Source organism: Pseudochaenichthys georgianus, chromosome 21, assembly GCF_902827115.2.
Source record: "Pseudochaenichthys georgianus chromosome 21, fPseGeo1.2, whole genome shotgun sequence".
Taxonomy (NCBI): domain Eukaryota; kingdom Metazoa; phylum Chordata; class Actinopteri; order Perciformes; family Channichthyidae; genus Pseudochaenichthys; species Pseudochaenichthys georgianus.
In genome coordinates this window covers 37769741-37841829 of record NC_047523.1, presented here as the reverse complement: position 1 = coordinate 37841829, position 72089 = coordinate 37769741, and the positions used below count along the sequence as shown (strand labels likewise).

The following is a 72089-nucleotide window of genomic DNA, read 5'->3' as shown; positions in this document are numbered from 1 at the left end:
ATGGGTGAGTCCCCTTCATGGCAGAAGCAGCATTCTAGTTACCTTAGATACAAAAGCATCTGTTTTTTTCAATTCCAAATTCTTCAAAGTTATAAGGAAAGGTTGGTGCCGAGGACCTTTTCTTATTACTACAAATATTACAACCATGTAAATTTACAACAGTATTTGTCATGCATGTTATTTATGATCGTTCTTAATCGTGTTCTTAATCATAGCATTGTTGGTTGAACCTAGTGTTGGTTTAGGGCCCTTTTTTATTCCACAGATAGACAACTGCCTTTTGTTTGGGACCATTAATTAAAGTTTACTGACACGTTTAAAATTTTTAAAATATCAGATATCCGATAAACATAAGAGAGAATCTTAAGAGGTAACATTTGGACGAATCACAAGAAGGCTAAGTGATTAAAAGTTAGTCCGATACACATGCTTTATATCAAAAGAGGTTTGTTTCTGCTCGTTAGCCTGCTCATCGTCTCTCAGATATATCGTGCACTACCACAGGTCAGGTTATGAGTTTTGTGAGTAGCTACGTTGAGAATCATTATCTATTAAACTCTTGTTTAAACTAATATCACTGTCTCTTCCTCCCTGCAGCCATAGTGGACTCGGTGGAAGAGAACATTCAAGCCAGCCGGCGCCTCCTCCTGCTCTACACCGCCTCCACTTTCATGAGAAAAAGTGACCGCAGCAGCAACACGAGTTTCGATGGCGGTGAAGAAAACTATCCAGACTCAAGACAGCAGCTGGAGCGTCTGGCAGCGATGCACAGGTCTCTGCTGGAGGGATCTCTCAAGGTGAGGAAGCACACTTTAATATATGCGTAGGGAGATTCAGGGTGATTGGTCAGAGATGGCAAAAGTACACACATCCTTTACTCGAATAGAAGTACACATAACTCGTGTTTAAAAATACTCTGGTGAGAGTAGAAGTACTGACTAAACGTCTTTACTCAAGTGAAAGTAAAGAGGCTTTGAAGTGTGCTTCAGTAAAAAGTACCCATAACTAGCAGCTGTTTTAAAGAGTACCTGACCTCCCTTTATATTAATAGAACAATAATGTCATTGTTAGCTAATGAATGTTTCCATGGTGACCAACGGCAACATGACAACGTTTCCATTGGTCCCTCTTCTTTAGAGAAGACCAGGAAGTGATGGATACACGGATCGTGTTCCAATCCATAGGCACGCAGTGACTCTAAAGAATAACGATCACGCCACCAAACACAGAGTAAAGTACTGATACCAGAACATTGTACTTAAGTACAGTAACAAAGTATTTGTACTCCACAACTTCCCACCTCTGTGATTGGGTGATGATTGTATGTACTTGTCCCCTGTAACACTATGCTTGGACCCTCCTGCAAAATAATACATCTTTATTAATGCAATTTGTTATGGCGTTGCAGCCAATACTGCGCTGTACCCTTGGCCTAAGATAACAGGAATGGGTTTAATTAAGTTACTGAAATAAATGTTGTTACTAAAACAAGTACAAACAATTATTAAGAAATAAAACAAAAATAAAGTTTGGCTGCATAAATGATGTGTTTATTAACCCAACCTGCATTTAGGTTGATGGTAAAGTAACTGAACGAAAATTGCAACTAAGTCATTGACAAAAAAACTAAAATAGTATTCTATATATTTGTTGTGCTTTGTCTTCATACTGGGGGGCGGTGGCGGCGAAGTCCATAGGGACTTGGCTTGGCAACTGGAAGGTCACCAGTTCAAGTCCCGGCAAGACCAAGTTCTACCGAGGTGTCCCTGAGCAAGGCACCGTTCCCGACACTGCTCCCCGGGCGCCGTTCATAATGGCTCCTAACACTAGGATGGGTCAAATGCAGAGCAACCGTTTCGTTACATGGTACCTGTCCTGTGTAATGACAATAAGTTGAATCTATCTATCTATACTGAACTGAAGAAGTTTACATCTTGAACACTGTCTTTGTTCAACAACTGCCCCCCCCCCAGAACCACCATTGCTCCATTTCAGAAATGTGTAGCCGTTGGCCACATGCTCAGAAAAGCCCTCTGATTTCTAATTGCTGCACTTCCTTCCAGGTGATTCTGGTGGAGCTGGAAGAGATCACCCCTGCTCAGCTGGCTCTCTTCCCAGAGTCGGTGCGGCACCTGAGGAAGAAGCAGGGCGCCGTGTGTTGGTGGAAGAACCAGAGCAGGGCGGGAAGATGGAGGACATGTATGAGGACGAAAGAGGACGAGGAGAAAGGTGGACAGTTATCGCAAACACTCTCCCCTTCCTCCAGGTTTTGGAAGGAGATGAGGTACCGTATGCCGGTGAAGGGCAAGAGGGCGATGTGCCCCGAGAAAGCGACCCTGCTGAACGTGTGATGAGGTCATGAGTATCTCGATCCAATGTAAATGTGTATTGATCCTCTCACAGAGACGATTAAGAACACTTTGTTGTCACAACAAGCTGAGGATACATGCTGAGAACCAAAAGGTACTCTTTAGCCGTGCTCGACTCCAACTTTTTGTACCCAGTATTTTTCTGCTGCAGATAAAATACTCTTAGTAAGTATGTGTTGAAGCTCGACGCTGGGACATTCACTGAACGCTTTCATTGGCAAACAAAAAGGAACGTCTGCGATTCGCCGACGATATACCTTAAAGGGGACCCATTATGCAAAATCCACTGTTTCATGTCTCCTCAACATCAACATGTGTCCCCTCTTCTTCACGTCTCTTATACATCAACATGTGTCCCCTCTTCTTCACGTCTCTTCTACATCAACATGTGTCCCCTCTTCTTCATGTCTCTTCTACATCAACATGTGTCCCCTCTTCTTCATGTCTCTTCTACATCAACATGTGTCCCCTCTTCTTCATGTCTCTTCTACATCAACATGTGTCCCCTCTTCTTCACGTCTCTTCTACATCAACATGTGTCCCCTCTTCTTCATGTCTCTTCTACATCAACATGTGTCCCCTCTTCTTCACGTCTCTTCTACATCAACATGTGTCCCCTCTTCTCCATGTCTCTTCTACATCAACATGTGTCCCCTCTTCTTCACGTCTCTTCTACATCAACATGTGTCCCCTCTTCTTCATGTCTCTTCTACATCAACATGTGTCCCCTCTTCTTCATGTCTCTTCTACATCAACATGTGTCCCCTCTTCTTCATGTCTCCTCTACATCAACATGTGTCCCCTCTTCTCCATGTCTCTTCTACATCAACATGTGTCCCCTCTTCTCCATGTCTCTTCTACATCAACATGTGTCCCCTCTTCTTCATGTCTCTTCTACATCAACATGTGTCCCCTCTTCTTCATGTCTCTTCTACATCAACATGTGTCCCCTCTTCTTCATGTCTCTTCTACATCAACATGTGTCCCCTCTTCTTCATGTCTCTTCTACATCAACACGTGTCCCCTCTTCTCCATGTCTCTTCTACATCAACACGTGTCCCCTCTTCTCCATGTCTCTTCTACATCAACATGTGTCCCCTCTTCTTCATGTCTCTTCTCCATCAACACGTGTCCCCTCTTCTTCATGTCTCTTCTACATCAACATGTGTCCCCTCTTCTTCATGTCTCTTCTACATGTGTCCCCTCTTCTTCATGTCTCTTCTACATCAACACGTGTCCCCTCTTCTCCATGTCTCTTCTACATCAGCATGTGTCCCCTCTTCTTCATGTCTCTTCTACATCAACATGTGTCCCCTCTTCTTCATGTCTCTTCTACATCAACATGTGTCCCCTCTTCTTCATGTCTCTTCTACATCAACATGTGTCCCCTCTTCTTCACGTCTCTTCTACATCAACATGTGTCCCCTCTTCTTCATGTCTCTTCTACATCAACATGTGTCCCCTCTTCTTCATGTCTCTTCTACATCAACATGTGTCCCCTCTTCTTCATGTCTCCTCTACATCAACATGTGTCCCCTCTTCTCCATGTCTCTTCTACATCAACATGTGTCCCCTCTTCTCCATGTCTCTTCTACATCAACATGTGTCCCCTCTTCTTCATGTCTCTTCTACATCAACATGTGTCCCCTCTTCTTCATGTCTTTTCTACATCAACATGTGTCCCCTCTTCTTCATGTCTTTTCTACATCAACATGTGTCCCCTCTTCTTCATGTCTCTTCTACATCAACATGTGTCCCCTCTTCTTCATGTCTCTTCTACATCAACATGTGTCCCCTCTTCTCCATGTCTCTTCTACATCAACATGTGTCCCCTCTTCTCCATGTCTCTTCTACATCAACATGTGTCCCCTCTTCTTCATGTCTTTTCTACATCAACATGTGTCCCCTCTTCTCCATGTCTCTTCTACATCAACATGTGTCCCCTCTTCTTCATGTCTCTTCTCCATCAACATGTGTCCCCTCTTCTTCATGTCTCTTCTCCATCAACATGTGTCCCCTCTTCTTCATGTCTCTTCTCCATCAACATGTGTCCCCTCTTCTTCATGTCTCTTCTACATCAACATGTGTCCCCTCTTCTTCATGTCTCTTCTCCATCAACATGTGTCCCCTCTTCTTCATGTCTCTTCTCCATCAACATGTGTCCCCTCTTCTTCATGTCTCTTCTCCATCAACATGTGTCCCCTCTTCTTCATGTCTCTTCTACATCAACATGTGTCCCCTCTTCTTCATGTCTCTTCTACATCAACATGTGTCCCCTCTTCTTCATGTCTCTTCTACATCAACATGTGTCCCCTCTTCCTCATGTCTCTTCTACATCAACATGTGTCCCCTCTTCTTCATGTCTCTTCTACATCAACATGTGTCCCCTCTTCTTCATGTCTCTTCTACATCAACATGTGTCCCCTCTTCTTCATGTCTCTTCTACATCAACATGTGTCCCCTCTTCTTCATGTCTCTTCTACATCAACATGTGTCCCCTCTTCTTCATGTCTCTTCTACATCAACATGTGTCCCCTCTTCTTCATGTCTCTTCTACATCAACATGTGTCCCTCTTCTTCATGTCTCTTCTACATCAACATGTGTCCCCTCTTCTTCATGTCTCTTCTACATCAACATGTGTCCCCTCTTCTTCATGTCTCTTCTACATCAACATGTGTCCCCTCTGTGGAAAGAGACTCTGAAAGTTTCAGGAACAAAGATTCTCTCTCTTTTTGATCCATTTCTATAAAAACCTGTCTGAAAATGAGCTGATCAGATTTTGGCCACTTTATGATGTCATAACGATGTCTTGTCTTGTGTAACCATTAGCCAATCAGCAGCCAAGGTAACCCCCTAAGGGACGATTCTTTCTGACCAATCTGTGGTCTGCAGTGTTTTAACGTCACCTTTTAGTATCGGCTCATCGCGCCAGGAGATTGGTGCGAATATAACGCTGCGTTCCCTTTCCATTGGAAGTCGGGACTGGGAGTGACGTCACATCCAAGTTGACTGCGTTCCCGCTAGGGGTGCAACAACTAATCGACTTAATCGATTACCAAATTAGTTGCCAACTAATTCAGTCGTCGATTCGTTGGTGACGTCATCACGTGTGTTTTACACCCCGTTAAGCTCTAACTTTATTGGTCTTTGTATCGGTACTGGAGACATTTAAAAAAGATATGTCATGTATTATTGCTACAAAGACATTATATCGCAGTCTTAGTGTCGCCAACTCGTTTCTAATATGCAAAAAGACAAACAAATGCGTCTATGATGTATTTTCGATCTTTCTCTCCCCCGCCTGCTTGCGAGGGGGCGGGGCAGTTTACACACGGGCAGCAGCAACACACACACGTGGGAGATGGCGGAGAGAACGCGCTCCGAGGTGGTTAAACTTTACCCGACCTCGATGTGGAGAATGCTCGTTACCAAAAGTGGAATAAGAGTTTAGCACGTAAGGGCGGTAACACGAGCTATTTGTCTAAACATTTAGCAAAAGTGCTCCACATCCAGACGGAGGAATGCACCGGGTTCGACTGTCTTTCTAGTAGCTCTGTAGCCCCGTCCACAGTAACGTGTCCACGTCAGGTGTTATGTATGCTAGCAGCAACACACGGAGCTAACTACATTATACAAACATAATGATTAGAGGTAACAGAGTTATTTGCGGACTTTTGGTGACAGAGCCTTCAGTGTGGCATCTCCCACCCTCTGGAACTCTCTCCCCCCCGAAATCCGCAGCGCCCCAACCCTGGACATTTTCAAAAAAGCCCTCAAAACGCACCTTTTTACCCAAGGCTTTCCCCACTGTATAGTTAGTTTAATAGGTTTATTTGTCCGCTACTTCCCCCCCCACCCCCTTAACCTGTCTGCCTTTTTTCCCCTACTCCCCCCCCCCTACCCGACTTTTAAAGCGACCTTGGGTTTCCTGAAAGGCGCTATAAAAATATTATATATTATTATTATTTAGTTTGTTAAAGTTTCAGCTATTCTTATATTTACAGTTGTGTCATCAGATTATTTAATACGATTTGTTAAAACACTGTTGTTTCTTTTGATGTGAAATATTATTTATTTAATTTGAATAAAAAGCAATGTTAGTTTTGTTCACAATTTAAGTTATTTCAATAATATATTTATTTTGGAATCAAGTATTCATCTTTATTGTCTTCATTGTTAGTTTCCACATGCCTAAAACAACCTCAAGCTAAATCTAAAAGTTGATGGCTAAATAAGAGCGTTTGAGAAATTGTGCAAGGCATACAGTAATAGTCCGAATAGTCGATTAATCGTTTCATTAATCGATAGATTAATCGATTATCAAATTAGTCGTTTGTTGCAGCCCTAGTTCCCGCGCACATGCGTAAAAATCCATCAAGAGCATCTCATATTTTGTCGGAGTTTGCCTGCATCTGAAAATGAACTTGAATAATGTGGTTCAAAGGACTGATATATCCAAATGATCTTGTTTCACTGTCAAATGTAATATATTATTATTATATTGTAAATGTAATATTAAACTGTTCGATCAGAAAACAAAAGCCTATGGAGCTTGACTGTGTTGTCAATACATGGACATTTTGCAGAGAGAACGTATGTGGAAGGCTTCTTACATGTTGACGTTGTGTGTGTGATCCTCATGTTCAAGCCCACAGCCAGGGGCGCCACCAGGGATTTTGGGCCCCATGAAAATATATCACATTGGGCCCCACCACCAGGCACAGGCCACTTTGTTTATAAATTACCTCGAGGGCCGTACCAAATGTTCTAGCGGTCCGTATATGGCCTGGGGGCCGGAGGTTCCCCACCCCTGCTTTAATATAATAACATTAGTATTAATATCATAACCAAAATGTCGGTGATTAACATTTTGTTTACAGACTGATCACTCAATGCTTCAAACGGTCCATCATCCTAAATAGACTAAAAGCAGTTTTTTGATTTATATAGATCATTGGCTATGTGGGAAAATACTGTGTTTGAAATGTATAATTTAAATTAGATGTTAGCTTTTTGTTATATATATATATTGTATTCCAGTTTCCCTTCAGATATGTTAAGTGGCATTCAACACAATGCTGCTCACCTCCTTCAGTTGGGAGAAAAGCTGGTTCAGGTTCAGCCTTATGGGGGGACAGGACTGCTGAGCCTAAAGATGGATCTGTTGGACCTGGCACCAGGGGGAGGGATAACTGATTTAGTATGAATAGGCGCTAAAAATGTGCCTGCATTTATTAAAGGTAGTTATTACATGGCTTAGTTGAATACTCGATTCTGATTGGTCAATTCGGAACACGTGACACGTTGTTAATACCGAACAGACAGACCGCTGTCAAGGACTTATTGACCGTTGTTAAGGACGCTCACATCTTCAGAAAGAAGTCCGGTCGATTGAACTGTATACAGTTGGGCCGAAAAGCAAACTGCATGCAGTTTGCTTTTGGAACTGGGACAAGAAAAACTGCGGAGAAGTAACGGGGCAGATACCCTCCTTTTTACGCAGCGGTCCAGACATAGACATCAAACGGCGACACATATTCAGTGTGCAGTTACTTTGGCATTAGGGCAGGGATATCTAGATACTTTCATGCCGATCTAGATCCCTCCGCTTCGCGTCGGGCTCCTGATCAGCCTGTCGGTGTTCTTTTCCCCATAATGACCGCGTCGCAGCACATTATCCCTTACGTAGGTACTGTAGGTAAGAATGGAGAAACCAGCTCGAGTGTGCTAGAATTTGAAAGTACACAACCGAACAAAATCTGTCCCTTCCTTCAGAGTTCCTTACAGAGCCCCTCCTCCAACACACACAAACGCGCACATGCCCAATGAGGGCACGAGATAAGTTTGTGCCCCGATGGAAGGCTGACAGGCAGGTAGGCCATCCAGTTACTTTAGCCGGCTCAGATGATTGGTCGTGCTTTTTACAGCGCCACGGCTTCCACAGATGAATTTTTTTGTAATTATTGTCAAAGCATTTAATATATTCATTGCTATCGGGACGTTAAGAGCATTCCATGGAATATAACAAAAATGGCTTCTGAAGTGAATTACCTACCCCACCTTTAAATGTCAGCTAAAAGAGCAGTGAAGAGCAGGGAATTTGCTGTAAATATATTAACAGTACTTAATGTCAGCTTAGTAAACAAAAAAACATTAGCTAACAGACTAATTTCCACCACTCATGGACCACACCCACCTTTTCTTGTGAAAAACTGGGTGACATACTGTCGCCCTTTAGTCCCTCTCTCTTGTCTTTCTCTCCTTTCTCTTCTTTTCTTAGAGCCTGACTTTGTTGGTCGTTGAAACATGGTACAACACACGTATGTAGGCTAAGTACTAGCATCCCTCCTCACATGCTTTCACTCTCTGCAAGTGCCGGTGCCGCACCTCGTTTGGAGGCAGGACCAAACCATTACACGTAAATAGAAGGGGGTGTACAGAGGCTTTGGGTAATTTTTGGACTTTGAATTTTGAACTTTTGGAAGAAAATAAGTTAAATGAATAGTAAGTTTAGTGAGTAATTTATCAATATAACGTTCTATTCATGTTAATTATTGAGAATTGATTAAAGGTTACTTACATATTTTTCCTTAATGTTCTGAACATTTTGGGGCCCCTGTCAGTCACGGGCCCTTAGAATCGTCCTAACTTTTCACCCCCTTACGGCGCCCCTGCCCACAGCTACATACTTCAGGTGTTACGCCGGGAATCCACCGGGTCTGTCTGCGCCGCGGTTTTGGTCCGAGCTCCTCCAGCGTCAAGGTACGTCCACACGGCAGCGGCGCGTGCTTCAACGGAGACGCTTCCCATGCACTTTGAATGGGGTGACGTCTCGCTTTGCCGAACTGCATTGTGGTTCCGTCGCGTTGCTCGCTTCCAAAGTTGAGAAAAGTTCAAGCGTCAACGGAAGCGACAGCCAATCAAATCATATGCCAGTACAAGCACTAGCCAATCAAACCGCGTGCTTGTGTGTCCAGGGCGGGAGATGAATGTGATTGGTTGTTGGTCCACGCCAGACACGCCCACCGGCAAGCTTCAACGCGACGCTGCCGTGTGGACGTACAGTACCGTCATACCCCACCGGGCGCGTTTCAGAAGCGGAGCACATTTGGGCATATTTCCTGGACAGACAAAGTTAATAACAATTGTAATAGTCCAGTTATCGATGACATGAATCAAAGATGTGTTGTATTTTAGTGGTAAAATAATACCATAATTATTCTATATATATACATTAACTATGGCTGCGATCGCTGAGAACGCCGTAACGAGGCCGTAACAAGGCCGTAACACAACGCGGCCGTAACACAACGCGGCCGTAACGCAACGCGGCCGTAACGAGGCCGTAACAAGGCCGTAACGCAACGCGGCCGTAACGCAACGCGGCCGTAACGCGGCACAGATGGACCCGGTGGAATACAGGGGTTAGGTAATAAGTCTTACATGGGGTTTTGTTCAGTGTTGTTGAACATTTCTCTTTCTAATGTAAAAAACAAGATGGTGACAGCCAAAATGCCAAACTCAAGGCTTCAAAACTGCAGTCCATAAATCCATTAGGTGAACTGACGGTGAATATGCCTATGTCCACTTATTATATACAGTCTATGATTTTCATACATAGTCGTTAGTTTCACTAAAAGCTGGTCCTGGTGGTGCCTTTAAGATACCACTGTTGATCCAAGGTGTCATAGCTTTCTGTTTTGTTTATAAATGATATGAAGAATAAAAAACAAAGCAAAGAAACAGTAAACCTATGAAAAGGATACTCTGAATGAAGTCATTTCTCACGTTTTAAGGGTTACTGGTGAGCAGGTATCAGAAGTCATGGCATTTTGTTTTCTTGAATGTAATGTTTTCTAAACTTGACAGATGGTTTAACTTGAAGTATCAGGTAAGAGATGTGGAGAATTTAACAAAATCCATGATGGCTTGAATAAGTAAAAGGTTATGTATATATACTTAGTTTATCCTTTAACAGGTACGCCTTGTATAATGATAAACTATGTCTTTATTGCTTTAGGTCAGCGGTTCCCAACCTGTGGGCTGCGGTCCCCTAGTGGTCCGCAAAGGCATTGCGCGTGGCCCGCCAAATAATCTTTTATTTATTTTTATTTTGTACAGGCCAAAGACACAAACATGGACATAACAATAACATATAGGAGATGACATTCCCATCTCAGATAAAAACAAAAAACAGAAGAAATAAATGAAATTATTTTTAATCTACTCTTCAAACTCCTTAAATTAAGATTACTGCTTGATTGACTTTTAAAAATATGTATTTTAGCCAGAAGAATAGTTGTATTTATTAACTGTGTGCAGTCTTCATTTAAAAGCCCAAATCAAATATTAAAGGATGTAAATTCAAGATTTGCCACCAAATAATTTGCAAAATATTATAATTTGTGTGGAAACATTTTCATTATTAAGATTTATTTGTATTTTAACCTCTTTTCCTTTCTCTTTCTTGATCCTCCTTAGCAACGGTCATTACATTCCTTGACAGCGGTCTGTTCTACTGGATTTACACAGCCTGTCCTCCTCCAAAAAATGACCAAATAGGTTGATTGTTCAAGCGCTTATTACAACTTATAATCACGTTTTAAAGTGTTCTACCTCTAGTGCTCCCGTTGACTGCAAACGCTCCGGAGGGTCGTATATTCACAAATAAGCCTCTCTGGAAAATCCAAAATTGTAGGATAGTTTGGCCATTAAAATGCTTTTTGATTAGATTTCTAGCGAGAAGTGTATATTGTACTTTTAAAATCGACGTCCAGTGGATGTGTAGGATCTATAGTTTAATAGATATTACGAAGATTATTTGAGGTCTCGTCAGGAGAACGTTAATATACTACGTCTTTCCCCCGATTCATTTCTATTGACGGCAGCGTCCATGTAAAGTTAGCCTCAACCCTCACGGGGTGAAAACAGTACTTCTCAGGGGATGTGTTTCTATTTACATACCAAATCTAACTATGCTGTAAAAAATAATACTCTCAGTGTTATAATATATAACGTTATAAGTATTTTGAGTACAAAATGCATTATTTAGTCTTTAATGGGGTTGATTGACTGTTCTGTTTGTTGTGAGCCAGTATTTGTTGGAATTGGAAATGTATAATGAATATTAAAATGGAAATATCAAAAATGTGCTACGATTTTAAACTATTAAAGTATAAAAGCTACTTAAATAACTAGGGGTGTAACGGTTCACAAACATTTCGGTTCGGTACGTACCTCGGTTTTTAGGTCACGGTTCGGTTCGGTACGTTTTCGGTACAGCAGAAAAAATTATCACAAAACATAAAATATATATATATATTTTTATTATTATTAAACTGTGAATAATGTATTCACTCAAATAAATACAAAATATAATAAAATAAACATTAAGGTGCAGCATTTCGATGAACTGAAATAATCTGTATTTGAACTGTACTGTACTAGCACCTAAGCAGCCAGTTTGACATTAGGACTTGCTTGTCATTGTATTTTCATGTTTTTTTAAAAGAAAGATGAACTTGTCCACATTGCTTGCCGAAAGGGCAGATCTGCTGGCACTAGCAATGTCTGCTGCTGTGGAGAACACACCCTCTCGCTAGGGACAGAGGTAGTAGCAGATACAGCCAGGTAGCGCTTTGCTAACATGGCAACATAAGGATATTTGCCGTTTGTAATAGCTTTGGCTCGGTCTGAACTTTTTGCGAGTGGGAGTTGGGTTTGCACTTCAGTCTTTTTTCTTTTGGTACCGGTAACATTCACGTTCGGGTGATGCCTTTTCAAATGAGTGTGCAAGCTTGATGTGTTGCCAGCCGCGTAACCAATGTTAGTTGAACAATGCCGACAAACAGCTTTGTTTCGGTCCACCTGTCTTTGTCCGTCATCCTTGTACGTAACTGCGAAACCAAAATGTTCCCAAACCGGAGACTTCAATGATGCTGGAGGATTTTCGAGCTCAACTTTATCTGCGTTCGCCATTTAGACAGTTCCTAAAATTACTGACTATATTTGAACGCATCCCTCTGACCAGCTCTCATAGCATGCCCTCTCATCCAATGAAATGACCTGCTCGCTCTATGACGCGTTGAACCCAATGTGAGCGAATCACTCTGAATGCTGCGACGCAGCACTTGAGATTACTTCCAAAAAGTTGTTCACGTTCTCAATTTTTTACGTTTAACGTTATATTCGTTCGGTACACTTCGGTACACACGTGTACCGAACCGAAGGGTACGTGTACCGTTACACCCCTATAAATAACGGATGTGGTTCTCTATTGAATGATTTACACGTCTAATTGTCCTTTAAAGTGGTTTCCTCAGACAGTAATTGTGTTTAAAGCACAGGTTTGTAGGTTGATCAAATGAATACCATGTTGGCACACGTTTAAAATAACCTTCGTAAAGGGGGGATCCTCTTTTTACAGCTTACTTATTTAAATGTAAGTATGATTTAAAGATGACATTGTAGTGTTCTTAAATAAGGCTTTTGCACAATCTGATATTTAATTGAGAGGCATTAGAGAACGGTTTACGCTCTCCGTCAAAAACCTGCACAGTTTAGCATGTCTTTACTGCATGGAGAGAACTCAATTAAACCTCTTTTTATAACTGGGGATAACATACAGATGGATTCTGATACAATTGTCTGTCTGTTTACTCATTTGAAGTGTGCACAATAAGAGTTTTGAATGTTTACCGAACATATATTTAAAGCAGGAATCATTTGCAGGGGTGACAGTGGCTCATCTTTCAAACCAGAAGGTTGTGGGTTCGATCCCAGCCCGTGCAGTCAACATGTGGATGTGTCTAGCATTACTATACTTGTGGGGACCTACATCTGTTGACATAGTCACGTGTGGGGACTGGCCTCCCTTATGGGGACAAAATGGAGGTCCCCATAAGGGGAATCATTAATTTTAGGGTGAAGACTTGGTTAGGATTAGGATTAGGGTTAGGGTTAGGCATGTGTTGGTTATGGTTAAGGTTAGGATAAGTCTCCAGGAAATGCATGTAAGTCAATGTAATGTCCCCTGAAGCGTTGGAGAACTCCACTTCGAAACCCGCTCCCGCCCCACTGCGTCAGGCCATTGTGTCCTTGGGCAATACACTTCACCCGAATTTGCTCCTGTGGGTATTGTCCACAGTAGATGACCATTACATGTATGATCTGTATGTGTAATGTGTATTTGTAAAGCGCTTTGAGAGTCTTTGATAAAAGCGCTATAATAAATATAAGGATTATTATTATTACATGAATGAGACATGAATGGGGTGGAAAAGACCTGATAAAGTGATATATAAGAACACGCCATTTACATGAAATTGTTAAAAGGCGATACTGTATCTATCATTGGTATTGACTTTACTAATCTTATTTTGGTTAAGCATAGGTTGATCATTTCATTTTCAGGTATGTATCTCAAGTTGCTTCCCTGTTCCGCCACAAGAGGTCTCAACATGACACTGTTAAAATAAAGCAGCTTCCTGTGACACAATAACATAAAAGCACAAGCTTCTGTATTGGGAAAAGCTGAACTCATAAAGACGGGATAAATAAATGCTGGTTGGGATTCATAGGAAAGAACAGTGTAGCACGCAGAGACATGTGTTTTTGTTTAATGAATTACTTCTGACTTATCAACTTGTTCTGTGTAAAACGTCTGCGTGTGGTGTGAATCATATGCTGGATCCAGACTGCTCTCCTCCCAGTTATTGCTCAAGACATTTGGACACACGCTGGCTTTCAAAAGATCCTTAAAGGAAATTGCAACATGTGCTGAGGGCTCCAGAAAAAAAGGAAGTCGAAGCTGGACACGTCTGAGCTAAGATTTGTCTTCTCTTTTTAAAGATGTTTTGACAGGATTTCATGTGACCTGAGAAGGCTGTCTGCCTTTAAGGAAGGACTTCAACAACATCAGGCGGGTGAGTTCTGTCTCTAAACTCCATTAACACAGAGGGTGGATTATTGTACAGGATAAAAAATCCCTGACATCAGCATTTCTGTCCGTGACGTAGCTACAGGACTGCCTACTTCACATCTGAAGAGATCAATACTTCAGTGAATGTCAACAACACTGGACTTTGTTTGGACAAACAAGAACCAGAACTGCTTTAGCAGTTTGCTCGCCTTTTTCCCACAATTGCGCAATTGGCTCCAAGTCATCTGTAGAAAAGTCCACCTCATTGCAGAGCTCTCGCCAAATCCTAAAACAAGTTCAATAGATGTTCTTTTCCATTACACATTGGCAACGCCACTTTTTTCCAATTGATATGCTTTATACCAGTGGTTCTCAAATGGGGGTACGCGGACCCCTAGGGGTACGTTGGAGTACTGCAGGGGGTACGTGAGATTTATTTTATGTTAATGAAAAACAAATATTTAAAAAAATAGATAAATATACCAATTTTAGGAAAAGTAAGGAAGTTTGAGCAGTGTGGGTTTTATATGAACAGTTACACATATTTCAAAACGCAAAGTGTAATAACTGCAGTTTGCCTCCCTGTCAGAATGACACAGTTCCTCAGTGAAGCTCAAGCCCATGTTTCACTACATTGTACAACTTATTAAAAAGATCAGTTCAATGCAGCTAATGTCGTCTTAGTGTTATTGCATGATGTTAAAATTGGTTTGCCATGAATTTAGTGATGGATTGTAAACATTTGAAATGTAGCATTTAAGTGTTTCTCAGTTACAAAGTTGTTGTTTTAATAAATCAGACACTGATGGTGCAGCACTGTACTGTACCTCTTTATACAGGCTTTTCTTCCCTAACAAATAGTTTTTGCGCTGATCAGGGGGTACTTGGCTGAATGTTTTTTTCAAAGTTATACAGTACGTCTTTCCTGCTATTTCTTGACACAACACTGTGTTTTTGGAGATTTACCAACAACTGTCTGTTGAGTCAGAGGGTAAAAACAAAAATAATGTTGTGGTTTCTTACATTTTCAAGTAGAAGCCTTTAAATACAAGAACAACCCTCTAAATGAGCATATGTCCCCCTTTAACCCAGGTTTTGGAGCAGGGTTAGGCACATCTAATCTAAAGTGATTGCTCAGAGAAGATATCTAGTGTATAATAAACAACGCTGATTATCATTTGTGAAAGTAAAACTTCTAATACCTCCATTAAAGCATCCCTTAAATCAGTGATTCTCAAACTTTTTTCAATAATGTACCCCCTTTGAAAAAAACATTCAGCCAAGTACCCCCTGATCAGCGCACAAACTATTTGGGCTTCACTGATCTGTGTCATTCTGACAGGGAGGCAAACTGCAGCGATTACACAAACCCACACTGCTCAAACTTCGTTACTTTTCCTAAGATTGGTATATTTGTATATTTATTTATTTTGGGGCGTGGGGAATGAAGAGAGAAAAATATATGAGCATCTTATGAGCATGGGATTTTGACCCCTCATATAAACATATGCATAATGATGCGATATACTTTGCGGCCACACGCCGTTGCCAAGCAACGCTTATTGTTTAGGTGTCCTTTGATAAGCAGGTAGTCACATCATTAACTAGAACTAGCTAGATCTGATAGATCTGGACATAAACGCGAGTGAAGTGTAACCGGACGTGAGAGAGAGATCAGATCAGCTGCTGCTGACGGAGAACACGCAGCTCTGCATGATCACAGCTCCGTGTGACGGACCGGTGAGTGGAGCAAAAGACACTAAGAGTTAGACCTAACACACTTAGCTAGTTTATCTACTCTGGAACTAGCTACACTAGTTATAAATATATGTATTCTTTACTGTCGGGTCACTCACTACAGGTTCAGCGAGCTGCACGAGACTGACGGGCTGTCAGGAGAGGGAGAGGAAAAGAGAGCACCCCGTTTATTTCCCCCATGTTATTATCCAGAGTTTCTGTAAACCTGAATAAAGTAGTTAATCTACTATTAGTAGTTTGTTTAAATGCATTAATTATGTTTGTTTTTCATTAGCATAAAATAAATCTCACATACCCCCTGCAGTACTCCAACGTACCCCTAGGGGTCCGCGTACCCCTGCAGTACTCCAACGTACCCCTAGGGGTCCGCGTACCCCCATTTGAGAACCACTGACTTAGAGGATAGTGGAAATCTTTGTGACTTGGAAGATCACACCGCTGTGTCCTTGCAAAAGTTGGGATAGCATATCACGGCAGGAATTATAAATCTTTATTTTTCTCACGTTGGTGAATTATTCCTTGAAAAGTATCAGAAATTATTGTCGGGACCCCCTTGAAAACGAGACGGTGCATCTTAAGGGGTTTATCCCAATGAATAACATTTCAATCAGAATAACTCTATTCGTCCCACAGAGGGGAAATGTACATTGTTACAGCAAAAGGGAAGAACCAAGAATAGAAAAGTAGCAACTAAGGGGCATGCATAACATATTAGATACAAATATAAATTGCACAAATTACAATTTACAAAAACACACATCCAGGTGGACAACAGAAAGTACTAGTAACAAGATTTATTTTTTAAATAGGTGTTGGCGTGTATTAAGTAGTGTGAGTAGCCAGGTAACAGAAGTACATGTGGAAGAATATATTGGACAGGTATTATTTCAGTAGTTCAATCGTCGAGATAGCAGCCAGTACAAATAATAAACATAAAGTGATATATATACACAGTATATATATAATATATGGCACATATGTGATATTGCACAACAGAGGTGGTATACTTTGTTGTTAAATGTGCGGTGATCTACCATGGTTGTAAAGTAGATATTGCTATAAAGGTTTCCGCTCGGTAAGGCTGTTTTATTTAGAGGAAAGTTATTGTAGTCAGAGGAAGGGGAAGGTTGTGTTGCAAAAAGCAAAGGGAGGTATGCAGAGATTTGACAGAAGCAATGAAAACATTGTGAGTGATCTGGAGGTGGGACAGAGTTGAGTCAGAGCCGTCTGAGCACGAGGGGCACGGGCGAGGTTTCCTCTGAGCGCTGCTGTGTAAACCATTCACTCCTTCCTGCGTCTGCTCCCTAACCTGCGTCGCTTTCTGTGAGGTGAGTCAATCTGCTCACTTTGGATAATCAAGTGTTTAATTTTCAATTTATAATTTTGTAATAGTTACTCTTAGCACCGAAAGCATGTAGAACAGATCAGATGCAGATAGCTTTGAGCAACACACTGTAAGCATTGCATGTTTAAGAGAAGTGTGTGTAATGCCAACCACAGTGTGTTAGAGGCACCTGCTGGATGCAAGCCATTCAGAGAGAGCGATATGCCTAACCTCAGAGGTGGGAGAAGTACTCAGATCTTGTACTTGAGTAGAAGTACCAGAGTGTAGGAATACTCTGGTACAGTAAAAGTCCTGCATTCAAAATGTTACTGAAGTAAAAGTATTATCATCAAAATATAGTGAAAGTAGCGACAGTAAAAGTATATATGATATGTTTTATAATGATTGATCAAGTGTTCTCAAAGCTGGTGAAGGTGCAGCTAGTCTGAATGGCTTTGTAGACTGCAGGGTAGCTGGTGGATTTACTCCAGGTGGAACTAAAGTCTGATTCAACACTTGATTATATTTACCATCATTCATCCAAGTGGAGTAAAAGTACACCCTTTACCTCTGAATTGTAGTGGAGTAAAGTACAAGAATCTCAAAGTTGTACTTAAGTACAGTACTTGAGTACTTAGTTAATCTACACCACTGTCTAATCTCATATTAGTGGTATGGCACTTTGAGTTATAATGAAAACTTGAATAGGTGTATTTTGGTCAGCTGTTTCTATGCTCGCCTTCCAAAGCATATTGTTGCCGTGCCGATGTTTTCACGTCACCATGTCCATCTGAGCCAGGCTGAAAGACACGTAGAAAGAAACTCGTACATAAGAGCCGCTGACCAAGAGAGAATAGAAACTAAAGCTTTCGTGTGTTAGACTTTGATATCTGTGGGTTTTATTAACGACTACTGAGGTTGGGTTGGTGAAGCAAAAGCATTTAAAGACTTCATTTTATTGACTGTTCAATAGAAATATACCTCGTCTCACTTCACACTGAAAACAGTCATATTGTTGCAGTCATACTGTACTCTCTTGCTCTGCCGTTGGGTACATCCCATTGTCTTTAAAGCACCCAATGAGCCTTTCATTTTGATATCCTCCCCACAGGCTTCAACGTTAACCCTGCATCAAACTCAGAAATTGAACTAACCTCACACACTTCCCTTAAAACCCACTTAATGGTTGAAATTCTGTCATTTATATCCGAGTATTCCCACATTGTTTTGTCCCTAATCATTTCCACCATGTAGTGATGCCTCTCCACATTTCCGGTCACTGATAATATCTTTAGTTTCAGAGATATTTTCTCAGACGTGGTTAAAAAAACTTTAGAGGCAGGACATGAGGATCGGACACAGTGGTCCTCGGATGGCGAGCATTGTTTTATTTCGACAATCCTAAACCGATTTCTACGTTAGAAAAAGTGGTGGGGACACTTTTCAGATACAAAACACACTACTGCATTAAACGCCCCCGCAACATTTATACATGTTTACAATACCTTTTTTTGACAGCTAGTGCAGTAACGATGCTACGCTGCTGCTTTACCATTCTCTATTGAATTATTACGCAGGTCCAAACGGCCACCACTTGGGTTACTAGAAATACAACTAAAGTGTGAACAGTCCCTTGAGATTGTAGATCTCTTGTGCAAGTTATCCTTCCTCAAAGTGTTACAATTCTGTTCCAGAACATTTTTAAACACATTTTCCTAATGCCTTTGGCCATTTCCAAAAGTTGAGGGGCGTGTCCTCAGGGGTCCCCACTATAAACGATGCCTCTGGTCAGTGAACCTGACTCTGTATGCAGAATACCATAGATATCGATCAAGAGAGGAAAGCTTCACTGGTCTGACTCGTCGGCCGGGAGGGACTGTCGGTCTTCTGGAGAAACATGTGCTCCCATGTTTTGAGGTCCATCTCTTAAAAATAATCTGGGTTTCAATTCTCCATAATCCACTTGGAGTCACATCCTCTTCCTCAGTGTGTTTTGCTTTCCAAGCACTTTTCCATCACTCCAGTAACATGACATGTTGTTATTCCCGCAGCTCACATGGGCGCAGTTTCCCCAAAGCATCTGAAAGTAGAGTTGACCTTTGTCGGATGCTACTTTGTAATGTTCGTTTGAGGAGTCAATTGAGTCGACTGCAACTGAGATCCAACACCAACTCCAGTCGAATTCGGGATGGCCCTGAGGTTCAGGTTGAGACTATATACATATACGCATGTGGAGAAGGGTACAAATAAACTCTTGAACATTCGATTGATAGAGGGAATACAGACTTTCTATAGAAGACCACTTATCACAGGGAAGACTAACCGATGATGGTGGAATTACAGTGAGGTGTAACCTCCAATATCAGTGTCACTTCAATACTTGCTTCAGCATATTCAATCTGAATGTTAGGCCAGATTTTGTAATAGGAATCTTTTCAGTTTTTCTCACTTTTTGCTTTTAGGAAATGGCTAAAAACGATGTGTAATTCTGGGGAGAATAATAATATAATGTTTTCCTTGTGGAGTTAAGTGTTGATCCCCGTTGCACAGTGTGTGTGTTTGCACAGTGTGTGTGTTGAACAGCGGTGCTTCTCACGTTTGTCCCGTCAGTAAATAATGACCGGAATCTTCCTTTTCATGGTGACTCATAACATGACTCTTGTTGGTGCAATAAACCAAATCACTGCGACAGTACCGTATCACGCTTCATTGTGCCGAAGCCGTGGCCGAAGCCACACTCACATTTATTGGCACTGCACTAAAAACTATGTTGAATTATCTACAGTGAAGTAATAGCAAAAGTAAAATAAGATGACTAATACGCTTGATTGCCAGCATGACACAGGACTGTAAAGCACTGACTCGCTTTGTTTATGGAGCGTTATCTGTTCTATAAACTTCGTGTTGTCCTGACCTTGGACCTGTGCTCGCTCTTCAGGCTGTTATTGCTGTCGCTGTACCCAGGAACAGATGGACAAAGGTCGCCACAGCTGAGCAGATGTGATGTGTACGACAACACACGCAACCAGCACTTAACCCCAATGCAAACAGACACTAATGGACACTTGTTCCTTTCAGTCAGTGTTTAGCCTGGTTCCTGCCTTGAAGATTCTCCAACACCTGCCTTACACCTCGGGTCACCTTGGACAATTCATAATAAGTCAGTTGTACAAACTTGTGGAGATTATAAGAAACCCCAATGAGGATGTATCTGTCCGTGACCCCCTACATGGTGAGGATACACACATAATGATGTTTACATTAGCCTGTCCTGCCTTCAGAACACAGAAGATGGCGCCTTGCTTGAAGAGGAAAAGTCCTTTAGTTTAGGCTTCAAAAGTATCCAGTTCTCCCACTGCTGTTTTAATATCGCTGCGTCCAATTCAAGAGGCCTGGATCCTCAAAGACTAAAGCTAGTAACAAACAAATCAAGCATGCTTCAAACCCTGGTCCCGTTTCAAACACTAAATAATTATGAATGACTAATACTGGTAATAATTCAACCTTTGGGAATGGGAGAAGAGAATAAACAGGGTTTTTTGTGCTTCTAGAACAACGAGCCAACTCAACTAAGCGATGATTACTTCGTATTGTGAATGCCGTAATTCTGCCATTACCAGCGAATTGGTAGACAACACATTGTTTGGCGCCATGATATCCTCCCAGAGTGCATTGTTTTGGTGTCCGATAAGCCTCTGGAACAGGGGTGTCAAACTCAAGGCCCGGGGGCCACATTCGGCCCGCGACTTTCATATTATGTGGCACCCACAAGCGCTTGCAAAGAATATAATATGTTTATTATACGGTTACATGCTACAGAAGCACGTTTTTTGCCCATAAAAACTACATGTCCCACAATGCATCTCAAATATGACTTTTTTCTCAGAATTTGCCCTTTTTTTCTTCAAAATATGCATTTTTTCATAGAATTCCTTTTTCTCAGAATTAGAATTTTTATTTCAAAATGTCACTTCTACTTATTTTCTCTCCAGAATTTGGCTTTTCTTTTTAAATCATTTTGGGAAATACGCACTGAAGAGACTTGCCCTATACTTCTGCTTTCAGACGTAGTTAATTATGAAGTTATTACCCTATCCGATGATAATCCAATGCAGAGGCAATGATGTAATATAATACATTTTTTTTATATATATGATATATTTATATATGTATTTTTTACATAGTCTTAAAGTTACAACCGGCCCGTTGAGTGGCAACCCAGAATGCTGATTTGGCCCGCGATTGAAATTGAGTTTGACACCCCTGCTCTAGAACTTTCTGGCTCTACAAGTTGAAACGGAGGACTTCAAAGAGGGTCTCTGGGAGGATTAGGACCTTGTTCTGTATGGAGGTCAAACAGCTTCAACCTGGGTCTTAGATCTTCTGAAGACAAACCATACAGGCCTTCAGAAGATCCGACCTGTTGATTAAAAGCTGATGGAGGATTACAGTCCTTGATTTGATGGCCGTGCGTTCTTACAATAATAGAAATGGCTGCACGACTTGAATGATTTCCTCTGAGTAGCAATGCCAGCGTTTGTAGCCTGAAGGGTACAAAAGCAAGCACGGATATAAAAAGGCACACACATTTTGGCAGCGGCATCCTCTTTCTCTTTCAACAGTTTCCTGCCAGGAAGCATATTCCATTGGCTATCTAGCTGTTGTCTGCAGTCGAGTGCAGAGAGGGTTATACTTTAGTCAAAGTAATAATACTACACTGTTAAAATACTAGTACTTCATTTAAAAAGGTACTTAAGTGTTAACTAGGACCAGGATAATGTACTTAAAGTGTAAGAAGTAAAAGCACACATTGCAGAAAGAAACAAAAACATTGTTTTATAGTTCTTCAAAGTTTGTGTGTAAAAATCTGGATTTATAAAGCTATAAAATATGTAGTATTATGTAGTAAAAAGTTTCAACCCCTTGATTGTGGAGTGGCACAGTAAGATATTACTAAAGTAAAGTACAAGTACCTGAAATGTGTAAATAAGTTACCATTAATATGTGAGGGTTAAGTTAAGATGTGCAAAAATGAAAAGATGCTTATACACTGAAACGTTGACTTTAATTAAATGTATTCTGTCAACAGATTTCACATAACTGTATTAGGTTAGTTGAAAGCAAGCAATTAGAGCCGGGACTCGATTAAAAAATTAATCTAATTAATTAGAGGCTTTGTAATTAATTAATCGAAATTAATCGCATTTTAATCAAATATACATATTTGACCTGAGAACAGTGAGAAGCAGTTTCCACATGGATGTTACTCCAAGTGGTCGACAGTCGAGTGCAATCCAGTGAGCTGGTTCTTTTCTCAGACGTGGACTGACTTATCCTGGCCCTGAAACCAGTCATCTGGTTGAGTGTGGGTTGGGTCAGGGGCTGAAGTCGAATAGTCCATTTAGCTTAGGAACCTTCCTAAAGGAGTGAAATGACCCGGAAGTCCCTCAGTGGCAGCCATGATAAGTGCCGTTCGAATTCTCTAGAATGATGAGAATGATAGGAAAGGAGGTTTCAAACTTCCTTTATAACCTCCTTTAGCTTAGGAACCACTGGACCTCCCTAACCGACAGGAGAGCGAAAATGCTGCCCCACAATGCCTTGCAGCCGCAGCATTTGCCGTCACTCAACAGTCGGCCGTTCACGGAAAAAACGATTATGACGGAGAAATGATATCATGAAAGTTACGGTGCTTATTAAGCTTTTTAAAATAGGTGGTAAGTTGCCAAAGTGCTTTGTTTTGAACGTTCATCAGTATTATAATCAAAGAGAGAAATATGAACGTTAGTTTTACTGAAATGATCAAATAAAGTCAACATTTCAGTCTTTACTGAGCTGTGTGGGGTTTGTTCAACTTTTAAAAGATGTTTGAATGGTGATATACACAGTGATAGATGTTAAGGACTAACGTTTATAATAAATACATCTGTATTGATTTTAAGATCTTTAGTTCATACAATCATACGTATTGGGATCATTTGTATTAATGTGGACCGGAGGGAGAGGGTGACGAGCATAAGTTTCACTTTCCTTTTTTATTTCAATTCCAACTTTGGTCCTGAAGAATATGTTTCTCTGTTGTCCACGTTCATAAAGCAAAGCAGCAGCATCAGAGCACGGTGCAGAGTCTCTAGATGAGTTTACAGTAGTCCCTCGTTCTTAAACATCCATGTTGTAGTCCGCTGTATAGAAAACTGTGGTTTCCATAGTTTCCCCACAGCAGCGCACCACCAATAGAGGCTTCTCAATACTCAAATTTCCCCTCCTCCTCGACTCCTCGGTCCTCCGGTAGTGACCCGGAAATGAATTTCAGCGCGCCATTTTGAAGGACGTCTCATTTCTCTAAATGCACACCGAGGACCGAGGATCGAGCATCGAGGAGGCTCTCTGGAGGAGCTATAACCGAGGATACACTGATGGTTCCTCCACTCCGCGGATGCATTTCCGGGAACGGTGGAGGCGTGACGCACGGCCGGACTTATCTCAGCCAATGACAGCTCTGCATGCATCCCCTGGATATTATTTGAGAACCTGCTCTCATCGCAACGCGATGTTTACAGTGAGAACAGCTGTGAGGTGCAGAAAGCAGAGCAGTGTGTAAAATATATATCACTCAGTAAACAGGCCTACTCTCTTTATTTGCTTTAGTTTAGTAGATATCTACAAAGAGTCCATATTTTTCTAAAACCATTTAGTGCTTCACATAATAAAATACACAACGGCTGTAGCCTGATTATGCTTTAGCAGCTGTAGGTGTGTGTGGTACAGTATGTAGGTGTGGTTGTAGAGTGTAGGTGTGTGTTGACAGTGTGTAGGTGTGCGTGTTGTACAGTGTGTAGGTGTGTGTGTTGTACAGTGTGTAGGTGTGTGTGTTGTACAGTGCGCAGATGCCGCGGACAGACAGGTCTCAGTTGGTTTGGTGTCCTCTGCTTACTTTAATACTTGCTAATACAACTTATGGCCTGTAATTTCAATTCCCCATTTCAGCGACAAGAGAGAGGGGGGGATATATCCAGTCTCTGATTGTGTTACGTTATTATGAGAGTGCTCTCATACTTTAAATTGTATATATTTATATAAATATATTGTGTGTGTGTGTCCGCATCTGTAGCCTGTTATTGTCTCATTATACCGCACTCTCAATGAATGCAAAGTAAATATGTGGGGGAACAATGTTCAGCTGATCTAACAGAGATTATAAAATATGACAAAAACTCGACAGCTGATGCAGCTGTTGCCACGTAATAATGAACGGACGTCGCTTTAATATGACCGCTCAGAGGAGAGGAGTTCTCATTTCTTTAAACGTCTGCTGCTTCCCCTCCTCTCTCCTCGGTTCCCCTCCTCGGTCCTCCGCTCGCATCTCCTGTGGGCGGGTCTAAGTCTCGAGGAGGGGAGTCGAGGAGGGGAGTCGAGGAGGGGGGACATTTGAGTATTGAGAAGCCTCTAATGACGTCCGCTGGCGCATCATAAACACGTCAGATAGTGAAAGTTCAGGGGATGTGTTTTTTACATACCAAATCTAACTATGCTGTAAAAATCATACTCTGTGTTATAATATATAACGTTATAAGTATTTTGAGTACAAAATGCATTATTTAGTCTTAAATGGGGTTGATTGACTGTTCTGTTTGTTGTGAGCCAGTATTTGTTGGAATTGGAAATGTATAATGAATATTAAAATGGAAATATCAAAATGTGCTACGATTTTAAACTATTAAAGTATAAAAGCTACTTAAATAACTAGGGGTGTAACGGTTCACAAACATTTCGGTTCGGTACGTACCTCGGTTTTTAGGTCACGGTTCGGTTCGGTACGTTTTCGGTACAGCAGAAAAAATTATCACAAAACATAAATATATTATATATTTTATTATTATTAAACTGTGAATAATGTATTCACTCAAATAAATACAAAATATAATAAAATAAACATTAAGGTGCAGCATTTCGATGAACTGAAATAATCTGTATTTGAACTGTACTGTACTAGCACCTAAGCAGCCAGTTTGACATTAGGACTTGCTTGTCATTGTATTTTCATGTTTTTTTAAAAGAAGATGAACTTGTCCACATTGCTTGCCGAAAGGGCAGATCTGCTGGCACTAGCAATGTCTGCTGCTGTGGAGAACACACCCTCTCGCTAGGGACAGAGGTAGTAGCAGATACAGCCAGGTAGCGCTTTGCTAACATGGCAACATAAGGATATTTGCCGTTTGTAATAGCTTTGGCTCGGTCTGAACTTTTTGCGAGTGGGAGTTGGGTTTGCACTTCAGTTTTTCTTTTGGTACCGGTAACATTCACGTTCGGGTGATGCCTTTTCAAATGAGTGTGCAAGCTTGATGTGTTGCCAGCCGCGTAACCAATGTTAGTTGAACAATGCCGACAAACAGCTTTGTTTCGGTCCACCTGTCTTTGTCCGTCATCCTTGTACGTAACTGCGAAACCAAAATGTTCCCAAACCGGAGACTTCAATGATGCTGGAGGATTTTCGAGCTCAACTTTATCTGCGTTCGCCATTTAGACAGTTCCTAAAATTACTGACTATATTTGAACGCATCCCTCTGACCAGCTCTCATAGCATGCCCTCTCATCCATGAAATGACCTGCTCGCTCTATGACGCGTTGAACCCAATGTGAGCGAATCACTCTGAATGCTGCGACGCAGCACTTGAGATTACTTCCAAAAGTTGTTCACGTTCTCAATTTTTACGTTTAACGTTATATTCGTTCGGTACACTTCGGTACACACGTGTACCGAACCGAAGGGTACGTGTACCGTTACACCCCTATAAATAACGGATGTGGTTCTCTATTGAATGATTTACACGTCTAATTGTCCTTTAAAGTGGTTTCCTCAGACAGTAATTGTGTTTAAAGCACAGGTTTGTAGGTTGATCAAATGAATACCATGTTGGCACACGTTTAAAATAACCTTCGTAAAGGGGGGATCCTCTTTTTACAGCTTACTTATTTAAATGTAAGTATGATTTAAAGATGACATTGTAGTGTTCTTAAATAAGGCTTTTGCACAATCTGATATTTAATTGAGAGGCATTAGAGAACGGTTTACGCTCTCCGTCAAAAACCTGCACAGTTTAGCATGTCTTTACTGCATGGAGAGAACTCAATTAAACCTCTTTTTATAACTGGGGATAACATACAGATGGATTCTGATACAATTGTCTGTCTGTTTACTCATTTGAAGTGTGCACAATAAGAGTTTTGAATGTTTACCGAACATATATTTAAAGCAGGAATCATTTGCAGGGGTGACAGTGGCTCATCTTTCAAACCAGAAGGTTGTGGGTTCGATCCCAGCCCGTGCAGTCAACATGTGGATGTGTCTAGCATTACTATACTTGTGGGGACCTACATCTGTTGACATAGTCACGTGTGGGGACTGGCCTCCCTTATGGGGACAAATGGAGGTCCCCATAAGGGGAATCATTAATTTTAGGGTGAAGACTTGGTTAGGATTAGGATTAGGGTTAGGGTTAGGCATGTGTTGGTTATGGTTAAGGTTAGGATAAGTCTCCAGGAAATGCATGTAAGTCAATGTAATGTCCCCTGAAGCGTTGGAGAACTCCACTTCGAAACCCGCTCCCGCCCCACTGCGTCAGGCCATTGTGTCCTTGGGCAATACACTTCACCCGAATTTGCTCCTGTGGGTATTGTCCACAGTAGATGACCATTACATGTATGATCTGTATGTGTAATGTGTATTTGTAAAGCGCTTTGAGAGTCTTTGATAAAAGCGCTATAATAAATATAAGGATTATTATTATTACATGAATGAGACATGAATGGGGTGGAAAAGACCTGATAAAGTGATATATAAGAACACGCACTTACATGAAATTGTTAAAAGGCGATACTGTATCTATCATTGGTATTGACTTTACTAATCTTATTTTGGTTAAGCATAGGTTGATCATTTCATTTTCAGGTATGTATCTCAAGTTGCTTCCCCTGTTCCGCCACAAGAGGTCTCAACATGACACTGTTAAAATAAAGCAGCTTCCTGTGACACAATAACATAAAAGCACAAGCTTCTGTATTGGGGAAAAGCTGAACTCATAAAGACGGGATAAATAAATGCTGGTTGGGATTCATAGGAAAGAACAGTGTAGCACGCAGAGACATGTGTTTTTGTTTAATGAATTACTTCTGACTTATCAACTTGTTCTGTGTAAAACGTCTGCGTGTGGTGTGAATCATATGCTGGATCCAGACTGCTCTCCTCCCAGTTATTGCTCAAGACATTTGGACACACGCTGGCTTTCAAAAGATCCTTAAAGGAAATTGCAACATGTGCTGAGGGCTCCAGAAAAAAAGGAAGTCGAAGCTGGACACGTCTGAGCTAAGATTTGTCTTCTCTTTTTTAAAGATGTTTTGACAGGATTTCATGTGACCTGAGAAGGCTGTCTGCCTTTAAGGAAGGACTTCAACAACATCAGGCGGGTGAGTTCTGTCTCTAAACTCCATTAACACAGAGGGTGGATTATTGTACAGGATAAAAAAATCCCTGACATCAGCATTTCTGTCCGTGACGTAGCTACAGGACTGCCTACTTCACATCTGAAGAGATCAATACTTCAGTGAATGTCAACAACACTGGACTTTGTTTGGACAAACAAGAACCAGAACTGCTTTAGCAGTTTGCTCGCCTTTTTCCCACAATTGCGCAATTGGCTCCAAGTCATCTGTAGAAAAGTCCACCTCATTGCAGAGCTCTCGCCAAATCCTAAAACAAGTTCAATAGATGTTCTTTTCCATTACACATTGGCAACGCCACTTTTTTCCAATTGATATGCTTTATACCAGTGGTTCTCAAATGGGGGTACGCGGACCCCTAGGGGTACGTTGGAGTACTGCAGGGGGTATGTGAGATTTATTTTATGTTAATGAAAACAAATATTTAAAAAAATAGATAAATATAGCAATTTTAGGAAAAGTAAGGAAGTTTGAGCAGTGTGGGTTTTATATTAACAGTTACACATATTTCAAAACGCAAAGTGTAATAACTGCAGTTTGCCTCCCTGTCAGAATGACACAGTTCCTCAGTGAAGCTCAAGCCCATGTTTCACTACATTGTACAACTTATTAAAAAGATCAGTTCAATGCAGCTAATGTCGTCTTAGTGTTATTGCATGATGTTAAAATTGGTTTGCCATGAATTTAGTGATGGATTGTAAACATTTGAAATGTAGCATTTAAGTGTTTCTCAGTTACAAAGTTGTTGTTTTAATAAATCAGACACTGATGGTGCAGCACTGTACTGTACCTCTTTATACAGGCTTTTCTTCCCTAACAAATAGTTTTTGCGCTGATCAGGGGGTACTTGGCTGAATGTTTTTTTCAAAGTTATACAGTACGTCTTTCCTGCTATTTCTTGACACAACACTGTGTTTTTGGAGATTTACCAACAACTGTCTGTTGAGTCAGAGGGTAAAAACAAAAATAATGTTGTGGTTTCTTACATTTTCAAGTAGAAGCCTTTAAATACAAGAACAACCCTCTAAATGAGCATATGTCCCCCTTTAACCCAGGTTTTGGAGCAGGGTTAGGCACATCTAATCTAAAGTGATTGCTCAGAGAAGATATCTAGTGTATAATAAACAACGCTGATTATCATTTGTGAAAGTAAAACTTCTAATACCTCCATTAAAGCATCCCTTAAATCAGTGATTCTCAAACTTTTTTCAATAATGTACCCCCTTTGAAAAAAACATTCAGCCAAGTACCCCCTGATCAGCGCACAAACTATTTGGGCTTCACTGATCTGTGTCATTCTGACAGGGAGGCAAACTGCAGCGATTACACAAACCCACACTGCTCAAACTTCGTTACTTTTCCTAAGATTGGTATATTTGTATATTTATTTATTTTGGGGCGTGGGGAATGAAGAGAGAAAAATATATGAGCATCTTATGAGCATGGGATTTTGACCCCTCATATAAACATATGCATAATGATGCGATATACTTTGCGGCCACACGCCGTTGCCAAGCAACGCTTATTGTTTAGGTGTCCTTTGATAAGCAGGTAGTCACATCATTAACTAGAACTAGCTAGATCTGATAGATCTGGACATAAACGCGAGTGAAGTGTAACCGGACGTGAGAGAGAGATCAGATCAGCTGCTGCTGACGGAGAACACGCAGCTCTGCATGATCACAGCTCCGTGTGACGGACCGGTGAGTGGAGCAAAAGACACTAAGAGTTAGACCTAACACACTTAGCTAGTTTATCTACTCTGGAACTAGCTACACTAGTTATAAATATATGTATTCTTTACTGTCGGGTCACTCACTACAGGTTCAGCGAGCTGCACGAGACTGACGGGCTGTCAGGAGAGGGAGAGGAAAAGAGAGCACCCCGTTTATTTCCCCCATGTTATTATCCAGAGTTTCTGTAAACCTGAATAAAGTAGTTAATCTACTATTAGTAGTTTGTTTAAATGCATTAATTATGTTTGTTTTTCATTAGCATAAAATAAATCTCACATACCCCCTGCAGTACTCCAACGTACCCCTAGGGGTCCGCGTACCCCTGCAGTACTCCAACGTACCCCTAGGGGTCCGCGTACCCCCATTTGAGAACCACTGACTTAGAGGATAGTGGAAATCTTTGTGACTTGGAAGATCACACCGCTGTGTCCTTGCAAAAGTTGGGATAGCATATCACGGCAGGAATTATAAATCTTTATTTTTCTCACGTTGGTGAATTATTCCTTGAAAAGTATCAGAAATTATTGTCGGGACCCCCTTGAAAACGAGACGGTGCATCTTAAGGGGTTTATCCCAATGAATAACATTTCAATCAGAATAACTCTATTCGTCCCACAGAGGGGAAATGTACATTGTTACAGCAAAAGGGAAGAACCAAGAATAGAAAAGTAGCAACTAAGGGGCATGCATAACATATTAGATACAAATATAAATTGCACAAATTACAATTTACAAAAACACACATCCAGGTGGACAACAGAAAGTACTAGTAACAAGATTTATTTTTTAAATAGGTGTTGGCGTGTATTAAGTAGTGTGAGTAGCCAGGTAACAGAAGTACATGTGGAAGAATATATTGGACAGGTATTATTTCAGTAGTTCAATCGTCGAGATAGCAGCCAGTACAAATAATAAACATAAAGTGATATATATACACAGTATATATATAATATATGGCACATATGTGATATTGCACAACAGAGGTGGTATACTTTGTTGTTAAATGTGCGGTGATCTACCATGGTTGTAAAGTAGATATTGCTATAAAGGTTTCCGCTCGGTAAGGCTGTTTTATTTAGAGGAAAGTTATTGTAGTCAGAGGAAGGGGAAGGTTGTGTTGCAAAAAGCAAAGGGAGGTATGCAGAGATTTGACAGAAGCAATGAAAACATTGTGAGTGATCTGGAGGTGGGACAGAGTTGAGTCAGAGCCGTCTGAGCACGAGGGGCACGGGCGAGGTTTCCTCTGAGCGCTGCTGTGTAAACCATTCACTCCTTCCTGCGTCTGCTCCCTAACCTGCGTCGCTTTCTGTGAGGTGAGTCAATCTGCTCACTTTGGATAATCAAGTGTTTAATTTTCAATTTATAATTTTGTAATAGTTACTCTTAGCACCGAAAGCATGTAGAACAGATCAGATGCAGATAGCTTTGAGCAACACACTGTAAGCATTGCATGTTTAAGAGAAGTGTGTGTAATGCCAACCACAGTGTGTTAGAGGCACCTGCTGGATGCAAGCCATTCAGAGAGAGCGATATGCCTAACCTCAGAGGTGGGAGAAGTACTCAGATCTTGTACTTGAGTAGAAGTACCAGAGTGTAGGAATACTCTGGTACAGTAAAAGTCCTGCATTCAAAATGTTACTGAAGTAAAAGTATTATCATCAAAATATAGTGAAAGTAGCGACAGTAAAAGTATATATGATATGTTTTATAATGATTGATCAAGTGTTCTCAAAGCTGGTGAAGGTGCAGCTAGTCTGAATGGCTTTGTAGACTGCAGGGTAGCTGGTGGATTTACTCCAGGTGGAACTAAAGTCTGATTCAACACTTGATTATATTTACCATCATTCATCCAAGTGGAGTAAAAGTACACCCTTTACCTCTGAATTGTAGTGGAGTAAAGTACAAGAATCTCAAAGTTGTACTTAAGTACAGTACTTGAGTACTTAGTTAATCTACACCACTGTCTAATCTCATATTAGTGGTATGGCACTTTGAGTTATAATGAAAACTTGAATAGGTGTATTTTGGTCAGCTGTTTCTATGCTCGCCTTCCAAAGCATATTGTTGCCGTGCCGATGTTTTCACGTCACCATGTCCATCTGAGCCAGGCTGAAAGACACGTAGAAAGAAACTCGTACATAAGAGCCGCTGACCAAGAGAGAATAGAAACTAAAGCTTTCGTGTGTTAGACTTTGATATCTGTGGGTTTTATTAACGACTACTGAGGTTGGGTTGGTGAAGCAAAAGCATTTAAAGACTTCATTTTATTGACTGTTCAATAGAAATATACCTCGTCTCACTTCACACTGAAAACAGTCATATTGTTGCAGTCATACTGTACTCTCTTGCTCTGCCGTTGGGTACATCCCATTGTCTTTAAAGCACCCAATGAGCCTTTCATTTTGATATCCTCCCACAGGCTTCAACGTTAACCCTGCATCAAACTCAGAAATTGAACTAACCTCACACACTTCCCTTAAAACCCACTTAATGGTTGAAATCTGTCATTTATATCCGAGTATTCCCACATTGTTTTGTCCCTAATCATTTCCACCATGTAGTGATGCCTCTCCACATTTCCGGTCACTGATAATATCTTTAGTTTCAGAGATATTTTCTCAGACGTGGTTAAAAATAAACTTTAGAGGCAGGACATGAGGATCGACACAGTGGTCCTCGGATGGCGAGCATGTTTTATTTCGACAATCCTAAACCGATTTCTACGTTAGAAAAAGTGGTGGGGACACTTTTCAGATACAAAAACACTACTGCATTAAACGCCCCCGCAAACATTATACATGTTTACAATACCTTTTTTTGACAGCTAGTGCAGTAACGATGCTACGCTGCTGCTTTACCATTCTCTATTGAATTATTACGCAGGTCCAAACGGCACCACTTGGGTTACTAGAAATACAACTAAAAGTGTGAACAGTCCCTTGAGATTGTAGATCTCTTGTGCAAGTTATCCTTCCTCAAAGTGTACAATTCTGTTCCAGAACATTTTAAACACATTTTCCTAATGCCTTTGGCCATTTCCAAAAGTTGAGGGGCCGTGTCCTCAGGGTCCCCACTATAAACGATGCCTCTGGTCAGTGAACCTGACTCTGTATGCAGAATACCATAGATATCGATCAAGAGAGGAAAGCTTCACTGGTCTGACTCGTCGGCCGGGAGGGACTGTCGGTCTTCTGGAGAAACATGTGCTCCCATGTTTTGAGGTCATCTCTTAAAAAATAATCTGGGTTTCAATTCTCCATAATCACTTGGAGTCACATCCTCTTCCTCAGTGTGTTTTTGCTTTCCAAGCACTTTTCCATCACTCCAGTAACATGACATGTTGTATTCCCGCAGCTCACATGGGCGCAGTTTCCCCAAAGCATCTGAAAGTAGAGTTGACCTTTGTCGGATGCTACTTTGTAATGTTCGTTTGAGGAGTCAATTGAGTCGACTGCAACTGAGATCCAACACCAAATCCAGTCGAATTCGGGATGGCCCTGAGGTTCAGGTTGAGACTATATACATATACGCATGTGGAGAAGGGTACAAATAAACTCTTGAACATTCGATTGATAGAGGGAATACAGACTTTCTATAGAAGACACTTATCACAGGGAAGACTAACCGATGATGGTGGAATTACAGTGAGGTGTAACCTCCAATATCAGTGTCACTTCAATACTTGCTTCAGCATATTCAATCTGAATGTTAGGCCAGATTTTGTAATAGGAATCTTTTCAGTTTTTCTCACTTTTTGCTTTTAGGAAATGGCTAAAAACGATGTGTAATTCTGGGGAGAATAATAATATAATGTTTTCCTTGTGGAGTTAAGTGTTGATCCCCGTTGCACAGTGTGTGTGTTGCACAGTGTGTGTGTTGAACAGCGGTGCTTCCTCACGTTTGTCCCGTCAGTAAATAATGACCGGAATCTTCCTTTTCATGGTGACTCATAACATGACTCTTGTTGGTGCAATAAACCAAATCACTGCGACAGTACCGTATCACCGCTTCATTGTGCCGAAGCCGTGGCCGAAGCCACACTCACATTTTATTGGCACTGCACTAAAAACTATGTTGAATTATCTACAGTGAAAGTAATAGCAAAAGTAAAATAAGATGACTAATACGCTTGATTGCCAGCATGACACAGGACTGTAAAAGCACTGACTCGCTTTGTTTATGGAGCGTTATCTGTTCTATAAACTTCGTGTTGTCCTGACCTTGGACCTGTGCTCGCTCTTCAGGCTGTTATTGCTGTCGCTGTCCCAGGAACAGATGGACAAAGGTCGCACAGCTGAGCAGATGTGATGTGTACGACAACACACGCAACCAGCACTTAACCCAATGCAAACAGACACTAATGGACACTTGTTCCTTTCAGTCAGTGTTTAGCCTGGTTCCTGCCTTGAAAGCATTCTCCACAACACTGCCTTACACCTCGGTCACCTTGGACAATTCATAATAAGTCAGTTACAAACTTGTTGGAGATTATAAGAAACCCCAATGAGGATGTATCTGTCCGTGACCCCCTACATGGTGAGGATACACACATAATGATGTTTACATTAGCCTGTCCTGCCTTCAGAACACAGAAGATGGCGCCTTGCTTGAAGAGGAAAAGTCCTTTAGTTTAGGCTTCAAAAGTATCCAGTTCTCCCACTGCTGTTTTAATATCGCTGCGTCCAATTCAAGAGGCTGGATCCTCAAAAGACTAAAAGCTAGAACAAACAAATCAAGCATGCTTCAAACCCTGGTCCCGTTTCAAACACTAAATAATTATGAATGACTAATACTGGTAATAATTCAACCTTTGGGAATGGGAGAAATAACAGGGTTTTTGTGCTTCTAGAACAACGAGCCAACTCAACTAAGCGATGATTACTTCGTATTGTGAATGCCGTAATTCTGCCATTACCAGCGAATTGGTAGACAACACATTGTTTGGCGCCATGATATCCTCCCAGAGTGCATTGTTTTGGTGTCCGATAAGCCTCTGGAACAGGGGTGTCAAACTCAAGGCCCGGGGGCCACATTCGGCCCGCGACTTCATATTATGTGGCCCCACAAGCGCTTGCAAAGAATATAATATGTTTATTATACGGTTACATGCTACAGAAGCACGTTGCCCATAAACTACATGTCCCACAATGCATCTCAAATATGACTTTTTTCTCAGAATTTGCCTTTTTTTCTTCAAAATATGCATTTTTTCATAGAATTCCTTTTTCTCAGAATTAGATTTTTATTTCAAAATGTCACTTCTACTTATTTTCTCTCCAGAATTTGGCTTTTCTTTTTAAATCATTTTGGGAAATACGCACTGAAGAGACTTGCCCTATACTTCTGCTTTCAGACGTAGTTAATTATGAAGTTATTACCCTATCCGATGATAATCCAATGCAGAGGCAATGATGTAATATAATACATTTTTTTTATATATATGATATATTTATATATGTATTTTTACATAGTCTTAAAGTTACAACCGGCCCGTTGAGTGCAACCAGAATGCTGATTTGGCCCGCGATGAAATTGAGTTTGACACCCCTGCTCTAGAACTTTCTGGCTCTACAAGTTGAAACGGAGGACTTCAAAGAGGGTCTCTGGGAGGATTAGACCTTGTTCTGTATGGAGGTCAAACAGCTTCAACCTGGGTCTTAGATCTTCTGAAGACAAACCATTACAGGCCTTCAGAAGATCCGACCTGTTGATTAAAAGCTGATGGAGGATTACAGTCCTTGATTTGATGGCCGTGCGTTCTTACAATAATAGAAATGGCTGCACGACTTGAATGATTTCCTCTGAGTAGCAATGCCAGCGTTCTTAGCCTGAAGGGTAAAAAAGCAAGCACGGATATAAAAAGGCACACACATTTTGGCAGCGGCATCCTCTTTCTCTTTCAACAGTTTCCTGCCAGGAAGCATATTTCCATTGGCTATCTAGCTGTTGTCTGCAGTCGAGTGCAGAGAGGGTTATACTTTAGTCAAAGTAATAATACTACACTGTTAAAATACTAGTACTTCATTTAAAAAGGTACTTAAGTGTTAACTAGGACCAGGATAATGTACTTAAAGTGTAAGAAGTAAAAGCACACATTGCAGAAAGAAACAAAAACATTGTTTTATAGTTCTTCAAAGTTTGTGTGTAAAAATCTGGATTTATAAAGCTATAAAATATGTAGTATTATGTAGTAAAAAGTTTCAACCCCTTGATTGTGGAGTGGCACAGTAAGATATTACTAAAGTAAAGTACAAGTACCTGAAATGTGTAAATAAGTTACCATTAATATGTGAGGGTTAAGTTAAGATGTGCAAAAATGAAAAGATGCTTATACACTGAAACGTTGACTTTAATTAAATGTATTCTGTCAACAGATTTCACATAACTGTATTAGGTTAGTTGAAAGCAAGCAATTAGAGCCGGGACTCGATTAAAAAAATTAATCTAATTAATTAGAGGCTTTGTAATTAATTAATCGAAATTAATCGCATTTTTAATCAAATATACATATTTGACCTGAGAACAGTGAGAAGCAGTTTCCACATGGATGTTACTCCAAGTGGTCGACAGTCGAGTGCAATCCAGTGAGCTGGTTCTTTTCTCAGACGTGGACTGACTTATCCTGGCCCTGAAACCAGTCATCTGGTTGAGTGTGGGTTGGGTCAGGGGCTGAAGTCGAATAGTCCATTTAGCTTAGGAACCTTCCTAAAGGAGTGAAATGACCCGGAAGTCCCTCAGTGGCAGCCATGATAAGTGCCGTTCGAATTCTCTAGAATGATGAGAATGAAAGGAAAGGAGGTTTCAAACTTCCTTTATAACCTCCTTTAGCTTAGGAACCACTGGACCTCCCTAACCGACAGGAGAGGAGAAAATGCTGCCCCACAATGCCTTGCAGCCGCAGCATTTGCCGTCACTCAACAGTCGGCCGTTCACGGAAAAAAACGATTATGACGGAGAAATGATATCATGAAAGTTACGGTGCTTATTAAGCTTTTTAAAACATAGGTGGTAAGTTGCCAAAGTGCTTTGTTTTGAACGTTCATCAGTATTATAATCAAAGAGAGAAATATGAACGTTAGTTTTTACTGAAATGATCAAATAAAGTCAACATCTCAGTCTTTACTGAGCTGTGTGGGGTTTGTTCAACTTCTAAAAGATGTTTGAATGGTGATATACACAGTGATAGATGTTAAGAACTAACGTTTATAATAAATACATCTGTATTGATTTTAAGATCTTTAGTTCATACAAGCATACGTATTGGGATCATTTGTATTAATGTGGACCGGAGGGAGAGGGTGACGAGCATAAGTTTCACTTTCCTTTTTTATTTAAATTCCAGCTTTGGTCCTGAAGAATCTGTTTCTCTGTTGTCCACGTTCATAAAGCAAAGCAGCAGCATCAGAGCAGGTGCAGAGTCTCTAGATGAGTTCACAGTAGTCCCTCGTTCTTATTAAACATCCATGTTGTAGTCCGCTGTATAGAAAACTGTGGTTTCCATAGTTCCCCCACAGCAGCAGACACACACCAGAGAGGCTTCTCAATACTCAAATTTCCCCTCCTCGACTCCTCGGTCCTCCGGTAGTGACCCGGAAATGAATTTCAGCGCGCCATTTTGAAGGACGTCTCATTTCTCTAAATGCACACCGAGGACCGAGGATCGAGCATCGAGGATTCTCTCTGGAGGAGCTATAACCGAGGATACACTGATGGTTCCTCCACGGATGCATTTCCGGGAACGGTGGAGGCGTGACGCACGGCCGGACTTAGCTCAGCCAATGACAGCTCTGCATGCATCCCCTGGATATTATTTGAGAACCTGCTCTCATCGCAACGCGATGTTTACAGTGAGAACAGCTGTGAGGTGCAGAAAGCAGAGCAGTGTGTAAAATATATATCACTCAGTAGAACAGGCCTACTCTCTTTATTTGCTTTAGTTTAGTAGATATCTACAAACAGTCCATATTTTTCTAAAACCATTTAGTGCTTCACAATAAAATACACAACGGCTGTAGCCTGATTATGCTTTAGCAGCTGTAGGTGTGTGTGGTACAGTATGTAGGTGTGTGTTGTAGAGTGTGTAGGTGTGTGTTGTACAGTGTGTAGGTGCGTGTTGTACAGTGTGTAGGTGTGTGTGTTGTACAGTGTGTAGGTGTGTGTGTTGTACAGTGCGCAGATGCCGCGGACAGACAGGTCTCAGTTGGTTTGGTGTCCTCTGCTTACTTTTAATACTTGCTAATACAACTTATGGCCTGTAATTTCAATTCCCCATTTCAGCGACAAGAGAGAGGGGGGGATATATCCAGTCTCTGATTGTGTTACGTTATTATGAGAGTGCTCTCATACTTTAAATTGTATATATTTATATAAATATATTTGTGTGTGTGTGTCCGCATCTGTAGCCTGTTATTGTCTCATTATACCGCACTCTCAATGAATGCAAAGTAAATATGTGGGGGAACAATGTTCAGCTGATCTAACAGAGATTATAAAATATGACAAAACACTCGACAGCTGATGCAGCTGTTGCCACGTAATAATGAACGGACGTCGCTTTAATATGACCGCTCAGAGGAGAGGAGTTCTCATTTCTTTAAACGTCTGCTGCTTCCCCTCCTCTCTCCTCGGTTCCCCTCCTCGGTCCTCCGCTCGCATCTCCTGTGGGCGGGTCTAAGTATCGAGGAGGGGAGTCGAGGAGGGGAGTCGAGGAGGGGACATTTGAGTATTGAGAAGCCTCTAATGACGTCCGCTGGCGCATCATAAACACGTCAGATAGTGAAAGTGCATTCGGATTCTCTAAAGTACCGCAGTCTCTTCTCCTAAGTCCTTTTTAATTCTCCTATCCACTATCCCTTAACCCCGTGGCGTTTCACTCAGAGGTCAAGGAATAGACGATAGGGTTAGAACTTAGGAGCTGATTTTTAAACTATCCGACTGCAGCCTAGAGATGGCAAATCCGGATCATTTTATGGACTCGGAGTCTTCTGAGTCAATCATTGAAGAGATCCGGATCATACGAGTCATTTGAGTCATATGAGTCAGCATGACCAAGACCGTAGAAATCCTACCGGTGAAACCGAAAAGTTGTTGCATTTAACCAGCATATTAAACTAACGTTACATTAACCTCCGCTACACAGTACACAGTGTCTTTTGCTTTAATAAAACATGTGTGTGTGTGTGCATTTTAAAAAATAAGTGTTTTGCATTATATGTATATAGTTATTTTAATATGTTCCTGTACTTAAGCTAATTTTGCACAATTGTGTTTTCATTTAATAATAATAATAATAATAATAATAATAATAATAATAATAATAATTGTATAATTACATTTTATATATTCTAACTGTTTTGCAATTTTCTATCATTTGTTTCTTTTTGTGTGCCATGTTCAAAATAAACGAGTTTCCAAGTAAGATCCTTATTGGAAATGCAGATATTATTACAGGAGACTGTTGCACAACATGACCATTTTGTTAGAAGTCTACACTGAAACTTAATTTAGAGCCGGAAAAATCGCGGGATCCGTGAATCCAGGTCAATGATCGAGAGAGACCAGTAGCCTACGAGGACTCAGAGCCGTAACATATAGCAGGCAGCAGATCCAGAGATCCAGAGATCCAGCAGACTCGTCCCCATGCACGAATCTACAGCAGACTCAGCCCCTCCTCCGGCTCGCACGGCTCCCGCGAGTCCCACGGCTCCCTCGACGAGTCGCAGCAGACTCAGAGATTTGCGGACTCACGGCTCACTCACGGCTCCCGCGAGTCCAACGACTCACGGCTCACGGGACTCTCGCGGGAGCCGGAGGAGGGGCTGAATTTGCTGTTGATTCGTGCATGGCGACGAGTCTGCTGGATCTCTGGATACAACAACGTTGTAATGTGATTGTACACGTTATAAAGAGAGTAAAGAGTGACGCAATTTATAGTTTTAATTGTTACGTCACATCAGGTGTAGGACTCAAAGGACTCGGGTTAATCGAGAGGGAGACTCGTCACGACCGGCTCATTACTAGGATCCGGGTTAATGATCCGGATGAATCATGACTCGCCCATCTCTACTGCAGCCAGGGTGTGGTTCCTTGCACTCGGAGTCAGGCTAACTGCTACATGCTAGCTGCTACATGCTTTGCATTTAGGTGATACTTTAGGCTTGATGTGCTGCGGTGATATGCACATTCTTTTTTGCATAATTTGCACACAGCCGTGCTCTTGGCGACGCTTCCATCCGTCCGTTTTTTAAAACAAAATGTCCCATCCACGGGGCCGACCAAAGCGGTCTCATCAACTTGTTCGTTCATGTTTGACTATTGTTCACCGTGGTTTGTTGTTGTTTGAAGTCCCATGCTGAAGTCATGAACGTTAGTTGGTGCTCCAGTATAATCGGTACGCCTGAAACTCATCCAGTGAGAAACGTTCCGCTGTGCAAAAATAAGTGCGATTAAAATGCGTTAATTTTTGTGTAATTAATTAATCTTAATTAACGCGTTAAAGTCCCGGCCCTAAAAGCAATACTATTAGTTTAAATTTTAAAAAGTAGGTTCAACTTAATATTATTGCTTTCAACTAACCAACTAACCCAATACAGTTGTGTGAAATGTGTTGACATGATACATTTATTTAAAGGTCTTCTTCAGTGTACAGAGTTTTTACCAAGTGTGAGTGAACTGAGAAAGCGTGTGTTATAATCACCAAACCGTCAGCCCAACAGTGTCTATCACTAAATCACTGCTCAACCGCCGCCGACACCTCCAGCCCTCCCTCAACGTGTCTCTGCTCAGTCACATCCGTTTGTCTCGGCCTCATCATGTGTGACTTCCACATTCACCACAGCCTGAACATCTCTTCCCACGCTCCTCTCTGCCCGGGCTTGTCCCAGAGCACAACTACGCTCCCTAAACGCTCTGAGACTCGAGAACCAGAAACAACGTACAGAAGCAGAAGATGAAGTCTGTGCCTCGAGAAAAAAACATATAACCTCCAAGCTTTAAAGGTATTATGCAAAATCCACTTGTTCATGTCTCTTCTACATCAACATGTGTCCCCTCTTCTTCATGTCTCTTCTACATCAACATGTGTCCCCTCTTCTTCATGTCTCTTCTACATCAACATGTGTCCCCTCTTCTTCATGTCTCTTCTACATCAACATGTGTCCCCTCTTCTGTATGTCTCTTCTACATCAACATGTGTCCCCTCTTCTTCATGTCTCTTCTACATCAACATGTGTCCCCTCTTCTTCATGTCTCTTCTACATCAACATGTGTCCCCTCTTCTGTATGTCTCTTCTACATCAACATGTGTCCCCTCTTCTTCATGTCTCTTCTACATCAACATGTGTCCCCTCTTCTGTATGTCTCTTCTACATCAACACGTGTCCCCTCTTCTTCATGTCTCTTCTACATCAACATGTGTCCCCTCTTCTGTATGTCTCTTCTACATCAACACGTGTCCCCTCTTCTTCATGTCTCTTCTACATCAACATGTGTCCCCTCTTCTTCATGTCTCTTCTACATCAACATGTGTCCCCTCTTCTTCATGTCTCTTCTACATCAACATGTGTCCCCTCTTCTTCATGTCTCTTCTACATCAACATGTGTCCCCTCTTCTTCATGTCTCTTCTACATCAACATGTGTCCCCTCTTCTTCATGTCTCTTCTACATCAACATGTGTCCCCTCTTCTGTATGTCTCTTCTACATCAACATGTGTCCTCTCTTCTCCATGTCTCTTCTACATCAACATGTGTCCCCTCTTCTTCATGTCTCTTCTACATCAACATGTGTCCCCTCTTCTTCATGTCTCTTCTACATCAACATGTGTCCCCTCTTCTTCATGTCTCTTCTACATCAACATGTGTCCCCTCTTCTTCATGTCTCTTCTACATCAACATGTGTCCCCTCTTCTCCATGTCTCTACTACATCAACATGTGTCCCCTCTTCTTCGTGTCTCTTCTACATCAACGTGTGTCCCCTCTTCTTCATGTCTCTTCTACATCAACATGTGTCCTATCTTCATGTCTCTTCTACATCAACATGTGTTCCCTCTTCTCCATGTCTCTTCTACATCAACATGTGTCCCCTCTTCTTCATGTCTCTTCTTCATCAACATGTGTCCCCTCTTCTTCATGTCTCTTCTACATCAACATGTGTCCCCTCTTCTTCATGTCTCTTCTACATCAACATGTGTCCCCTCTTCTCCATGTCTCTTCTACATCAACACGTGTCCCCTCTTCTTCATGTCTCTTCTACATCAACATGTGTCCCCTCTTCTCCATGTCTCTACTACATCAACATGTGTCCCCTCTTCTTCATGTCTCTTCTACATCAACATGTGTCCCCTCTTCTTCATGTCTCTTCTACATCAACATGTGTCCCCTCTTCTTCATGTCTCTTCTACATCAACATGTGTCCCCCCTTCTTCACGTCTCTTCTACATCAACATGTGTCCCCTCTTCTCCATGTCTCTTCTACATCAACATGTGTCCCCTCTTCTTTATGTCTCTTCTACATCAACATGTGTCCCCTCTTCTCCATGTCTCTTCTACATCAACATGTGTCCCCTCTTCTTCATGTCTCTTCTACATCAACATGTGTCCCCTCTTCTCCGTGTCTCTTCTACATCAACATGTGTCCCCTCTTCTTCGTGTCTCTTCTACATCAACATGTGTCCCCTCTTCTTCATGTCTCTCCTACATCAACATGTGTCCCCTCTTCTTCGTGTCTCTTCTACATCAACATGTGTCCCCTCTTCCTCATGTCTCTTCTACATCAACATGTGTCCCCTCTTCTCCATGTCTCTTCTACATCAACATGTGTCCCCTCTTCTTCATGTCTCTACATCAACATGTGTCCCCTCTTCTTCATGTCTCTTCTACATCAACATGTGTCCCCTCTTCTCCATGTCTCTTCTACATCAACATGTGTCCCCTCTTCTTCATGTCTCTTCTACATCAACATGTGTCCCCTCTTCTTCATGTCTCTTCTACATCAACATGTGTCCCCTCTTCTTCCTGTCTCTTCTACATCAACATGTGTCCCCTCTTCTTCGTGTCTCTTCTACATCAACATGTGTCCCCTCTTCTTCATGTCTCTTCTACATCAACATGTCCCCTCTTCTTCATGTCTCTTCTACATCAACATGTGTCCCCTCTTCTCCATGTCTCTTCTACATCAACATGGGTCCCCTCTTCTTCATGTCTCTTCTACATCAACATGTGTCCCCTCTTCTTCATGTCTCTTCTACATCAACATGTGTCCCCTCTTCCTCATGTCTCTTCTACATCAACATGTGTCCCCTCTTCTCCATGTCTCTTCTACATCAACATGTGTCCCCTCTTCTTCATGTCTCTTCTACATCAACATGTGTCCCCTCTTCTCCATGTCTCTTCTACATCAACATGTGTCCCCTCTTCTTCATGTCTCTTCTACATCAACATGTGTCCCCTCTTCTTCATGTCTCTTCTACATCAACATGTGTCCCCTCTTCTTCATGTCTCTTCTACATCAACATGTGTCCCCTCTTCTTCGTGTCTCTTCTACATCAACATGTGTCCCCTCTTCTTCATGTCTCTTCTACATCAACATGTCCCCTCTTCTTCATGTCTCTTCTACATCAACATGTGTCCCCTCTTCTTCATGTCTCTTCTACATCAACATGTGTCCCCTCTTCTCCATGTCTCTTCTACATCAACATGTGTCCCCTCTTCTTAATGTCTCTTCTACATCAACATGTGTCCCCTCTTCTCCATGTCTCTTCTACATCAACACGTGTCCCCTCTTCTTCATGTCTCTTCTACATCAACATGTGTCCCCTCTTCTTCGTGTCTCTTCTACATCAACATGTGTCCCCTCTTCTTCATGTCTCTTCTACATCAACATGTGTCCCCTCTTCTTCATGTCTCTTCTACATCAACATGTGTCCCCTCTTCTTCATGTCTCTTCTACATCACCATGTGTCCCCTCTTCTCCATGTCTCTTCTACATCAACATGTGTCCCCTCTTCTGTATGTCTCTTCTACATCAACATGTGTCCCCTCTTCTCCATGTCTCTTCTACATCAACATGTGTCCCATCTTCTTCATGTCTCTTCTACATCAACATGTGTCCCCTCTTCTTCATGTCTCTTCTACATCAACATGTGTCCCCTCTTCTGTATGTCTCTTCTACATCAACATGTGTCCCCTCTTCTCCATGTCTCTTCTACATCAACATGTGTCCCCTCTTCTGTATGTCTCTTCTACATCAACATGTGTCCCCTCTCTCCCATGTCTCTTCTACATCAACATGTGTCCCCTCTTCTTCATGTCTCTTCTACATCAACATGTGTCCCCTCTTCTTCACGTCTCTTCTACATCAACATGTGTCCCCTCTGTGGAAAGAGACTCTGAAAGTTTCAGGAACAAATATTCTCTCTCTTTTTGATCCATTTCTATGAAAACCTGTCTGAAAATGAGCTGATCAGATGTTGTCCACTTGATGGAATCAGCACTTTTGAAACGGGGCTGAAACAGAGGGGATTGTGGGATGCTATCTGTTTGGTGTTAGGAGCCATATATTGATGAAAAACAGTATAATAGACGACCTTTAACTTATATTTGCCAAATTCCATATCTGTAATCAAAATGTAAGACTTTTGTCTCTCCATATTTTACCCTTTTTTTAGCTTCTTGCTTCCGTATGTCTCCTTGCAAGAATACATGTTTAACGCCGAAGCAGGGACCATCTTAAACCTCGGTTGAAAACGCCCTATATTGTAGAGATCAGTGAGATACTGTATGCTTGTAGTGGAAACACGTTTGATATTGTGAATGCATGTGGTGAACAGCGTGGTAAGATTACATCAGTTTCTATCAGATAAGACTATGAAGCTGAGGTGCACCATATGAAAGGGATTGTTATGAATCTCCTAAAGGTTTCTCAACCCGAACCAGAGGGTGGAAACATGACCCATCATCCTGCTTCTCTGTGTTCTGGTTGGGTCTGATTGAGGTCAACTGCCTTTGTGGACACCATTCCCTTCGTGATTAGAATAACTCTTCATCCTTCACCTCAGGGGCGGAGTAGGTTTTCTACACGTTGGAACAGGTTTCAAAGCCATAACTAGATTGAAATAATGCGTGAAATTGTGGATAGGGATGAGAAACTGGGTTGTGAAACTTGGCTTTGATTTGAGTTCATGAGTAAAGATCCAAGGGGAAAGCTACACGTTCTGTGGAACTGAGTCAGTCCAAACACATGTTTCCAGCTTTAGTCACGAGCTTTAATTACAGTCCAGGGAGGTGACTCGATCGACGACGGTACCGGTCATTTATCAAAACAATCAAAAGTGACAGCGTTGGTTGAGGGAAAACTAACAATGTAATGTTTTTGTTGTATTGACATATCGGCATAGTTCAAGTTCTTTTTTAATAGTTGATCAGCATCCTGTCAAGAAATTGATGGTGCCATTTGGTACCAAAGTGTACCAAATCTATGTAGCTTGTTGGTACTGTCCAATTTACCAAACATCAAACACTTTTATGGGAAAATATTTGTTTATATTCATATTTTCATTTATATTGTTAAACTTTTTACATTTGTAATGCTATTTTATTTCTATTTCTGAAATATGTTGGACTGTTTATTTCTTGTGTCTTAATTTCTCTTATGTACATTGCCTTGTGTTTTTTATGCTGCTGCAACGCAAACATTTCCCAAATTGGGATAAATAAAGTATCCATCTATCTACCTATCCATCCATCTATCTATCTATCCATCTACCTACCTACCTACCTACCTACCTATCTATCCATCCATCTATCTATCCATCCATCTACCTACCTATCCATCTATCTATCTATCCACCTACCTACCTACCTACCTACCTATCTATCCCATCCATCTATCTATCCATCTACCTACCTACCTATCCATCTATCTATCTATCCACCTACCTACCTACCTACCTACCTATCTATCCATCCATCTATCTATCCATCCATCTACCTACCTATCCATCTATCTACCTATCTATCCACCTACCTACCTACCTACCTACCTATCCATCTATCCATCTACCTACCTACCTATCCATCTATCCATCTATCTACCTACCTACCCACCTATCTATCCATCTACCTATCTATCTATCTATCTACCTACCTACCTACCTACCTATCCATCCATCTACCCACCTACCTATCCATCTATCTATCTATCCATCTACCTACCTACCTACCTACCTATCCATCTATCTATCTATCTACCTATCTATCTATCTATCTATCTATCTATCTATCCATCTACCTATCTATCCATCTATCCATCTATCCATCTACCTATCCATCGATCTATCCATCTAATGAACACACCTGAGCTCTAACCTCAGCAGTGTTGTTGCCTTTCTCAGTTGTACAAGTTAGCAACATGAGCAAGCTTCTGTAACCACAAATATGCTTTGACCTACGCATTGTTTAACCAACTAAAGCACACATTACAAATGTTGAGACACGCTCTGAGAGAAAGACATACTTGCGGTAAATCACCATTTAACGTGATGGGTAATGTTAATCCTACTAGAGCCACCTACAAAGGAAGGCATGCCAAAAACTCACTCGACTCGACAACAGCTTTCCCTGAGGGTTCATTCACAGCTGTCACGCGAGGCTGAGTAGGAACGCTCGATTGCGTAAGGCGATTCTGAGGAATGCATGGACTCCTTCCAACGCGTCACGCAGAGGTTTCTGCACAAATGACTCCTGAAATACTAGAACATTTGTCACAACTGTTCGTACAACTGAGGTAGAGGGATGGTGAGAGAGAAGCGGGGTTTATACTTTGTACAATTACGTAAAATGCTTTTGAAAAAGATAGGAAGCAGTAATAAAAGTATCCATAGAGTGAAGCAAAAGTTGCTTTAGAGAGGAAGAGAAGAAATATAAGGGGAATTAAAGTTTGGCTTTAAGAAAGAAAAAAATTACATTTACATTCCCTCGTGACCGGACAGAAGAGGTCCAGTAAGTTGTTGGCTGTTTGCCATGGTTACAGGCTATTCCTCTAGTAGCACTTTGACTAAGGCTGGTTGTAAACGCTCATCTCTAACTGTTGTTGATCTGTTTTCTAGCCATGGGCCGGTGGTCAACCCTAGGAGGAAGCCTTCTGTTTTTCCTCGGGCTATCTGGGACCTGTACAGGATTCGAACAAGGTGAGTCCCACTCTGCTCTCAAATGACTCTTTACTAGAGCTCTGAGACTGTATAAAACATAACCATGTAATGTGCATATATCTTAAAGGAAATTACAGTTCATACGTTTTTGCCAAGTATGACTCACTCTAACATCCATCTCCAGTATGTAGAGAAGTGTTGTACTGCCCTCTGATGGTCACTGGTGAAACTGCAGTGACTTGTTCTGTCAGTTCTCAGCATTTCTAATAGATGTGAAGGTTGCTGGCTCTAATCCTGGACAGTCAGGAAACAAAATAATTATAGCTTATAAAATGCAAGACATTAAAGGTGGGGTAGGTAATTTTGGAGAAACCAGCTCGAGTGCGCTAGAATTTGAAAATACACAACCGAAAAAAATCTGAGTCGGTTGTTGTTGTTGTTGTTGGGTGAAAAGCAAACAGCTGTTTGCTGCGGAGCGCAGCGGGAGCGCGCTCCTTCACTACAGACTATCGCGCCACCAATATGAACAATTGAGGGAAATGAGGAAGAACTGATGATTAAAATGTTGTAGTACAAGTAGTAATGTAGTTAGTGCATACATTACTATTGCAAGAAATTTGTTAATTTTCTTCATTATTAGTCGATTTTTTTTTTTTTGGACGAATGCTCCGGGCCAGTTATACATTATTTACCCTTAATGTCTACCGCTAGTAAATTGTCTACCCGTCCGTCCGTCCGTCGACAATTTACTAGCGGTATTTACTGGCGGTACCGCGGTGGGCCGGCGGTACCGAAATGGGCCGGTCGAGAGTCCCGGGCTGATTTGTAGTCCCAGTCCGCCCCTGGCCGAGGGCGACACTGTACTTCCGGTATCCGCCATTTCACGCGAGATGCAAGCAGAATATCATAGTCTATTGCCTTAATCAATATCTAGTCAACTCTAAAATACCACATATATGCAATGGCATGATAATATTATGGTGACAAGTGGGGTATTCACCTGGTGTTTCCAGATAGACGTAGATGCAGCCAAAATCGACGAAGGCCACTTTCGAGGGTCGTTTTTCCATACATCTGCAGGCAGTCTGTAAGGGCAATCCGACAACGCACACAGCTCTAGTTTACGCTGGTAACGACCTAGAGCACACCCCTCCAGTCCAGAGATGTAATCCGAAGACATGCAGTGATTTCTTCGGTCGTTAATTCAGAAAAAAAACCTAGTGCGCTCTGCCTGGCTACGTTAGCTAGCTGTTTACATTTGCACCTCCAGGATATTTGCACCTCCAGGAAAATGGCGTATTTATATATATATATATATATATATATATATCGCAAGCATTGCATTGTGGGTAGCTCGTGACATCACTGTATGTGAAAGAATAAGAATCTGACCAACTAACCTTCATTTACAGAAACCTGAAACTGGTCAGAGCTACAGACTAAACCTTACTTGTTCAACCTTGATAATCCTTAAGTGACTTTAAAGTTAAGCACATTGAGTGGTCTTCTAGTAAATGGGCTATACTTGCCTACTTGATGAATCTTTTCTCCACTGATATTTGTTTTGCAGAGAACTGTACCAACTACAGGCTCCAGTTCGATAGGGTTTACTCGGTTCCCGGGGAAGTGGCTATGCTGAACACCACCCTGGCATCTTATGACGTCTTCAACATCTCAGCGGTGCCCTACAACATCACCTGGTACGACTCAAAGACGCGCCAAGAAATAAGTAACGAGACCGGACGAACCGCGGTGCGCGGAGAGACTCTGTGGTTTCTGAACACAACGCTGGACGACGATGGAGAATACGTGAGCGTACTGAGGTACTATCACATCAGAAGGAATTGTTTTGTGTGGCTATCTTCAATGTAGAAAACACTGAAGAAGAAATCAGTAGCATCTACATTTTACAAGCATACATATTTTGAGCATGAGCCCTCAACCACAATATTTAGGATTGAACAGCTCTTGCTCTAAAGACTCCTACTCGCCTTGGAGCAACAGCTATTTTCTGACGAAGATAAAATATAGTATCGTTTTTTTTATGGAAAATTTGAAACTTGTGTCGCAGCAGGTATGATCCTTATGTTTCAAAAGACTTAAACCTGCAGCAGCCACATTTGCAAAGCATTGTGGTGTTTGAATCAACATGTAAACCATAAACAGATAACCTAAATGTACACTCTAGGAATCAGCACCTGCCTCTTCTAAATATAAACGTTTGACTGGTTTTCTTTAACCCCCGCGACTCTGAGGTTCAGAGCGCACCATTGGGGAATTTGACCAATCAGCAGAGGCCTGAAACAGCTGCTCAATGCCTAATGTGAACAGAAAATGCTAACTTCTTCTTCTTAATTTGTTCACCAGAACTCGCTCTGGGTGCTACAGGCAGAACACCAGGCTGATAGTGGAGCTGCCGGTTCCTGGAGAGTGTGGCAGGCCGAGGAAAGCTGGCCAACCGATCACCAAGGGGGTGACCGACTACCTGGGCTGCCCTCTGAAGGAATACATCAGCAAACTGAACAGCTACAACACCACCTTCTCCTTGATGTGGTACAAAGTGAGTTATGGGCAAATGTTGTTGGACACTGACAACAAATATTCTTGAACTTGTCACGGATTACAATCTGGGGACAACGAGCAGTTTGGCTTAAATGGAGATTTAGAAATGAACACATTTAATTAGAGAAACCGATTGTTGGTGAGTTTTAAATGTAGCAAAATGTCTATATCTGGTAAAAGATACAACATTGGTGTTAATTAAACATTAATACTTTATACAAATCTTACTTGTACTGTATACACTGTCACTAGATATATTTTGTTGAAAACTTCCTTTAAATTTGACTAATTTAAGAGTTTTCTTTGTCTATTCTGTAGAGTGACAATCCCTGGTCATGCTAACGCTTAGTATTACTTTTGATTATAGAGATTATTTAGGTCTGTATTGATATCATGACTATCAGGGTGGTCCTTCGTGCCATGTACATTTTCAAATTCATTTATTTTAAGCTAAACCACCGGAATTCGTTATGATAGTCAAGAAAACTCTCCTGGTGAATTGTATTCAAATTCCAACAACATTTATCCCTTCCTCATCAACCTTGAAGTTTAGCCTCAGTAGGGTGGTCCTTACAATTGAAAGTCAACATGTACCCCTCCCTCAACATGTACCCCTCCCTCATATGTACCCCTCCCTCACATGTACCCCTCCCTCAACATGTACCCCTCCCTCATGGACCTGGGGGCTGCCACACCAGCAGCCACGGTGCTGCAACTGGGTCAACACTTCAAGGCTGATGAGGGAGGGGTACATGTTGAGGGAGGGGTACATGTGAGGGAGGGGTACATATGAGGGAGGGGTACATGTGAGGGAGGGGTACATGTTGAGGGAGGGGTACATGTTGAGGGAGGGGTACATGTTGAGGGAGGGGTACATGTTGAGGGAGGGGTACATGTTAAGGGAGGGGTACATGTGAGGGAGGGGTACATGTTGAGGGAGGGGTACATGTGAGGGAGGGGTACATGTTGAGGGAGGGGTACATGTTGAGGGAGGGGTACATGTTGAGGGAGGGGTACATGTTGAGGGAGGGGTACATGTGAGGGAGGGGTACATGTGAGGGAGGGGTACATGTTGAGGGAGGGGTACATGTGAGGGAGGGGTACATGTGAGGGAGGGGTACATGTTGAGGGAGGGGTACATGTTGAGGGAGGGGTACATGTGAGGGAGGGGTACATGTTGAGGGAGGGGTACATGTGAGGGAGGGGTAAATGTTGAGGGAGGGGTACATGTTGAGGGAGGGGTACATGTGAGGGAGGGGTACATGTTGAGGGAGGGGTACATGTGAGGGAGGGGTACATGGTGAGGGAGGGGTACATGTGAGGGAGGGGTACATGTTGAGGGAGGGGTACATGTGAGGGAGGGGTACATGTTGAGGGAGGGGTACATGTGAGGGAGGGGTACATGTTGAGGGAGGGGTACATGTGAGGGAGGGGTACATGTTGAGGGAGGGGTACATGTGAGGGAGGGGTACATGTGAGGGAGGGGTACATGTGAGGGAGGGGTACATGTTGTCAGATTGAGGAAGAAATTCACCAGTAGAGTTTTCTTGACTAATGAATTGTGGGGGTTGGAGCGTAGACTTTCCGATGACTAAAGACTATTCACGATGATTAATGTTTGATTGACTTTTGATAAATCAAGCATTTCGGAGTTATGTTTTTAAAATTGTAAACCTGAATGCATTCAGCTGTTTTATTGCCATGTTTCAACTCCAATTTATTTGTCATTTAACATCAAAACTGGCTTCCCGTTCACACTGAACAAATGTAATTGTGAATGTGACTGCAGGTTATAGTTAGCATTGAGAATTGAAATATTGAATATTGAATATAAAATGTGTTAACTATAGGACTGCCTTGAATCATTAAAATAAGTTTTTTACATATTGTCTCCCTTTTCTTGTCTCCTCTAGGGCTGTGTCCTCATTGTGGATGGGAGTGACGGCTATAGCTACGAGGATAACGCCAAACTGAAGATTGATAAGGTGGAAACTACAAACCAACAGTCCTACACCTGCACTCTGACCTTCACTCTCGATGGCACCGTCGGATCTGTTTCAGAGTCGATTGAGGCGTGGGTCAATGGTGAGAACAGACTCAGCACTTGACTGTTCAAGTCAGGTTCTTTATGCAGTTTATCCACAACACGATTCAATAATGAATCCTACTGTGGCAACCACAAGTTATCCTACTGTGGCAACCACAAGTTATCCTACTGTGGCAACCACAAGTTATCCTACTGTGGCAACCACAAGTTATCCTACTGCGGCAACCACAAGTTATCCTACTGCGGCAACCACAAGTTATCCTACTGCGGCAACCACAAGTTATCCTACTGTGGCAACCACAAGTTATCCTACTGCGGCAACCACAAGTTATCCTACTGTGGCAACCACAAGTTATCCTACTGTGGCAACCACAAGTTATCCTACTGCTGCAACCACAAGTTATCCTCCTGCGGCAACCACAAGTTATCCTACTGCGGCAACCACAAGTTATCCTACTGTGGCAACCACAAGTTATCCTACTGTGGCAACCACAAGTTATCCTACTGTGGCAACCACAAGTTATCCTACTGCTGCAACCACAAGTTATCCTCCTGCGGCAACCACAAGTTATCCTACTGTGGCAACCACAAGTTATCCTACTGTGGCAACCACAAGTTATCCTACTGTGGCAACCACAAGTTATCCTACTGTGGCAACCACAAGTTATCCTACTGCTGCAACCACAAGTTATCCTCCTGCGGCAACCACAAGTTATCCTACTGTGGCAACCACAAGTTATCCTACTGTGGCAACCACAAGTTATCCTACTGCGGCAACCATAAGAGCCTTGAAATATACCCTTATATTTCTCCTTATTATAATCATTCTGAGGCTTCTGTTTGAAGGGATGAGCTGCTAACACTCACAAGTAGGGATGTCCCGATCACCTTTTTTTGCTCCCGATCCGATTCCGATCATTTGATTTTGACAATCTGCCGATACCGATTTTTCCCGATCCGATCTTTATGCAATGCATTAAGAGAACAAAAAGGTAACAGATAACGGCTGGTCATCCAACGCGATGAAGTCAGCTATCTTGGCTGTTATTCTTTTGGCCTTTTCTCTGTTCTGGGGCAGTTTCTCTTTCCTTTTAAAAGCCTCTGAAAGTGTCGGTTGCTTCAGTGCCGTTACCCGAGTGGCCGCTGTGTACTCGTCGTGTTGTTGTTGGTGTTTGTTTCTCAGGTGGCGTGTTAGATTGGTCGTGTTGAACGTAGCTCTGTTCTTTCCACCACGCGGAACCTCCGCCTTGCAAACATTGCATCTGGCTGTTACACCGCCTTCGCTTTCAATTTTCTAATACTTCCAAACTCCTGACATTTTCTCTGTCCCGACTCCCGAGTCACCAGCTGAACGTAGCCTCTCGTTAGCTTACTGCTACTATTAGACGCTGCGCCCACTCTGTTGCCAGCTTTGAGAGGAATAAGCAACCAGGTCTGAAAACAAGCCCAAAGAAAGCAACACATCGGCTCCGATCCCCGATCACGTGATCGGATCGGGACATCTCTACTGTTAGGAGATTTAGTGGACAACTCGTCCGCTTTCTTAAAATCTCCTCGCGTCCCTACACAAGCCATTATCTTACAGGAAGGAAACCCAGAACATACAAGTAACCGTTTAACAATAATCCACTTTAATGGTAATATACAATGCAATACAATCAAATACATTACCATACACAACCATATCGTATCATGTGTAATGTCAGGAGTTTGGCCTACTCCTGGCTCCTGCCCACAGGCCACCAGACCTCCAGTCCCAGCGACGCGTGAAGAGAGAGAGAGAGAGAGAACAGCAAGCCGGATAGGCTTTCATACCAAATGATACAGGAGGGGGTGGAGTTTAAGGACAACTGGTCCAATCATCTCAAACAAACACCTCTGACCCTCACTGTCTCCTATTTCTGCAGCCTCTGCAGCCTCCACACATCCCCCCCATCCCAGTGGCTCAGCTTCCTTATCACAGGGATCTGAGATGACTGTATGTTAACTCCACACCTTCCCCCTCTTCCTTTTGTCCTCACAAAACCAAATGTTCCCAGGCCCCAAAAACAGTTCACAGTTTTTTTACCCAAATCATTTTCCCTTTTTAAGCATCTTGATAGTTTACTAACCTGAATACATACAAATATTTCCTTACACTACTCACAAGCATAATTTACCTACAAATTTGATTGATTTTTTTCATTTATAACTGAACTTATGAGGCAATATACCTCTAGTGAGTGGCCCAGCCCTTCGTATATTTTTCTGTATGTGGCCCTCGGTGAAATATGTTTGGACACCCCTGCCTTAAATTGATAACAAAGAAAGGCTAATTACTCTTTGGTATTATTGCATGTACAGTATTTTTCTGTAAATATATAACCTAAAGCTCCGTCATGTTGTCTGTCTTTTCAGCAAAGTACTCTTTGACCCCACAAGTGCGCCAACCAGCCGGTGGGATAATCAAGGCACCGATAGGTAGGTCCTTTCTTGCTAAGTATTGTGAGAAAGATGGGGTTGTAAAGGTCAAAAATGTGAATTGTTGAAACTGACTGAGGCTGCATTCAGATCAACGTTTGCATTGCACAGCTTTACAAAAAGTAATTTTGGGTAGTTTCATTTGTTAGGGTATTATTTAACTGTTACTTTATATCAGAAAATCAAGTGATTTGAGTTCTATGATCCTGATTCATTGTATTATTTACAACTAAGGAGCGAAGCTGTGGCGTTAAAATAACTACTTAGACTGGATTTCATCTTTTCAATGGCACCTGTAACAAACTCAGGACTATTTTGGTATAAAAGCAGCTCAGGAACCTTGGCAGCACAAAACTATTTCACTGATTTTAAATGTAGGGGTTTATGGATACAGATAAATCGTGTTTTGACTTGTTTTATTGTTTATGCCTGTGTTTAGGGTCAACTTTCAGCCAACTGTGCCAGGTGTTTGTGCCTTGTGTCGGGAAGCCTTGGGTTAATGTTTTTTGGTTCGTCCAAAGAGATTTCATTATGGAAACAAACCCCTCCGCACGTGTCTACACATCGGAGAAACTGTGAGCATCCTTACCTTTCCTTTTATTTGTTTTGTTTATTTGGCTGCTTTTATGGTACAAGTGGGAACTATGATGAAGTCAACAGACTCAGGTCTGATTCAAACATTTTAACTTACGACAAGTTTGTTCAGAGTTTACAGAAAATTGACAAAGTAAACACAATATGTACGCCTCCTTATTTTTTTTGCAACATTCTGAAAAACAAGACCATGTTGAAATCCCCTGGTGGATAACTAGTGAGCATTAGGCCCGGTTCCAGAACAAAATGACTCGGGGTGCATCTGAAATTAGAGAGGGTGCAGTGGTAAAGTGCTATTTGTATAAATGTTGAGTGGACCTAACACCCTCTAGGGGGGGTCCTCAACTCCTCTAGGAGGGTCCTCACCTCCTCTAGGGCAGTCCGGGGGCATGCTCCCCCGGGAAGATTTTTTTTTTAAATATTGAAGTTAAAAGCATCAATCTGGTGCACTTTGAGAGCAAAATGAAGAGATGTATGGATCTATGAGCTCTTTGCTTGATTCATGCCTTCCCAGTCCCTTATCACGCAGCCTATAAGAGCATGGCCTGTTATTACCTGCAGTGTTACTGCTGGCGATAAGGGCTGGTTGTTTTAACCATTTCCTGATGTCCACCATTGACTGCTGTGTAAGCACCTTGCAGATGACGAACGTGCAGCGGCACAGGTCACGCACACCTGACATAATAACGTTACTTACCGTTTAAATTGACCAAATAAATGCAGCAGACAATGTTATTTAACCACAATTACAATTTATTTTATTTCAACTATATTCTTCTTCTTATTACTATTATTATTATACATGTAATATTTTTCACTTTTCCTTTTTTTTTTCACTTCTCATTTTTCAACTGAGGGTGCAATGCACGCTCATGCACCCCGTAGAATCGGGCCTGGTGAGCATTGTCAATTGGTCTTATAAAATGTCCTTTTTTACGATAAACTTAAATTATATTTGAAGGAGATTCTCTTTTTTTAACAAAACCAGTATGCAAAATAAAGGAGCGCTTTTTGAAGTACATAGGTAGGACATTTCCATCTGCTATCAAGAATCATGGTCAAAACTACTTAAATACTGGTATCCTGAATCCCAATCCCTAACATTGCATAAATCACTCTATTAAGATTTCCAACCCCAGAAGAAAAATCGTAATCTTAACTTTATACGGACATATTCCCAGGGAAGTATTAGTTATTTTTTACATGCAAACTATTCTGATTGCATGTAGTTACTCCAATTGATTTAACAATGTGTCTTCTACTGACAAAAAATAAACGTTGTCAAATATCAATCTCTATCCATAACATTTTATAATCTTTCTGTGCCCCCCAGGACTAGGAGCGAGACTGTTCCTGTTGAGGGTGTGTGGATAGAGCGTGTGCTGACGATTTCTAAGCTACAGGAGAAGGATTACAACATCAACTACACTTGTAAAACAGCCAGTGCCAGAGGAAACCCTCAGAGCTACTTTACTCTGCTGCCAACAGGTCAAAACCCAGCGTGTTTAAACCTCTGTCGTTTTTTTAATACTTTGTGGGCTGTCAGGGCACGTGTGTTGACATCTATTGTTTGTATGATCCAACCAAAAGGTCAAAAAGTAAGACATCATTTAGTCACAAGTTAAATAAAAACAACAAGGTACAATCATGAGACGTACTGCGGACAGCCGGACACGTAAAATGGGACACCTCCCCAATAAGCTATCGTTGCTTGAGAACAGGGGCCCAGACACTAATAATTTAAAATACTTTCATTATATATAATTAGAACAAATGGAATTGAGAGAGTTTTCCGAAACATTACAACCCAAAAACAAATCCCAAACGGCATTTCGGAAAAAAGTGAACTTCTGTCGAAGTCCACAGCCACTCAGCGTATTCAATCTATGACAAGTGTTGCCTTAAGCGCGTTTTAAAGACAGACGAAAATAAAGACATTTGTGATAGAGTTACCAATCTCATTCCACACTTGAGGACCTCTGCAGACACACACACTAAAGCTGCTAAATGTAGTTTACCGTCAGACTATTGCTGCCTTTACATGACCAGCAGTTATTTTAGTTTGTCCTACTGGGTTAGGGTAAAAAAATCACCACCAAAAATGCCACGAGTGCTGCGCTCCAAGTTAAAATGACATAAGCACCGCTCATGAGAAGACAGCTGAATGGAGCCGCAAGCAGGGCAGGTAACTGTAGTACGGAAACTAACTAGCTGTTTTCACCACAAAGCTCTGCGCTCTACCTCGTGGTGAGAAAGGTGCAAATCTCGAAAATCAGGGGAAGGTAGCTTAGGAAACCCAGCAAAGAATTGAGTTCAGGTTGAATCCCCTAGGCGCCTATATGCTCTCTGTTGTAGGCTATGAGCTACATCATAAACCACACAGAAGAAGAGTCTGCTCTCTGTCCCCAGAGTCAGAACTAAACATGGAGGAGTTCAGTTATTATGCTCCAAATATCTGGAACAACCTCCCAGAAACCTGCAGGTCCGCCGCAACTCTTAACACTTTTAAATCCAGGCTGAATACTTTTCCTTTTGCCGCTGCTTTTGATTGAACTTTTCATATCTTACACTGCACTGTAGCTCGTACTCATGTATTTATATGTAATCTTATTTTATGTTTATTTTATTCGCTTTTAAATACCATTTTATAATGTGATCTCGTAATGCCCTTAATGTTTTTAAATGTTTGTAAAACACTTTGAATTGCCTTGTGTAGAAAGGTGCCATATAAATAAACCTCTGGTATGTTTGATGTTCATACAGATCCAGACCTGAGACTTCCCATTGGAATGATTCTTGGAAATGTGGCCGTTCTCTTTATCGTCTCCGTCATCCTCTACTACCTTTTTAAAGTCGACATTGTGCTCTGCTTTCGGAGGATGTTTCCAGTCTTCTATACAAATACAGGTAATGTTTACAGCAGATGTGTGTAAGAACTTATGTGTTGTTCGGACTAGTGTGATATGATATAAGATATATCGTCAGAGATTTTGGATACCATAAGTGTTTCCCTGGCTGCGTTACAAGAAAGTGATTTTTATTTGCTTTACTCACTTTCATATTATTGATTATTTATAACAAAAGAAAGGTGTGGTCAATGGTCAACTCTACAATATTGACGCAATATTGATTTAAAAGGTACTTAGTCAAAAATATTGCATACATATACAGTACATACACAGTATAATGTGTATGGATATATAGGGATATACATTAATGTGGGTGTATATATATATATATGGATAAAAAGGTTATATATCCACAAGATTAATGATAATTAATAACATTATTGTGTAAATATTTTATGAAAGCAACACAAGTTAACCCTATAATCTTAATATCAAGGTATTTGGTCTAAATATATTGTGATATATTGTCAAGGAGGCGTGTGGCGCAGTGGATAGAGCCTTGGTGTTGTGATCATTGGGTCACAGGTTCAAACCCCACTGCATGTTGTTGTGTCCCTGGGCAAGATACTTCACCCCAAAATTGCTCCTGTGGGGATTGCCCACAGTATTGAGTATGTAAGTCGCTTTGGATAAAAGCGTCTAACAAGTGACAATGTAATGTAATGATATTTGATTTTGCTGAACACATATTGTTCTTTGCTGTCGATCAGCGGTTCCCAACCTTTTTCACATCAGGGCCCACTTAAGAATCTAACATTTTTTCGTTAATCCAGTAGAACAGACCGTTGTCAAGGACTGTAATGACCGTTGCTAAGGAGGATCAAGAAAGAGAAAGGAAAGGCGGTTCAAATAAAAAAAAAAAAATGTTTCCAAACAAATCATAATGTTTTGTAAATGATTTGGCGGCCCACAGGTTGGGAACCGCTGCTGTAGATAAAATACATCTCGTCTCACAATACTCGTACACTACACACAGCAGTCCATATTGGAAAAACCCACAGTGATGCCTACACATTGCAACACACACAGAGTACACACACATTTCACAGAATCTGGAGCTCTACTCCATACCTGACCGCAAGTGTCAACAGTGAAAGGAAACTAACTAACCACGGGCGCTCAGAGTTTCTGATGAAATGTCATTTGCTGCCTGCTTATGAAACAGAGGAAACTTTGTACCCACTACTGACTGTGGGTACATTTACTCAAGTACTGTTTTGAGGTATTTGAACCGTCAACACAACAATCTACCATCAGCGAAACAGGTTACCGGACATCGTCACACTGTCCAATTCTTCTTTTTTACACCTTTTACACCTGCTTTAAATCATTTGGCAAAGAATATTTTTCAAAAAGCTCAAAGCACATTGATCATCACCTAAAAATCTGCCTTAAATGCAATCATCAAATTATTTATAAAATGTGCATGAGATAGCGCGGCTGAATCTGAATGAATAAAGCAACCTGTGAATACTGAACGGCCACAAAAACAACCTTTAATGAGCTCTTCTTCGTTGTTCCCGAGTCAGATTCGGATGGGAAGCTGTACGACGCCTATGTGGCGTACTCCCAGCCCAACACAGAGGGGTTCAGCAATGAAGTGGAGGCGTTTGTCTTTCACACACTACCCGAAGTGTTGGAAAAGGCCTGCGGCTACAAACTCTTCCTCGCAGGCCGTGACTGCGTCCCCGGGATGGGTGAGTCTTCTTCATGGCAGAAGCAGCATTGTAGTATTTCTTACCTTATGGCGCTTTTCCACTACAGGGTTTTAGCGCAGCTCGGCTCGCTCTTTTTTGCTTTTCCACTAGGGGTAGTACCGGCTCACTGGTACTTTTTTAGGACCCCCTCAGTCGAGGTTCCAAGCGAGCTGAAAATATGCTAAGCTAGTGATGTAAAACACTGCCGACCACTGATTCGTCACAATGCTAGCGCGAGATAGTCCCCAAGCATCGCATAAGCACAATTTTTAAAACAGACGAGCTACCGTCAGCAAGTATTTCTAATTTCTAGATACAGATAATATTTAGATACAGGGTAAAAAGCATTTGTTTTTTGAAAATTCCGAATCCTTCAAAGTTATAAGGAAAGGTTGGTGCAGAGGACCTTTTCTTATTACTAAAAATATTATACTCTAACGGCCCGTCTACACTACAGGCATCAAAAAATCTTGAAGCTGGGCGTGTCTGAGGCTTGGCGATTTCTCGCGCCCAAGGCGACCAACAACCAATCAGGAATCTCCCGCCCCCCCCACCGGCATACAAAGCAATAGCAATCTTAAAACGAAGTAAACTGGATATAAAATCCCCAAACAGGCGAAAACCTACAGATGTAGCGCTTCGTTTCAGACGCCTACCCGGGCGGGTCCGTGATCGGCACGGGGTGGGCCCCTGCTGCAAAGGAAAACCCCCTCGCAGGATTTGAAACGCCCCCTTGATAAATACATTTAATTATAATGAAACCAGCAGCAATGGATCATGGATCCACCAGGGGGAGCCGTGAAAAGCTGCCACACTGGAACTCATGTGAAATAAACAGCTGATCTACAGGGATCTGATATAGTGATATTTGTTAAGATCCATATATGTCACGGATAGGATCACATTCTGTGCTTAAGTAAGAGACATGTAATCATTTACTAAACATCACCATGTTTTTATTTAACAAAAATAATGTTTAATTCACGTTGGCGTAAGTACAAAACCATCGCTATGTTTTTAGATCAGGAAATGCATCCAGGGTCAAACAAACGATGTTCGATCGTGATCCTCGCGATCATTTAATGTATCATATGTTCGCGAGTTGAAATGAATGCACTAAATTTAATCCACGTGAGTTTACAACAACGACAATAATCGCTTTGTTTTTATATCACATCCGACGCAGGAAAATGCAGCGGCTCTCTACCGATTATCCTAATCCCACGGGCAAACAATAATATGTACAGTGTTAATAGTGTACTGTATTATTAGTGTCTAATATTACTGCTATAATAATCACACATTGAGTTGTTGAAATCAGACCGTCGTTTTTTTTAAACGCTCTGAATGAAACGGCAGCTCTCAGGTGATCAGCTGTGTGTTTACACAATAAAATATGCATAGTAATGTAATACCTTCCAACACACATTGTAAGAACAGTTCTGTTTCATATGAGTGTTGAGAGCTGTATCCACAAATCTCCTAATTTTGCCCTCAGTGCACCAGATTGATGCATTTAACTTCAATTTAAATAAAAACATCTTCTGTTGTAACAACAATAACATTATAAATAGTAACATAGCATGGTATTGCACATTTACTGTAGCTTTGAGTGTTACTGGCCTGAGATTTTTTTATTACATGAATGAAGGTGACTGAGGCTTTTTAATATAGACTTTTCAGTGTCCCACATTTTGCACAGAACTGTCCCACATTAGGAAAACAGATTGGCTGAGACAACTTGGCACTAAGAGTACTAATATGTCTACCATTTCTTGTATGAGTTTAATATCTGCATGTTCTCTTTTGGTTTGATTAGGACACATCCTGGGGATTTCAGAATGTTACTGGATTTTGATTTATTGTATCGGCTTCATGTCGCAATATATTCCCGAAGTCTGAAATGCAAAAATGTTCCACATTAGGGCAATTCACCCTGCATTTAATCATTTTGTTTATTTTTAACGAAATAAATGTGGTTTAATCCATCATGAAATTAATATAGGCTATTTACTTAGTACATATCTGACATTAACGATTAACACACTGTTCATACTGCTCACAGGCTGATATCTAGTGTATTCATACCCCTCACTGTTTATTCATCATTCAATTCATTATATATTTTATTCTGTAGATTGTGAACATTACTTTTCACTTTACTGCTTGTTGCACCTGGTTAGAAGCTAAACTGCATTTCGTTGTCTCAGTACCTGTAATCTGTGCAATAACAATAAAGTTGAATCTAATCTTGAGCAGGAACTAATGTAGGCTATTTACTTAGTACATATCTGACATGAACGATTAAACACGTTTGTGCATTCTTTATGAATGCAAACCGAGTCATTTCGTTTATTTTTAACGAAATAAATGTGATTTCATCCACATAATTTACTGTGTTAATTGTTTACTTAGTATTGTTTAACTTGAATGTTCTTCACTTTTTAAATGCCTCTGTGATGTGCTGCTACCCATTTCCCCTCGGGGACTAATAAACGAATACTATGACATTAACGATTAAACACATTTGTGCATTCTTTATGAATGCAAACCGAGTCAAGCCGACTCTAATAAACGAATACTATATATTGAACGTCTATTGAATGGCCTTTGTATGTATACAGTACAGTATAGCCCAACCATTTACACCTTCCTTTTTTCCCGTCAAGAGTTTGAATTGGAGAAAGGTAATCGGTGGTGCTTTTATAGCCTATTGCATAATAACTGTGTGATTTATATTGCTTTTCAAATGCATATGGCCACCCATTTACACGGCTCTTCCCGTAGTTAGATCACTTTACATTTCTGCGAATGAATTTTTAATCACACACGTCTCCCCATCCCGAAAATAATAAAGAAAATAAAAAGAGGAAACAATTTTCAAGTTCAGTTTTCACCATTTTATTTAAAAATAACTGACATACAGTAACAGACACATGCTGTAGGCCTATCTGCTGCGGAAACCAGGACGAGCGATTTCGGGATCTGTTTTTCTGGGGCTCCTCAGTCTCTCGTTTACCCGGCTCCTGATCTTATGCCACTGGTCAATGTTCAGATTTGGGAACCGATTGGAAACATAAGACTCAATCTGTTGCTTCACATTGAGGGGAAGAGGCAACGAAATGACTCGGTTTGCATTCATAAAGAATACACAAACGTGTTTAATCGTTCATGTCAGATATGTAGGCCTACTAAGTAAATAGCCTACATTAGTTCCTGCTCAAGATTAGATTCAACTTTATTGTTATTGCACAGATTACAGGTACTGAGACAACGAAATGCAGTTTAGCTTCTAACCAGGAGCAACAAGCAGTAAAGTGAAAAGTAATGTTCACAATCTACAGAATAAAATATATAATTAATTGAATGATGAATAAACAGTGAGGGGTATGAATACACTATCAGCCTGTGAGCAGTATGAACAGTGTGTATGAATATGCTAAGATATATAAAGTATGAAAACGGTAGGACCATACCGTTCTCCAGCCCCAACCCCCCCATGTTTCATATGTATGTTGGGGACCCTTTGTTTAAAACTAATTGGCCATCGGAATGTGTGGAGTCACATTCCACAGCTCTCCCCCCTCCTGTGATCCCCCGCACCCAGAGAGAGAGGGAGATCGCTCTTCTGGAGTGAAGAGAGCTGAAATAATGATATTGCAAGTTAGAAACGTAAAATGCATTTTGACAGACACTTGGGGGAAATATGCTGCATTTTGAATGTCCGATAGTCCACCATTAACACCTTAGTCCGTCTTGTCTCATCAACGAAAACTAAATATACATGACATACTTTGATTTAGTAGATTACGCATGAGAGCAAAAGGAGAATATCCGTGTGTAAGAGTGAAAATGTATGTATGTAAAATGAGAATATATGTGTGTAAGAGTGAAAATATGCTGCATTTTGAATGTCCGATAGTCCACCATTTCCACCGGAAATATCAAACATTTAATAAAAGTGAAAAACAATGAACAAGACTTAACGTATTCATCATAATTAATTATATTTATCTCGTTTGGATGTAGGTGATCTTCTACTATATGAACATTTTGGACCCAAAATCACAACAAAAACGTAAAAACAGATTTTGAAAATGATTTTATTTTTCACAACACAAACATACACAACGAAACCATTTAAAAGCTGGAAATATATACATGGGATGACACTATGATAATGTGAAAGTTTGATTGAGGTAGCATGGGATTTCATTCTGATAAGGCAAAAGTGTTATTATAAATATAATACAAATATATATATATATACACATTATGTACAACAATCTGTTTTTTCTGTCTTTATCTGTGCCACGCTTCAAAGCTGTTTCTGTAAACTACGACACAGAGGGCAACATCACAGATTCCTCCTCCTCCATGTCAAAAAACAAGCTTAAAGCTTGACTCACGTTCAGAGTTCTCTTCATCATAGTTGAGTCTTCAAAACTCTAAATCTATCTAACTATATCTAAATTCTCAATGTTTGTCTGTCACTTTACTTCAATCGCAGTCTCCCGCAGCCTCTCTTCGTCTCCCGCCGCCTGTCTTCGTATATCTTCGTCTCTCTCCATTTCCCGCCGTCTCTCTTCGGTGCCCGCCGTCCCTCTTCGTCTCTTTTCGTCTCGTATCACTCCGTTTACCTCACCCCTCCCTGGTAAATACATCCTGTTGAGCAGAATCTACAGTTTCCAGTATTTTCCGTTTCGTAAAATGATAAAATACGGCGAAAATATTAAAATATGTGCTTCCATTATTCATACTTCTGAAATATATCTGTATTAACTTTATATCATCATATGTCCGTGTTTATTGGGTATTTCTGCATGAAACAAAGACTGGCATATAGTTTCAAGCCAGTACTTTCGACAGAAATACACATATACATCCTGTTGAGCAGGATCTACAGTTTCCAGTATTTTCCGTTTCGTAAAATGATCAAATATGGCGAAGATATTCAAATATGTGCTTCCATTATTCATACTTCTGAAATGTATTAACTTTATATCACCGTATCTCCATGTTTACTGGGTCTTTTTGCATGAATCAAAGACTGGGATATACAGTAGTTTCAAGCCAGCACTTTCGACAGAAACACACGGCAATGTTGTCCGGACTGTTGTTTTTATGCGGCACCGGCTTGAACAGGTCATGTGATCTGATCACGCCGGCGTGACGGTCGACTCCAAAGGGTTAATATTAAATACATATAAGTATTTTTACAACTTGTATTTAGAAATACTCTGTTGTAATTATTGATGCATACATGTGTTCATCCATTCAATGTGGCATCTGCTATAATGGGGTTAATGTATGATATTACTTAATAATACAATACATTATAATATATGATATGATAATTACATTTTAGTTTTATTCATTTCTTATTTCATAGTTTCTCATTATTATTATTATTTTTTATCGCTCATCTTATTTTTGATTTTATTAATCAGTGTGAATCTGTGCTGTCCTGTTTTTCACTCTCACCCTGTTGCTGTTTGAACTACTGAATTTCCCCACGGGATTAATAAAGGTCCATCTTATCTTATCTTAATGTATAAGTTGATTTACTTCAATCTACTGTACAATATTACAGGAAATATACTGCATAAAGCAAACTATATACTTTATTTGATCTAAAATATTGATGTTTCTACAACACCCATTGTGTATTTTGTGAATGAAGCGCCATCTCATGGTTAAATCCTGTAATTGAACAAATGGGGAAATTGGGCAACGCCCTCTAGCAATTTGGCAACACCCCCAGCCACTGGCATCCGCTGGGCTTTTGACTGGGACACACCCATTTGAGTCTGATCTGGAGTGCTACATCTGTACCAGTTCCACCCACTGTCTCTGCCACCTCCCTCCATGCTGGCTCCTCCGGTTTGTATCCCGGTAAATAGTTCTGGTCGTAAAGAACCGGGTGATTTGCTACCGTAATTTCTCGTTTGGAATATGAGGAAATGAATCTGGCTCTCCCAGCTTGCACGCGGTTTGATTGGCTAGCGCTTGTACTGGCGGGATTTGCATAAACGGGATTTGATTGGCTGATGCCAGCTTCGAAAGCATCGGGAGCATCAAAAGTTGAACATTGCTCAACTTTTGATGCTCACGATGCTTGCAAAGCCATGCCATGCTCCCCACAATGCAGTTCGGCGAAGATTCAAAATCTTCTACGTCACCCCATTCAAGTGAATGGGCGAAGCGCTGAAAGCATTTTTCGATGCCTGTAGTGTAGACGGGGACTGTAGTGTAGACGGGGCCTGTAGTGTAGCCGGGGCCTGTAGTGTAGCCGGGGCCTGTAGTGTAGCCGGGGCCTGTAGTGTAGACGGGGCCTGTAGTGTAGACGGGGCCTGTAGTGTAGACGGGGCCTGTAGTGTAGACGGGGCCTGTAGTGTAGACGGGGCCTGTAGTGTAGCCGGGGCCTGTAGTGTAGCCGGGGCCTGTAGTGTAGCCGGGGCCTGTAGTGTAGCCGGGGCGTTAGTCACAACCATGTAAATTTACAACAACATTTGTCATGCATGTTATTTATGATCGTTATTAATCATGTTCTTAATCATAGCATTGTTGGTTGAACCTAGTGTTGGTTTAGGGCCCTTTTTTATTCCACAGATAGACAACTGCCTTTTGTTTGGGACCATTAATTAAAGTTTACTGACACGTTTTAAATATTTAAAATATCAGACATCCGATAAACATAAGAGAGAATCTTAAGAGGTAACATTTGGACGAATCACAAGAAGGCTAAGTGATTAAAAGTTAGTCCGATACACATGCTTTATATCAAAAGAGGTTTGTTTCTGCTCGTTAGCCTGCTCATCGTCTCTCAGATATATCGTGCACTACCACAGGTCAGGTTATGAGTTTTGTGAGTAGCTACGTTGAGAATCATTATCTATTAAACTCTTGTTTAAACTAATATCACTGTCTCTTCCTCCCTGCAGCCATAGTGGACTCGGTGGAAGAGAACATTCAAGCCAGCCGGCGCCTCCTCCTGCTCTACACCGCCTCCACTTTCATGAGAAAAAGACTCACAAGTGGTATCAGTAGCAACAACAACATCACAAAGAGCAGGGACAGCACCGAACACAGCGAGAGCAAGAAGGAAAGTGACCGCAGCAGCAACACGAGTTTCGATGGCGGTGAAGAAAACTATCCAGACTCAAGACAGCAGCTGGAGCGTCTGGCAGCGATGCACAGGTCCCTGCTGGAGGGATCTCTCAAGGTGAGGAAGCACACTTTAATATATGCGTAGGGAGATTCAGGGTGATTGGTCAGAGATGGCAAAAGTACACTTCTCTGGATATGGCCGTTTCCAATTTAAAATCTGATGTTATCACGCTGCAGCATGCACTTCTTGCTTTTGAACAGTAAGAAAACCAAAGCAATGCTTTTTGCTCCCAAGTCAGCGTCCTCTTGCTTCTCCATTGACACCCTTGATGGCGTCTCTGTTGAGTTTGTCGATACCTACACATATCTGGGCTTTTGGTTGGACAGTAATCTGAACTTCAAACACCATGTTGAAGTTCTAACTAAGAAATTGAAATTCACTCTTGGCTTCCTTTACAGACTTAAATGTTGTTTTTCAACTTCATCCCGTAAAAGGTTGGTCTCTGGCTTATTCCTGTCCCAGCTGGACTACGGCGATACCATCTATAGATTCGCCTGTCCCACTGTTTGGCCAAACTTGACCCACTCTCCCACGCTGCACTGCGTTATATATCAGATGCACCCGATAGGACTCATCATTGCAACCTGTACAGCCCAACTGGATGGTCCTCACTTACTATGCGTAGGATGCAGCATTGGTTTTTAAGTTACTGAAACAAATTTGGTTAATAAAAACAAATAGCAACAATTATTAAGAAATCAAATAAAAACAACGTTTGGCTGCATAAATGATGTTTATTAACCCAAACTGAATTTAGGTTGATGGTAAAGTAACTGAACTAAAATTGCACGAAAGTCATTGACACAAAATTATGTTATTAATACAAAAAACAATAATTTTTATTTTATGTTTTTTTGTGCGCTATGACTTTATACTAAACTGAAGAATTTTAAATCTTGAATTCTGTCTTTGTTCAATAACTGGCCCCAGCACAGCTGCCCCAGTAAAGTTGGTCTAGAACCACCATTGCTCCATTTCAGAAATGTGTAGCCGTTGGCCACATGCTCAGAAAAGCCCTCTGATTTCTAATTGCTGCACTTCCTTCCAGGTGATTCTGGTGGAGCTGGAAGAGATCACCCCTGCTCAGCTGGCTCTCTTCCCAGAGTCGGTGCGGCACCTGAGGATGAAGCAGGGCGCCGTGTGTTGGTGGAAGAACCAGAGCGGGGCGGGAAGATGGAGGACATGTATGAGGACGAAAGAGGACGAGGAGAAAGGTGGACAGTTATCGCAAACACTCTCACCTTCCTCCAGGTTTTGGAAGGAGATGAGGTACCGTATGCCGGTGAAGGGCAAGAGGGCGATGTGCCCCGAGAAAGCGACCCTGCTGAACGTGTGATGAGGTCATGAGTATCTCGATCCAATGTAAATGTGTATTGATCCTCTCACAGAGACGATAAGAACACTATGTTGTCACAACAAGCTGAGGATACATGCTGAGAACCAAAAGGTACTCTTTAGCCGTGCTCGACTCCAACTTTTTGTACCCAGCATTTTTCTGCTGCAGATAAAATACTCTTAGTAAGTATGTGTTGAAGCTCGACGCTGGGACATTCGCTGAACGCTTTCATTGGCAAACAAAATGGAACGTCTGCGATTCACCGACGATATACCTTAATGCCACGCTTAGGGACGATTCTTTCGGCCCAATCCGTGGTCTGCCGTGTTTTACCGTCACCTTCTAGTATCGGCTCATCGCGCCAGGAAGGTGGTGCGAATATAACGCTGCGTTCCCTTTCCGTTGGAAGATGGAGGTCGGGCTGGGAGTGACGTCACATCTGAGTCGACTGCGGTCCAGTAGCACATGTTGGAAAAGATGGACGTACAGTTATTTGCCTTGATGTAACTACTCTTTTTTGTTGTATTTTGTCAACACAAACATCGTAGCAGCATATCCACAGGTAGAATATGAGCAGTACAAAATGTACAGTTGATTTAATGTGACACAAATAATACAGAAGAGCTAAACATGTTCTTTATCAAAGAGGACCTCAGGTATATTGAGGTGTTTCGAGGTAGGAAGTGCGACCTCAGGGGGCGTGACAGTGGAAATGTCTGACTGTGAACACGGATACTCCCACTTCCCAGTACAACTTGAACGCACCATAAGTACCTGGTACTATCTGCAACCTTTCCAAATGGAAGACCAAACAATAGCAGGTTGTGTTGAGTAGCAGTGGGTACACGGCAACCATCACCAGAGCAACTTATAACAAAAGTTGTATTGAGTAAAAAGAGCATCTCATATTTGACTTGAAGATCGTCTGTCGGAGTTCACCAGCATCTGAAAATGCACCTGAACAATGTGGTTCAAAGGACTGATATCCAAATGATCTTGTTTCACTGTAAAGTGTACAGATGGATGAGGGAGAATGTAAATATGTAAAAAGAAACAAAAACAAACTGATTTATTCATAAAAGGCACATTTGATGCAGCAATGTTAAACTGTTTGAAGCAGAATACAAAGCATATATATTGTGTTGTCAATAAATGGACATGTTGTAAAGAGAACGTATGTGGAAGGCTTCTTACATGTTGACGCTGTGTGTGAGATCCACATGTCCAAGCCCACAGCTACTTATTTCAGGTTTTGGGTGATAACTCTACATGAGGTTTCATTCAGCGCTGTTGAGCAGGTGTCCCTCATGTAAAAAAACAAGATGGTGACAGCCAAAATGCCAAAGTCAAGGCTTCAAAACGGCAGTCCATAAATCCATTAGGTGAACTGACAGTGAATATGTCCACTTATTATATACAGTGTATGATTTTCATACATAGTTAGCTTCACTAAAAGCTGGTCCTGCCTTTAAAGATACCCAGTGTTTCCCCATGCAAATAGCAGTCCAGCTGGCTGGCTGCAGGGGGCGCCAGCCAGGTCCCAAAAAAAAAACTTTTATTAAAATAATAATTAGGGATGCACGATAATTATCGGCCCGATAATTATCGGTCCGATATTAGGAATTATGACGTCATCCCGATAAACCCGATAACAGTATTAATAGCCCCGATAATATACAATATATTTTTTGGGTAAAAAAAAATAAAAAAATACTGCGGTGTGGGTGGATTGGGATGAGGGGCGCTTGTTTTTCACTCCCGTTTTGCCAGTACTGTGGTATTAGTGGTTTAGGAAGAGGGGAGTTCTTCACAAATCCAGCGCTCCCTAATACTTCGAACCTGATCAGTCACCTGAAACATCGCCATCTAAGCGTACTAAGACAATAGTGTGTGTGTGTGTGTGTGTGTGTGTGTGTGTGTGTGTGTGTGTGTGTGTGTGTGTGTGTGTGTGTGTGTGTGTGTGTGTGTGTGTGTGTGTGTGTGTGTGTGTGTGTGTGTGTGAAATCTTGAGACATTGCCACTGTACAGTATGTACTAGGCGTCAAGAGCCTTTCTTGTGCTGGCAGACACAGAAACATATTGGCGGGGCGCACTTCGCACGCGTACACACTCAAATTCCACGCGCTCCGCCCTCACATTTTGCTGGGCCCGCGTGCCTTAGCACCGCTGCTATGATCCATCCTAGGGGAAACACTGCTGACCCAAGGTGTCATAGCGGTTTTTTTTAATATGAAGAAATAAAATCAACAAAGCAAAGAAACAGAAAACCTAGATATGAAAAGGATACTCTGAATGAAGTAATTTCTCACGTCTTAAGGGTTACTGGGGCAGGTCTCTGGAATCATGGCTTTTTTGTTTTAATGCAATGTAATGTTTTCTAAACTTGACAAAAGGTTGTGATGGATTCACTTGAAGTATCAGGAAAGAGATGTGGAGAATTTAACAAAATCCATGATGGCTTGAATAAGAAAAAGTGATATATATCTCATGAGTTTCTCAGGTATGCCTTGTACAATGATAAACGACGTCTTTATTGCTTTCGGTAAACAAGGCAACTGACACTTTCATAACTGAAGCAATTGAGGTCTGATGGCCTATATCTGAACAAGCGCTCTCTTTCTGCTGGGGAAACATTTTTTGCGGTGCGAATAAAACGCAAAACGACTGGTACGTTTTTTTTGTAGGGTGGAAATATAATGCAGGCGTTGGAGGAACAGTTTGATATGATGTGCAGTCTGGAGGAGGGAAAGCCCAGTAGCTCTGAAGAAGGTTAGTAAGAAGGAGCCGTCTTTGAGATACAACCCTGCCTGGTAAGTTATAATTATAATCAAAAATAGAGTGGAAGTATGTTGTTTTTTATTAGTGCTTGGAAATATATACGATATCATTATTGAGACTCAGTATCCGCTTAGATTTTGGATAGCGTTATATTGTAACAGGAATAAATATAGACCTTAACTGGAGTTAAAGGCTGCATTACAGTAACTGTGATTTCTGGACTTACCAGACTTTCTGATTATTCATAATATCAACATTACTGATGATTATTTATAAAAATCTTCTTGTGTAAATAATTTGTGAAAGTACCAATGGTCAACTCAACAATATTTCTGCAATATAATTATTGATCCAATATATATATATATATAATATATACATATGCAGTATAAGTATATATACAGAGTAGGGCAGCAAGATTTGAAAAAAAAAGTAGGTAATGATTATTTAAAAACGATTATTCCCATTATCGCTAAAAAAGTTTATCAAAACCATCATGGCGTTAGTCAGAGGTGGGAGAAGTACTCAGATCTTGTACTTGAGTAAAAGTAGAAGTACTCAGATCTTGTACTTGAGTAAAAGTACTCAGGTCTTGTACTTGAGTAAAAGTAGAAGTACTCAGATCTTGTACTTGAGTAAAAGTAGAAGTACCAGAGTGTAGGAATACTCTGTTGCAGTAAAAGTCCTGCATTCAAAATGTTCCTCAAGTGAAAGTAGAAAAGCATTATCATCAAAATATAGTGAAAGTAGCGACAGTAAAAGTAGTCACTGTGCAGATTGGTCCATTTCAGAATAATATATAATGATTGATCATGAAAGTGTTCTCAAAGCTGGTGAAGGTGCAGCTAGTCTGAAGTACTTTGTAGACTGCAGGGTAGCTGGTGGATTTACTCCAGGTGGAACTAAAGTCTGATTCAACACTTGATTATATTTCACATCATTCATCCACATCTGTAGAGTAACTAAAGGTATTAAATACATGTAGTGGAGTCGAAGTACACCTTGTACCTCTGAATCTGTTACGGCGAGTGAAGCAGGCAGGACCCAAATGCAGAAAAAACTGAAAATACCTTTATGTCAAGGATATGGCACACGGACAGTCCGAACACTCCCCGGTGAACACAGACTAACGACGAACCAACACCGAACACAGGAAGAGACTAAATACAGGGAGGGGTAATCACAAGACGAGACACAGCCGGGCAGGGGAGGAGAAACACGAGGGCGACAGGTGAACACAATCAGACAACGAGACACACCGGGGAAACTAACGACAGGGGAAAACACAGGGAGAAGGACCAGACAATATACAAGGAGGAAAACATGACAGGGAGAACAGAACAACACCCAAAACGGGACATAACACAATAATGGTAACAGAATTGTAGTGGAGTCGAAGTACAAAGTAGCATAACATGTAAATAATACTCAAGTAAAGTACAAGTACCTCAAAAGTTTACTTAAGTACAGTACTTGAGTAAATGAGTTTTTTTGGATCTAATCAAAACTATTTATTGAATGAATTTGAATACTGCACCAGAACATATTGCGATTTCAAAAACATTTGATTAATTTTTGGCAACTCAAATACACAGTATAATATTTGTACGCATTTTCCGAGAAACTGACTTCCTATGGAATCATTGTGTTGCAAATTAACTTGGATAACTACATTATATATGCTCTGATATGTCAGTGTCAGTTAGTTATTATAAACATATCCTACAGCCTTTAAAGTACCCAATTGTTATCTATTGACCATTAAATAGCTTTCAAGGGTAAAA

General features: G+C 41.3%; 2 protein-coding genes across 7 annotated transcripts in view; both read left to right on the top strand.

The window, feature by feature from the left end:
• The window catches only part of LOC117466201 (interleukin-1 receptor type 1-like), a 32879-nt gene extending 29947 nt beyond the window's left edge, over positions 1-2932 (top strand). For 2 of the 3 annotated variants that reach the window (XM_034109334.2, XM_071207108.1), the window contains 3 exons: positions 1-4; positions 598-797; positions 2064-2930. The exon at positions 1-4 is cut by the window's left edge and continues 164 nt beyond it. In XM_034109334.2, the coding sequence (XP_033965225.1) occupies positions 1-4; positions 598-797; positions 2064-2351 (492 nt within the window). In that variant the 3' untranslated portion in view covers positions 2352-2930. Of the gene's footprint in view, positions 5-597; positions 798-2063 lie in introns of all 3 variants that reach the window. The other variant, XM_071207107.1, reaches the window with a different exon arrangement.
• A 24597-nt stretch (positions 2933-27529) lies between these two features.
• On the top strand, positions 27530-68700 carry LOC117466565 (interleukin-1 receptor type 1-like). 4 transcript variants are annotated; one of them, XM_034109882.2, is made up of 12 exons: positions 27530-27836; positions 46710-46790; positions 48322-48574; positions 49119-49311; positions 51227-51398; positions 53758-53820; positions 54260-54395; positions 55748-55902; positions 57178-57321; positions 58853-59020; positions 65965-66245; positions 67240-68700. In XM_034109882.2, exons 2-12 carry the CDS (start codon positions 46712-46714, stop codon positions 67525-67527), a joined length of 1932 nt encoding a protein of 643 aa, XP_033965773.1. In that variant the 5' UTR covers positions 27530-27836; positions 46710-46711; the 3' UTR covers positions 67528-68700. The 4 variants fall into 4 exon arrangements, with proteins under 4 accessions (XP_033965773.1, XP_033965776.1, XP_033965772.1 ...); XM_034109881.2 differs by lacking the exon at positions 27530-27836 and adding an exon at positions 30770-30918; XM_034109884.2 differs by lacking the exon at positions 27530-27836 and adding an exon at positions 46390-46602.
• The last annotated feature ends 3389 nt before the right edge of the window (positions 68701-72089 follow it).

What these genes read in the sequence shown, in the direction of transcription:
- LOC117466565 (XM_034109882.2), top strand. Translation starts at nt 46,712, where the DNA reads ATGGGCCGGTGGTCAACCCTAGGAGGAAGCCTTCTGTTTTTCCTCGGG. An exon ending in TCTCCTTGATGTGGTACAAA is followed by an intron (nt 49,312 to 51,226) that starts GTGAGTTATGGG and finishes TGTCTCCTCTAG; the next exon opens with GGCTGTGTCCTCATTGTGGA. An exon ending in GATAATCAAGGCACCGATAG is followed by an intron (nt 53,821 to 54,259) that starts GTAGGTCCTTTC and finishes GCCTGTGTTTAG; the next exon opens with GGTCAACTTTCAGCCAACTG.